Raw genomic sequence first — 72,089 nt, forward strand, 5'->3', positions numbered from 1 at the left:
CTTGGTCCATGCGCTTTAATAGGGATAACATAACATGTCCTTTTTTAATTGCCATAGAGGGTGGAAGATTATAATTCACCAATATCACTAGCCATACACTATAAGAGGTGCTTTTGAGACCAAATGGGTTCACACCGTCCATACCCAATCCAAGTCTCAAGTTCCTAGGTTCTTCCTTGAAGCTTGGCCATGTGTCTTCAATATGCTTCCACGTAGGAGTGTCTGCAAGAGTTCTCCAATTGCCATCGGTTGATCGATGGGAGGAATGCCATGACATGAGCTCTGTAATGGATTTGCACTTGAACATATATTGGATGCGAGGGATTATGGGAAAATGTCACAGAACCTTATGAGGCACATCCAAAGTTTTGAGATCTGCTCTATATCTTGCCTCTCCACAAGTAGGACACTCTCTTGCATCCTTATGTGGTCCACAAAATAGAACGCAATCATTGGCGCATGCATGGATGCACTTGTAATCTAATCCTCCAAGAGAGGTCACATGTTGCCTTGCCATATCTCTTGAGGTCGGCAATTTATTCTCCCTTGGAAGCATTTTACACAATAGCCTGCACGTGAAGACCATAAATGAGAAAAAGCATTCAAGTAATTGACCCCCTAGCATAATTCACCATGTTTGCAAAATAGACTTTAAAGCTTACTTGAGTAATGCATTCAAACTTGCATTGATGGTCTGCAAGTTTAGTAACTCAAGGGAGGCACATAGAACAGAGAATGTGCACCCCTCAAACAGTGGAGTTGATGCTACGGTAAAAAGATCGTCCTCCTCCACGCTATCATTCCTTCTTGAGGATTGATGGAAATATAAATCCTGCACCATATCATCAAACAGCTCCTCCTCCATGGCCTCATGAGGTAATGGTGGAGGGCTACTATCACCATCACTCCATGTATCCGTAATGGTCCCTCCTGAAGATCCCACCTCATATCGCCGACGCTTCATCTCCACACAATGAGCATAGGGCAACATATGCAGGTGTGGCACTGCATCCTGTATCAAATTAAAAAAGGATCATATATCAAACAAATGAACACCCATAGGTATCTCAATCAACCTTAACTCTTTAACACTTACCATGTTTATGGTCATCCCATTCTCCATACTTTGAGACATGATTGAGTGTAATTCTATGTGCACGATACATGTTTCCTTGACATCGATCACACATATATTTTATTTTTTGCTCCAACCACATTTTGCAATATTTTTCTCTCTTTTTTCTCTTCTCTTTTCTCCTCTCTTTCCTTCTCTCTTTTATCCTCACTTTTTCTCTCTTTTTCCTTCTCTCTTTTATCGTCTCTTTTCGTCTCTTTTCTCCTCTCTTTTTCTATCTTATCTCCTTTCTTTTCCTCTCTTTTTTCTCCTCTCTTTTCCTCTATTGTCCTCTCTTTTCTCCTCTCTTTCCTTCTCTCTTTTTTCCCACATTAAGCTTCAATAGCCTAACATTGAGCAAGCAAATATAGACTTCTATCACTTTAATTCAAAGAATGCAGGAGTCTATAAATGCTTGCTCAATGTTAGGCTATCACTCTATTTTGTCTTTTGCATCTCGTGACGAGGGCATGCATGATGGAAAGAGGGCATGCTCAAGGGTAATCTTCTTCTTTTGTTTTCTTCAGTTCATCATGTGGCTAGGAAGCTCTTTAGCCTCACCTGATCTTCAGGATGCCATCTTTTGGGAGTTATATAACATTTTGGGGCACCCTCCCACTCATAGGGAGTTATACACATACCTGACGGGTACTCCAAACATCCCCCAAGAGTCGACAGTATTAAATCCAAACAACCCCAACCCCACACCAGCTGAGATTACCCCAATGGAGTCAAGACAGCTTAGCTGGCTATAGAGCCGAGCCCCTTCTCTCCCTGTGTGGTCAGGAGGCCCTTCTACCTCGCAGAGCCACTGACATACTCCCGTGCAGTCGAGAGTTGCTTCTCTAGCTATGAGTGGCCAACATACTCCTGTGCAGTCGAGAGTCACTTCTCCAGCTACAATTGGTCAGCGTACTAGCTCACACAATAGGGCAGCAGGCATGCAGGGAGAGCAGTGGGGGATGCATGGCACAGTGCTTTGGGGGGGGTAATGGTGGGGGCAAGGATGATTCAGATGATGCAGACGTGCCAGAAGGTGATGGTACAATCTTCTATGACATCACTCAGATAGGAGGCATCTTGATGGATGCATGGGGGAAGGACATCATGGCCTTCATGCACTTTGTAATTGCTAACAACTACAAAGATTGCTTTATTCACTACAAAGACCAGCCACAAAAGTTGGCTGATGAGAACCTCACTGCTGTTCGCTCTAGGTATCCCAATCCCCCCAATGTTTAGTTCACAGATAAATGAACCAAGTCAAAGATTGTTATGATACTTGCCAAAATAAAAGATCTTCACTTAAGAGGCAGGCACTAGTTGAGATTGCCAGGAGAGAGGGAGGTTAACCACCAAGGGGATAGCCACACCGCTCACAAGTGTGAGTGGAAGAAAGCAATGAAGACAGTGAAGGTGGACCCTAGTCTGCAACACGTGGAGGCCCAAAGGATCCAAATGGAGCAATATGAAAACATGCATTTTGGAGGGGGGGGTGTTGTATCATGGGAGGCCCAATTTGCAAGTATCGATCTCAAATTATATTGTTTTTATGTGATTTATTAGGAAGTTGTTTCTTTGTACTAACCCCTCTGCAAATTGTGTCATCTTGTAGCTTGATATTGTGAGCAGGTACCCTACTCCTGTCGAGATAGCCTACCACTACCACCATCGCAGAGGAGATACATGGAGGCACTTCTATGATGATGGGTTGATTATTGAGGAGCAGTATATCCGGGCTACCGGAGCGCCCCCCAGGTATTTAAAAGTAATTAAATAATTTCAATATTGTAAATAAAGATCTGATTTTTCATACATTGATACATGTCCCTCATTTACAGGGCCCTACGCCTGATTAGGAGGAAGAAGAGAGCAAAGAAGGGAGCAAAGAAGGGAGCAAATAAGGGATTGAGGACGCGAAGAACATAGATGAGTTATAGAAGTAGTGCTAGCTAATTGTTTTTGTACTTTAAGCCATTGGCTTAGCATCGTGCCTCTCTTGTATATACACTCCTCTTATTTTTTGTACTTGAAGCCATAGGACGTGGCTTGGCTTCATGCTATATGTACATACAAGCACTTTTTGGGCTATGAATTAATATACACTCCTATTATTTTTTTGGCTTTCAATTTCCTTGTGCAACATTCTATCAATGAATGCCTTGTGAACTAAACGTTTTGGAGTTGTAATGTTTTATTCAGAATTGTAATCGTCGGCTATAGACATGCTAATTAAAATGCGGTTGGCTGTAACAATTGAATTGCACAATGTGAAAATGGGATTCTTGTAACCACATACATACACAACACACACAACATTCTTTTCAACCACACAAAATTCTACTTTTATTAAAAAAAAAGATTCTGTAGAGTGTCTATTAGCACGTCTATGTATGCGTCTTTTTGTTTTTTAAAAAATTTATATAGAGCATCTAAAAGCACATCTATAGGCATGTCTGCCTATTATATAGATGCGCCTATAGATGCAGGTGTGTACATGCACAAATAGATGTGCCCGTAAGTTTTTTTTTAAGTTAAGGAAATGCATCTGTGGGAGCTTTGTCTTGTTGTGAAGGTTCCTTGTTCAAACACATGAGTGTTCTCGATGGGCATTATAATTTACACACATGTCAATATCAACTATCTTAATACACATACAAAGTATCGTGCCCATCTGATATGCGGGTGTCTTATTCGAATGTGCGAGTGTCTGATGGGCACAATACTTTGCATATGCATAAAATTTACTTTTCTTGAGTCATGTGCAAACTATCATGCCCAACAGATTTTGTTTGCATGGTCGGGGATGCATTACACTATGTTTCTCATCAAGTATCATGTGCAACAGTCAAAAAACGTGCTTCTAGTTGTCTTATTCAAATTTTCAAGTATTTGATGGGTACAATACTTTTCCCTTGCATAAATTACACCTATTTGGAGGAGGGTTTAAGGTTTTCACGGTCGAAGACATATTATATCATGTTTTTTATCAAGTATCATGCAGTGTGCACAATGGTCAAAAACATGTTTTGGGTTGCTTATTTGAATGTACAAGTGTCTCATGGGCACCATACTTTGCACAAGAATGAATATCACCTACCTTAAGATGCATCCAAATTATTTTTCCCATTTGATATCATTTGCATGGTTGGGGACTCATTACACCATGTTTTTCATCATAGTATCATGCACCACAATTAAAAAACGTGCTTAGGGATGGCTTAATGTGTGAGTACGATGGACATGATACTTTGCACATGCATCAATCGAAAATATCTTAGGGCTCATTCAAATTATGGTGCCCATTGGATATGGTTTACATGGTCGAGGATGCATTACACCATGTTTTTCACCAAGTATCATGCACAATGGCGATGAAAAAATATGTGTTAGGGTGTCTTATTCAAATGTGCCAGCGTTTGATTGGAATGATACTTTTCATGCACATCAATATCACATAAATCTATTTGACATGTAAAAAGTATCATGGCCATCAGATATGTTTTGCATGATCGGGGATGCATTACACCATGTTTCTCACCAAGTAGGATGCACGATGGTCAAAAACCACACTTTAAGATTATATATTCCAATGCATGAGTGTCTAATAGGTATGATACTTTTCACACACATAAATATCACCAATATAAAATTCACGCAAAGTATCATGACCACTAGATATAGTTTACATGGTCGGGAATGCATTATACCATGTTTTTAACGAAGTATGATCTCAGTATGATGAATAATGGTAAAAAAAAACACTTCAAGATGATTGATTCAAATGTGCAAGTTGTCCAATGGGCATGATAATTTTCATGCACATCAATCTCACCTATCTCAAATGTTCAAGTATGCATCACACCATGTTTTTCACCAATTATGATGCACAATGGTCAAAAAACATGCTTCAAGGTAGCTTATTCTGATGTGCAAGTCTTCGATGGGCATGATACTTTGCACGCATCTTGATATCACCTATCTTATGGCACATTATAATTATGTCTCCCATAATATATTGTTTGCATGGTTGGGAACACATTATGCCATGTTTCTCACTAAGTATCTTGCACATTAACATCAAAAAATGTGCTTTGGGGTGTCTTATTCGAACACATTAGTGTCCAATTGATATGATAATATGAACGTGTTTCTTGAGGAACATGAAAATTATCATGCCCATTAGATATGGTTTCGATGATCGAGAAGGCTTTACACCATGTTTTCCACAAGTATGATGCACAATGGTCAAAAAACATGCTCCGGGGTCATTTATTCAAACGTGCGAGTGTCCAATGGGCATGATACTTTGCATGTGACTCAATATCACCTACCTTAGGGCACATGAAATTTATTGTTCCCATCAGATATGTTTTGGATGGTCGGGGATGTATTAGACCATGTTTTTCACCAAGTATCATGTACAATGGTCACAAACTATCCTTCGTGGTGACTTATTCGAATGCACTCATGTTCAACTGGCACGATACTTTGCATGCATTTCGATGCCATCTATCTTGAGGCATGTGAAAATTATCATGCCCATCGGATATGTTTTTCACGGTAGGGGATGCATTACACCATGTTTTTCATGAAGTATCATGCATAACAGTTAAAAAATGAATATTGGGGTGTCTTATTCGACTACTTTAATGTCCGATTGTCATTATAATTTGCACACACTACAAATCTATATATCTTGATTCAGGTTCAAAGTATCATGACCACCGAATATGGTTTGCATGGTCGAGGACACATTATACCATGTGTTTCACCAACTATGATGCACAACAATAAAAAAATGTGCTTTAGGGTGGCTTATTCGAATGTGTGATTGTCCAATGGGCACAATACTTTACACACACATCAATATCACCTATATTAATAAAATTTTAAAGTATTGTGTCCATACAATACGCTTTTCATGGTCAAGGATGCATTATATCATGTTCTTTATCAAGTATCATGCACAACGGTAAAAAAATGTGCTTTGAGGTGGCTTATTCAAACCCCTGAGTTTCTAATGGACACAATACATTTCACACATATTAATATCACCTATATTAATGCACATGCAAAGTATCTTACCAATAATATATGGTTTGAATGGTCGGGGGCACTTTATATATGTTTTTCTCCAAGTATGATGCACAAGGGTCATAAAACGGGCATAAAACATGCTTTGGGGTGGCTTATTCAAACATGCAAGTCTTTGATGAACATGATACTTTAAATCCATCTTAGTCTTACCCACATTAATGCTTTAGTAGAGTTTTTTCCCATCGGACTTATTTTGCATGGTTTGAGATGCAATATACTATTTCTACACCACCCATGATGCACAATGGTAAAAAAGCACACATCAAGCTATCTTATTTGAACATGCAAGTCTCTGACGAATAGGATAATTTTCATGTGCCTAATTTTCATCCAAATTAAATACCTCAAAATGTATTGTGCCCATTAGATATGGTTTACATGGTCTGGGATGCATTATACAATGTTTTTCATCCTATCATGCACAATGGTCAAAAAACATAATTCAGGGTGGCTTATTGGAATGCACAAGTCTTGGATGGGCATGATACTTTCCATGTTCCTACATGTCGCCTATCCTAATATTCATGAATAGTATCATGCCCATCGGATATGGTTTTCATAGTTAGGGATGCATTATACCATGTTGTTCACCACTCGTCATGCTGCACAAGGGACCAAAAACACATGCTGGGGTTTACTATTCAAACATGCAAGGCTCAGATGGACACCTTTCTTTGAAAATGTCTCCATGTCACATACCTTAAGTCTCATGAAAATTATTATGCCAATTGGATATGGTTTTCATGGTCTGACATGCATTATACCATGTTTGTCCACTGCTCATTATGCACAATGATAAAAAAACACACATCGGGGTGTCTTATTCATACGCATGAGTCTCCAATGGGTGCAATAGTTTACATTCACCTCCATATCACCTACCTTAAGTCCCTTGCAAAGTACCTTGCCCATCGAATATGGTTTGTGGTCAAGGATGCCTTATACCATGTTTTTTACCGCCCGTCATGCACAACTATCAAAAAACATGGTGTGAGGTGATTTACTTGAATGTGCAAGTCTCCGATGGGCACAAATACTTTTCATACACTTCCATGTTAACTAACATATTGAATCTCAATGTGTTTTGTGCGAGCATGGAACACCAGGTTCTTTGCAATCACCATGCAACTCTGATTGTCACATGATAACTGTGTAGGCTTGTTCTGCACTGCACCCATGTCCCCCCAAATCCTCCTCAACCACACTGCCTCACAAGAAGCAAAGCATGCAGATTTGTACTCAGCCTCAGTAGAAGAAAGGGCAACTGTGGGTTGCTTCTTGCTGACCCATGACACAACACTAGATCCAAGTGAGAAATAGTACCCTGTCATTGATCTCCTATTGTCCACGTCTCCTGCCCAATCCGAGTCACAGAATCTGATCAAGATGTTGCCCTTGGTATAGGTAATGCCATAATCGATGTATTTCAGCACCCATATCCCTGCCCTCCAATGGTTCTCCTAGGGCTTATTGGAAAACCTGCTCAGTACACGAGTCGTAAAACTGATGTCTGGCCATGTGTTGCACAGGTAAATCAAGCTGCCCACAAGCCTTCTGTACTTCGCTTCATCCACCAGTGGTGATGAATCCTTGTTTGAGAGCTTCGCATCAACCTGTTGAGATATCAAGCTCTATCCCCGACATATCTCCTGGATGACTATCATTTATGTCACCGTCTATGTTAGTTGTACTCGTGGTGTAGTTAGACTACCACGTATGTTTTGGTTTGGGTTCACATATGAACCACGTATTCTAGGTTTTGACATATAGGGTATTTCCCTCTTCTATTGTATTGTTGTTGTGTGCAAAAGTGAAGAAAGGCTTCACCCTCCAACCTTGTGTCCTCTCTCTTTTGTGTGTTGTGAAGAAAGCTGAACTTGAGTCTCCTATCTCTCTCCCTCATTCTTTACATGGTATCAGAGCCTTGTTCGTGGTAAGGAGCTCAAGAAAGCTAGCCAAGTTTCTTGTGTCCTGGTAAGAGGACCAGTGTAGCTTTCCTATTTCGAGTTTGGGAGCAAATCTCTGCAGGTAGCACAGCCAAAAGTACAGGAGTGCACTGCTTCAGATTGAGAGGCCCTTCGCGGTGCGGCGAGAGCGCAGTATATGCTGCGGCCGTTTCGGGGACCGTTTTGAAGGCGGAAGTTCTTCGCAGGCACTCAGAAAAAGGCCCTGTTTTTGCTGTGCGACCACCGCGCGGCTAGTCGGTGGAAAGGTGCCACAGAAATTGCATCGTATGCCTATGTGCAGAGATATTGGGAGTTGCAGATTCATGCCTGTTGCCTGTTGATGCAAAATCGTCACGAGGAAGTGACTGTGTGGTGAAATACCACTTTCGTCAGTGTCGCAGATCTGCCCCTGTGAGGCTTTTCGCAGAAGTTTTGCTATTTGCCCTTGTGAGGCATTTGCTGTGTTTACAGGTTGCTGTTGCAATTCGTGATTTGTAAAATGTCTGAGAATCTGTCTACCATTGTCAGTGAGAAGCTTGACAAGAACAACTTCCAAGCATGGAAGTTCAGGATGACAAACTTCCTTATGGGAAAGGGAGTTTGGGATTACATTAGTGGTGAAACTGCAGAACCAGTTTTGGGTACTGCTCCCACTCCTGCTGAATTGAAGGCCTTTAAGGAATGGCATGAAAAAGCCAGAAAATGCTTGTATTGGCTATCTGTTAGCATTTCAGATTCTATGATTGTGCATATACAGGATCTAGAGACGCCTAAGGAAGCATGGGATACATTGGTGAAGCTGTATAGCACAAATACCAAAGCACGAAAGATGCAGCTAAAGCAGGAGTTGCACAATGTGCAAAGGAAAAATCTGAATATAAATGAGTATTCCTTGAAGGTGAAAGGCCTTGCAGATTCTCTTGCCTCCATTGGAGCACCTGTTGATGATGAGGACTTAGTGTCCGTGACCTTGAATGGTCTTGGGAAAGATTATGCACAATTTCGGACATTCATTGGAGTCCGTGAAACATTTCCTGATTTTCAGGAACTTATTGCTCTCTTGCTGAGTGAAGAGCAAAGGAATGGTGGTTCAGCCACCTCAACTTCTCAAGAGACTGCTTTCTACTCGAATACAGGTAGAGGCAGGGGTAGAGGAAGAGGCCGTTCTGGTGGCCGTGCAGGAAATCAGAACCAACAGCAACAACAGGAAAACCAGTCCTATGGAGGAGGACGTGGTAGTTCTAGAGGCAGGGGGAGCCAAAGAGGCCGTGGTTCATGGCAAAGGAACCAGCAAGTAAATAGCAGCACATAATGCTATTATTGTGGAAAGCCTGGACACAAGGAGAATACATGCTATAAAAAGCAGAATGACATCAAAAGTGGAAAGTTGCAGCAAAGCAACTATGCATCATCAAGTGGGCATGGTGACGACAGAAATGAGCACCTTTTTGTGATGCAGCATATGGTTAACTCCATGTCAGGAGATGCTGCAGCTTGCAATGATGTTTGGTATGTTGATTCAGGTGCCTCTAACCACATGACCAGTCATGGTGAGTGGTTTCATGATGTCAGAAATTTGGATAAGCCAGGTTATGTTGAAACAGGTGATGATACTGCGCACCCAATTACGCAGGTTGGTAAAGTGCCATTGGCTATGCAGGATGGCAAAACAAAGTACTTGGCAGATGTACTTCATGTTCCAAAAATCACTAAGAACCTGGTTTCAGTTGGCCAGATGGTTGAGCAAGGTCTGCAGGTTAGATTTAACCCTGATGGATGCTTCGTTGAGGACTTGAAAAATAAGTGCCGCTTGGTTGCGAAAGGCAACAAAAATGGCAGAATGTTCACCTTGGATGTTGATATGCCTGAGGTGAAAGCTGCTATGTTTGCGCATGGGAGAGGTGTCATTGCAGATATTGAGATATGGCACAAGCGCATTGGGCACGTGAATATACAAAGGCTGAAATCTATGCAAACGAAAAACATTGTTGCAGGTTTGCCTAAATTCAGAGTTGAGGGAATGCAAAAGGTATGTGAAGCATGCCAAATGGGTAAGCAGGCCAGACATGCATTTCCCAAAAATGCTAAGGTGAGCAGAAGACCTTTGGAAGTGATCCATTCAGATGTTTGGACAACCAAAGCTGCTTCTATTGGTGGATGCCATTATTATGTGACGTTTATTGATGACTACACTAGGAAGGTGTGGATTTATTTTATGAAGCACAAAAGTGAAGTGTTTAGCCATTTCAAGGCTTTTAAGGCCATGGTTGAAAAAGAGAAAGGTGTGCATATTAAAGTGCTAAGATCTGATGGAGGGGGAGAGTACTTTTCAGAAGAATTTTGTGAATATCTGAAAGAACAGGGAATTCAAAGGAAGTACTCATGCAGGTCTACCCCTCAGCAGAATGGGGTTGCAGAAAGGAAGAACAGGCATATTGCAGAAGTAGGACGGGCGATCCTAAATGAGAAAAACATGCCTGATTATTTTTGGGCTGAAGCAGTAGCAACTGCTGTTTATATTATGAACAGAACCCCCACTGCAGCTGTCCATGGCATGACGCCTGAAGAAATGTATACAGGCCAAAAACCAGATATTTCTCACTTGAAGGTATTTGGTTGCATAGCTTATGTTCATGTTCCTGATGAGAAGAGAACAAAGCTGGATCCAAAGGCAGAAAAATGCATCTTTATTGGATATGCTCAGTACCAGAAAGGGTATCGCTGTTATAACCCTTCCACCCGCAAAATGCAAGTGAGCAGAGATGTTGTTTTTGATGAAATGAGCAGCTGGTATGCACCAACTGTTATGGTAGGAGATGCAGATGCAGGAAATGGGAATGCTGCAATAAATGCAGAGCAGCAATCTCAAGCCTTGAGTGGACCCAGAGAGTCCTCTACTAGTGGATCTAATGCATGGACAGGGAGATTGAGATCTAGTGAATCGTCACATGGCAGTCCTGATAGTGTTGTGCAGGTATCACATAAGGGAAAAGAAAAAGTGGACCATGCTCCAGTATTTGATGTGTCTGCTGGTAGCTCTCATGTTGATGGAGAGTCAAGCGGCTCTGAAATGAGCCTTGATGAGGAACTTGGGATTCCTTCTGTTGTTACACCTGGTGCAAGGAAAAGCAGGCATGATTTAAAGACTCCTGCAACTGATCCAGTTGTACGGAGGTCCACTCGTATTAAGTATCCAGTTGACAGGCTGAGATATGATGGGTATACAGCACATCACTATGCTTATATGGTCAAGGTTCTAGAGGAGCCAGAGCCCACATGTTTTGAGGATGCAGCAGGGCATAAAAATTGGGAAGCAGCTATGGATGAAGAGATGGCTGCCTTGGATGCAAACCACACTTGGGATTTGATGCCTTTGCCTCATGATAAGAAGGCTATTGGCTGCAAGTGGGTTTACAAAGTAAAGCACAATGCTGATGGGTCTGTTAGCAGGTACAAGGCAAGATTGGTTGCCAAAGGTTTTGCACAGACATATGGAATTGACTATGAGGAAACTTTCAGCCCAGTTGCAAGGATGGCAACCGTGAGAGCAGTAATTGCTATGGCTGCTGCAAAGGGATGGTCTTTGCATCAGATGGATGTGAAAAATGCCTTCTTGCATGGTGACTTGCAGGAAGAGGTTTATATGATGCAGCCAGAAGGTTATGAGGATAAAGCACACCCCGATTTTGTATGCAGGTTGCGCAAAACCTTGTATGGCTTAAAACAGGCGCCGAGGGCATGGTCAGACAAGATAGGGCAATATCTTGTCACTATTGGATTTCAGATTTCCAATTCAGATTTTTCACTTTATGTGAAAAGGACAAACAGAGGGATTGTGCTTATAGTCATCTATGTTGATGACTTGATTATTACAGGTGATAGTGATGCAGACATTAATGAAGTGAAGCTGCTGTTGAAGCAGAAATTTGAGATGAAGGATTTGGGAGAGCTGCGTTACTTCTTGGGCATTGAGGTTATTAGATCCCCGAGTGGGATATGGCTGTTGCAAAGGCAATACGGTTTGGACATGCTGTCCAAATATGGGATGACAGGCTGTAAGCCTATCTCTGTTCCATTGGAGCAGAATGTGAAGCTCAATGCAGAGTCAGGTGAGCTTCTTGAAGATATTACTATGTACAGGCGCATAGTAGGTAGCTTGATTTACATGACTATAACCCGACCAGATTTGAGCTATGCTGTGGGGCTGGTGAGTCAGTTTATGCAGGCACCGAGGAAGCCACATTTGGATGCGGCTAGGCGCATACTGCGGTATGTGAAGTCCACATTGCATTATGGACTGTTTTATGAAGCTGGGTGTGCATTACAGGTACATGGATACACAGATGCTGACTGGGCTGGTAGTGTCTCAGACAGGAGATCTACTAGTGGTTTTATGTTTTCCCTTGGGAGTGGTGCCATCAGTTGGAGCAGCAAGAAGCAGCCAACAGTTGCCTTGTCGAGTACAGAGGCAGAGTACAGGGGTGCAGCAATGGCTGCATGTGAGGTAGCTTGGCTACGGAAGCTACTTGCAGATATGGGACAGTCAGTTCATGCAGCAGTTGTCATTCATTGTGACAACATTAGCAGCATCATGCTTGCTAATAACCCAGTTTATCATGCTAGAACGAAGCACATTGAGGTGCATTATCACTTTGTGAGAGAGAAGGTTCTAGCTGGTGAGATTGATCTTGTCTATGTCAGCACTGAGGAGCAAGTGGCTGATATCTTTACGAAGGCATTGGGTACCGAGAAGCTTCGCAAATTTAGGAGCTTGCTTGGTGTACGTGAGATGGATTTGAGCTTGAGGGGGAGTGTTGAGATATCAAGCTCTATCCCCGACATATCTCCTGGATGACTATCATTTATGTCACCGTCTATGTTAGTTGTACTCGTGGTGTAGTTAGACTACCACGTATGTTTTGGTTTGGGTTCACATATGAACCACGTATTCTAGGTTTTGACATATAGGGTATTTCCCTCTTCTATTCTATTGTTGTTGTGTGCAAAAGTGAAGAAAGGCTTCACCCTCCAACCTTGTGTCCTCTCTCTTTTGTGTGTTGTGAAGAAAGCTGAACTTGAGTCTCCTATCTCTCTCCCTCATTCTTTACACAACCTTCATAGGGGTACCAATTGTCTTGCACTCAGCCATGCCAAATGCCTTCAGTATCTCTCCAGCATACTTCAGCTGTGAAATGAAGATCTGTTTCGGCTCCTGCCAAACTTCAATCCCCAAACAGAAATGCATCAATCCGAGGTATGTCATTTCAAACTCTCTTCCTAGCAAATGCTTCGTCTGCGAGATCTTCTCTTCATGGTTCCCTGTTATGACAAGGTCGTCCACATAAAGGACCACGATCATACACCTGCCTCCTTCTCTAAAGATATACAAATTTGCATCAGATGGGCTCCTCCTGAACCCGTTTTGTAGAAAGTAGGCATCAATTCATTGGTACCATGCTCGTGGGGCCTGTTTCAGCCCGTAAAGTGTGCCTTCTTCAGTTTGTAGACTTTACTTTCTGAACCAGGGATCTCAAAACTTGGTGGTTGTTCCATGTATACCTCCTCCTTGATATCTCCATTCAGAAAGGCGGATTTCACATCTATTTGAAACACGGGCCAACTTCCCTAGGCAGCTAAAGCCAAAACACCACAAATTGTGGTTAGTTGAACTGTGGGAGAAAAAGTATCTTGATAATCAAAACCATGTACCTGTGCAAATCCTTTTGCCATGATCTGAGCCTTGTACTTATCCAAGGTGCCATCGAACTTGTACTTGGTCTTGTACACCCACTTGGTTCCGATTACCTTGTGTTTTGGTGGTTGATGCACAAGGTCCCAAGTGTTGTTCTTCATTATGGAGCCATACTTCGAGTGCATAGCCTCTATCCACCTATCGTTGCCCTATGCCTCTTTAAGACACTTGGGTTCGTCAGCACGGATCACTTCTGTAATCAAAGCATAATTGACCAAGTGTTCCCGTGCCATTCTTTGCTCCTCTAATCTCTTTGACTGGTGGTGTTCAGATGGTTCCTCCTCAATGGCTGGAGGTTCTCTGCCATCCAAAAGCTGCTTTACCCACTTCGGGAATGGCTATTGCCTTTGTGGTTCTGTAGGCTCTTCTTCATCTTCTTTGTCTTGAATCCTCCCAAGCACCGTTGGGGGAGTTCGGTCTATTGTTGGTGGTGGTACTAGATGGATATCCTGGTCCTGGTTGTCTGGGAAGGAAGCATCCTCCTCCAATTGATGCGGCTATTCTGAGAAGACCACATCGCAACTTACAATTACCTTCTTGGTAACAGGGTTATAGAGATGGTAACCCTTTGCCTCTTCACTGTAGCCTAAGAAAATACACTTTCGGATCTTCAGTTCCCATTTGGTCCTGGTAGCATCAGGGACATGCACAAAACAGTCACATCCAAAACTCTGAAATGTGCAACTAAAGGTTTCTTACCAGAAAAGGCTTGTAGTGGAGTCATCCCATTCACAGCCTTCATGTAGCTACGATTTAGGATGTAAACTGCAGTGTTACATGCTTCAGCCCAAAAAGTCTTTGTCAAATCTTTCCCTTTCATCAAACTCCAGCCCATTTTGCAGATGACGTTCCATGACTTTTGCAGTAACTTTCGAATTGAGTTGATGTGAACTCTCCACCTCTATTTGATCTCAACTTCTTCACCTTCCTCCCCATTTCTTTATCAACCATTACATGCCATTCCTTGAACCTACTAAAAGCCTCGTCTTTAGTCTTCAGGAAGTATATCCATATCCTTCTACTGTAGTCATCGATCAGGATCATGAAGTAGTAGGAACCACCCAAGGCTTTCATCTCCATCTTTTCGCAGAGGTCCATGTGAATGAGCTCTAGAGGAGCCTTTGCCCTACTGGCCTCTTTAGGAAAGGGATGCCGATGCTGCTTGCCCATCATGCAAGCTTCACATACATTAGGCAGATCTAATATTTCTGGTAGGTCTGCAATCATTCCACTTTTATGCATCTCCTTCAAAGAACTAAGGTTTAGATGACCAAACCTCTCATGCCATAGCTTAGTGTTCTTCACATGCGCTAAACTGCGGGCTGGGCCATCTCTCACAATCTGCTCGCAAATAGAAACACACTACCAAATCTTCTTACTAGAGTCCATGCTCTGATACCATGTAAGAAAATAATACAACGTCTGTGCTCAACAAATAATAGGATCTCATACACAAGAGAGAAAACAAGATAGTATGGAGAATCAAAAATTTGATTACTGTAGAATTGATACAATAGATGGTGCTGCCTCCCAACCGTGCGCTCCTATGAAAGAAGCTTTGATGGCATGCTGGAAATAGTAGAAGATGGAGGCTAGATGCTAAGGAATCAGGGTTGCTGTATCCAGTGATGAAATGGGCTTCATAGGCTTGCTCTTATATAGCAACCCGGTTAGGCTCAATTGGGTGACTAACCCAGTGTGCCCAAAATAGTCGACTGGGGGTCGGTCCCGAAATAGGCCACCGACCATACGATAGAACCAGTGTGCAAAACAGAGCAACTAACCTACGGTCTCCGTTCGGCCCAGAGCCATCCAGGATCATCTGAGGCTCCAAATGTGCCCCGCAACCTGAGAGTGTGCTACCCTAGGAAATGCTCCATCTACCCTCAGTGCGGTCAATCAAGGGATGCCTTCCTGCACTTGCATGTAGCCTAGTTGGCGGTGTGCCAACTCTACCTGAAGCCGTCCAGCCATGAGGCCACACATGGCCCCCATCTAGTATCCAAACCAAGACCTACCAGATAACCGAGCTACTCAAATTCCTTCTCCTCATATGGGGGGCTTACAAGTAGAGTTAGCTGGTTCCCGCGTAGTTACATGAGAGTGGAGCATTGATATCTAACATTTTGAAGCTATCAAAAGGTGTTTATTAATACCATTATGATATCTTGGAGATTTTATAGGACTCTTATGGTAAATTAATGTCATGCATGGGCCACACACACACACGTATGCGCGCACACACACACATACACACACACACACACACACACACATGTATGTACATGTATGTATGTATTTCCATGCATTTAATTTATTTTTATTAATTTAAATTGTTAATAAGTTAATAAAAAATTAAGTCTCAGTCTCTATAATATGTTACATTAAATTTTAGAATTTTCAATTTTTGCACTTCCAAAAACTTACAAAATTATCTTACTTTGTTGTTTTAATTGTTTTTTAAAGAGTTGATTTAAAAAAAAAGCATCTTAAAGTACTCCAAAATCATGTATTAGAAGGATTTAAAAGAGCGCACTAGACTTAATGACTACACTCCCTACACTCCAAAATCAATGGATACAATGTTAATAGGAAGACTACAAGTGGAGGCCCTATAGTGGGCATCCACCCCTGAATCTTGCTTACTTACTAACATTGAAGACAAAGTGCAAGTCTTTAGATTTCAATTTGAATACCCTAATGAGAGCCTTTCCTTTACAATAGATAAAACACTTGCCCTCCTTCTAGCTAACCTCACCTTGGATATCTGAGAGAGAGAGAGAGAGAGAGAGAGATGGAGCGTTCATGCATAGAAAAGACAAGTGGTTGATTTGAAAGAGGAATCAGCCAAGGAAATCAAGTAATTTAGGAAGACCTTCGACCATGTCCAAGGTGAGCTATGGGCCCTTGAGTCCAAAAATCAAGGATGCATGTGTTGGGCCACCCATTACATGTTTCCAAGGGAGCACTGAGTGTGAGGAACCCCACTAGATGGTTTCATGTGTCAAGGGATCATCGAGTATGGGGGAGCTACTCACCTTATTGCATATATTAAGAGCATAATTAAGTCAAATTTTCCTACTAGAGGGAAGCAAGCCATGACATAACATACTAAGACATGTTCTAAGTGATGTGATGTACTTTCTTGAGGAAGAGAATTCCTTCGAGAATGTGACAAAGAAGCACATCATGATTCCATGAAGAAGAGCTATACTATATGATTGTGAATTTTACAAGGCATTATGTATATTAGAAGATATGACATTAATTCTATGTTTTTTTTGTGTGTGTTGTAATCATTAAAAATGAGAAATATTATTGTGTTTAGTAGTGGTTTAATATGAATGTGGGAAATATGATGTAAAAATAATACAAAATAGGAGGGCTTAGGGGCCATGGTTTGAGGTGGCAAGATTTTTGTTATACCAAATCCTCCATGTGGATGGCCCCATGTGTATTCAAAATATTGGTTATGCATATTCAAAGGGATGTAGGATGATCTAGCAAGCATCTTTGTTCCAAGACTCCACTTCTCCTCTTAGTTCTTATTTTTGAATTTTTATATTAGGAAAGGGACAATGCATATGAATCATATAATTCTCAAATATAATATTGGGATATGATTAATTTGGAGATGGAGGGAAAGGTTTGTATCATAGCATCAAAACCAATAGCGTGCCTTTTTTTAAAAGACTTTAGGACTCATAGATCTTGTGTGGGGGTCACCATGATGTCCATGGTAATATGTATGGCCAAAGGAGACAAACCATGGCCACCAATTTTATCCAAAACTTCACCTCTCCCACTTTGGCTTTCAAAATTTCATGTCTTTTGTCGGCTTTTTCCCTAGTGAATTCCAAACATATTGCCAATCATATGGTATACCACTTCGTTTTGAAAATTTTTATCCCACTTATTCTCCTACTCAGTTTTTAAGTCCTTCTAAGGATCCTTCTCCATCTCATTCCCCTACTCTTCATGCCCTTGTCACTTCCCTCTCCTAGTCTACACTTTGATTTGTTGTTGTTTTCCCCTCCATGTTCCTATGACCTATCCTCCCCCTCTTTGAGATCTATTGCTATCCCACCCCACCCCCCTCAATGTTTACTTTGATTTGGACTTGGCATAGCCATAATGGGGTTCCTTGATCATTTATATAGGTCACTCATCATCTTCCCATGTTTGCCCTCTTCACAAGCTACAAGATCTCCATTCGTGACTCACAAAATAAGTTATCTTATGGTACAATGTATTTTGTCAAGGCTTGCAAGAGAGAGCCAAATAGAGGCTATAAGATAGAAAACTTGAAAAACTTAATCAAGGTATAAGGAGGAGGTTGAAAGGGGAAGGAAATAGATGATATGATATGAGTATGATATACAAATAAAATAGAAGATAGATTTGCAACATTTATAGAGGGAGAAAAAATATGATTAGCAAGACTTAGAGACAAAAGATTCACACATTAAATGAGCATTTTTATTCAAGAAAGAACAGAAGCTATTGTCTCAAAAATGGCTGGAGAATTCCAAGCAACATCATTAGGTCATTTGAGTGACTACCAAGTTGGTTTCTTCCAAATATTTACCTTAAACCCAAGGATCCATCAACTAGTGACAACTCTACCCATGCTCTAGGATTGGCATGCCCTCTCAAAATCAATCCATAATCTCTAGTTTAAAAGATGGATTGAGCAATGTGAAAGGGCTCTAAAACTTGGAATAGTTAGCTACAAAGAAGATAACATCAGCTATATTACTTTCCTCTAAAATAGCAAAAAATACTTGGGCATAGGAAATTAAATATGTTATTGATCAAAAGGAACAATGTGACCCTAGTGATCATCTATCAAGTGGAAGTAATATAGCCTAATGCGAGAAGCTTGTGGGCATCAACAAATTGCAAGACATGGTGAAACAGGCTATTCATTACCATCATGACATTGTTTTGGCATGATAACATGAGAGTTTCTCTATACAAGGAGGACACCTAGAGGCTATGAAAGAGATGCAAGAAATATGATGATTACATCAAAAACATGTGAGATACATTGTTGACACAATGTTGGTCAACACATAATTGGTCTCCCATGCTATCTACTACTACCTTTTTAGACAATATGCTCATTTCTTTTTAGTTTCATCTTTGTGAGTTTGAGAAGAGAGAGAGAGAGAGAAAGAGAGAGAGAGAGAGAGAGAGAGAGAGAGAGATTGCAATTTTAAGTCTAGTGGTTCAAATAGCAAGATAGATTTCTAGCTAACCAACAATAGGCTAGTCTAGCAATTTGTTGCCTATTTTGACTGCTAGATCCCATTTGATTGAGGGGATTGTTGGAATAACTAGTCACGTATTAGCTCCCTCATGGGGATGAGATCTTTGTTCAAAGACTCAAAAGGTGGTCAACTATTGGGCTCATGGTACATAGCATGAAAAAAATGATTGGCTGCTCCAACATGTACGCACATGGGCAATGTATGAATGGCTCAAGAGAGACCTCGATTTCATGGTTCACACTTGGCACAATATCATGAGGTAGCAATGACAGTTTGCAGGGATACAAGTTATGTAAATAAGCTAGGCTATATGTGGAGATTTGCCTTTTTGTCAGTGCTCTCTTAGGAGAGTCCTCTACAGTGTTGTTATGGAGCTTAGGCTTCTATGAGTAGCCATGCGCTAGGTTAGGGTCGACAGGGTCCATAGTCAAGTCTCTTTCATTTGTATTCTAACAAGGCCAATACGCATGCACACAGAATCCTATCTGTCATATGTCTGGTCATAAGGAATATAGCATTATTTAGGTCTATTCACAATGTCACCACCACAACTCTCAGCATTTGAATTCATGCTTTTGGAATATGAGTATTTTTATAAATTATGTTCTTCAATTGCTTGAGAAACTTTCCAAAAAAAAAACTTTGGGTTTCTACTATTAGGATTGTGAGAGTTCTTTAATGATCTATGGGAAAACTTTGGGTTTCTACTATTAGGATTGTGAGAGTTCTTTAATGAGTTATGGGTTTAGAGATTGCTACGACTTTTGACTTTTCATTATTTTATGCAATTTTGAATGCACAAGTAGTTGTGCATGAGATATAGTTCTTAGCCAACAATTATGCAATGGTTAGAACTAGTCTGAGGGTTGGAATAGAAATCTTGTTGTCGCTATTAACCTGCTAACTAGCGTAGAGGCTGAAATAATAAGCTTTCTTAGTTGATGAATATATTCGATGTGTATTATGGGTTTTCTTGTACTAAACTAATGGCCTGTTGGAATGTTCATTTCCCTTAACCTTGAAATATACTCCTTGGCTTAAGGAAAATGAACTTTGGAGCCACTCTACAAAAGGGGTAGCTCTAATCTACCGAGGCTCTACCTCAATTCTCAAGTTGGTAATATTCCAATAAGAGATGAGCTATTGATGCATAATTTCCCTCCCCTAGTATTTGAATTTTAAGGACTTGGGAGCTCTACACCCTCTTAAAGTTATTTCTCCATACCCCCACATAGTTCAACAGTAATTACTCCTCAATCCTTAGTACCACTATTAGCCAGAAAAGAAATCAAGACCAGAGGCTAGAGGCTAAGCATGGCAACGCTCGAGGGCCATAGGGGAAGGGAGATCGTGAGGGCGAACCGTTATCATGGGAGGGGAAAAGGAATTAGAAGGGGAGGGAATGAAGAGGGAGACTATAACACAAGGGGAAAGGGAGAGGGGGAAGAGAAGCATGTACATTAAAGGAGGAGGAATGTAAAGATGGAGACATCAAGGGAAGAGGACCATACTTTATTTTAAAGAAAGGATGAGAGGGAAATATCAAAGTACTAGCTAGGTGGCTTTACATGAATGAGCATGTCTCATCAAGGAATAGCCCCCTCCTTTTATAGCCAAAAGAGGGGGTCTCTCCCAATTAACGTATCCTCCCACATGCATGGTGTGTGTGGAAAAGTCTCCCATGTGGGCTAGGCAGTTATGCACTCTCAATTATGTGCGACAACCCTTTGCCTCAATTTTCCACATAAATCAAGCCCCATATCTCAAGTCTATGATACTCCCTTGGTCTCTTCCCAATTTTATAATATGTTCAAACCTCTAGGAGGACAAGTGGAGGGTTGGCACAAGGAATCTTGCCACCTCATCCTACTTTCCCCATTATTTAACTTGCTCTCTTGGACCTTCTATACCTTCCCCACATGGGCCTATCCCATATGGAGGGAATAACTCAATATAATATCCATCTCCACCTATTTTATATTACTTCTCCCATGGACTTTGAGCCATATCTCACTAAATGCAGCCTAGGTGGAGGGGTGGCACATGGAGGAGCCATGCCACCTTACATTTTATAATATTACTATCATGGATTATGTACAACACACCTTATGGGTCCTCTTATGTGGAAGGGTGGCACATGGTCATGCCCTGCCACCTCAACCTTGGGCCCTATGCACACCATATTTTATTATACTATTGCCACATATACAAACACACACACATATTAATGCCTTTTTCCTTAGATAATTTTATCCATAACAGTTCCCCCCCCCAGGCAGGGAATGCACAGCATTTCCATGCCTAGGTCCATCATGCACAAAGAAAGGCTTGAGGTAACGCTTGTTGATCACCTTCTTGCCATATGGTTCAGGTAGCTCCTGAACTTGTACAAACCCATTGCTACGTTCCTTGATGACTTTGTATAGACCAGTCCACAATGGCAAAAACTTCTTATCCATTTGGTGGTCTAATTTGTTATCAAAGCATAGCACCACATCCCCCTCAGCAAAGTGTCTTTCCCATCCCTTGTGAATCTTAGCATCCAAGTGGGCCTTTTGTCGATTCTTTGTTTGGTGTAGTGCAAGGCGTCGGGTTTCATCTAACTTCTCAAGTTGTACCAATCTGGCCTCTAGATGTTCATCTTCTATCATCCTTTGTTCTTGTGCCAATCTCAAAGCTAGAATTTCTATCTCTAGTGGTAAAACGGCCTCAGTACCATACAGCAACTCAAAAGGAGTGTGACCTGTAGATGTTTTATGAGTGATGTTGTAAGCCCACACGGCTTCAGTGACCTTCTGATCCCATTGGCTCCTATTCCCCGTGGCCATTTTTCCCATGGTTTTACAAAGGAGGCCATTGGTCCGCTCTATTTGACCCATGGATGCCGGATAATAGATGCTAGAAGTGTGATGAGCAATACCCATGCGATCCATGAGTAACTCCACTGCTTCATTTAAGAATGGACTCCCATGGTCAGAGACAATCTCCATGGGTGTCCCAAACCTTGTGCAGATATGTTCAAATATGAAATTTGAAACTGCCTTACCATTTGCAGTGGGGAGGGCGATAGCTTTAGCCCACTTAGTGACATATTGAGTGGCTACCAAAAGATATTTCTTTTTGCGGGCAGTCATGGGCAAGGGCCCGACAAAATCTATTCCCCACTTCTGAAACGGATGGATGGACATCACTGGGTGATGTTGCCCCGGACGCAAATCCTTCTTACCAAAGAATTAGCATGGTTCACAGGTTTTGCAATACAAAGTGACATCCTTGAACAAGGTCAGCCAATAGTATCCAGCATGTAAAATCTTCTTAGCTGTATAGTCACTAGCATAGTGGCCTCCACAAAATCCATCATGATAATGCTTCAATACCTTAGGCACTTCATCTGCATCAATGGCCTATCTTAGTACCCCATCCATGCCTTTACGGTACAACACCCCATCAAGGAGGGTGTAGCGCCTACTATCTCTGTGAATCTTCTTTCTCTCATAGCTAGTACTTTCTGAAGGAAAGGAGAAAGCAGTCAAAAACTTGTAGATACCACCATACCATGGATCTTGAACTTCTATGGCTGCTACAAGGGTTACATCAAGGCACTCCTCTAAATCAATCAAAGCATTCTTCAAGTTGGAACAACCCCCTTTTACAGTTTTGAAAGAAAAATCATATTCTTGTAGAACTGCTAACCATTTGGCCAACCGGCCCATGGGATTTGGTGATTGAAGAACTTGCTTTGCAAGACCAGTGCTATGAGTATAATGAAGGACTTTCCAGCCACATAATGATTAAATTTCTCAATGCAAAACACCAAAGACAAGGCATGCTTGTCAACCTCTGAATAGCGTCACTCAGTGTCGAGCAATTGTCGAGAAGCAAATCGAACGGGATGCATGAACCGATCCTCCCCTTGCTGGAAAAGAATACCTGCCAGAGTGTGCTCACCAAACCCAGGATTGATATAGAAAGTCTTTGACCAATCTGGATTGTGTAGAATGGGTTCTGAAGCCAGAGCATTCTTGATTTGTGCAAACCCATGATTACAATCCTCATCCCAAGAGAAATCAACCCCATCTTTTAATAGCATAGTCATGGGTCATGTCAAAGCAGCATATTGATCAATGAAGCGGCAATAGTATCCTGCTAGATTGACAAATGAGTGTACCTGATGTTTGGTTGTAGGCGGGGAGAGCTTGAGGATGGCTTCTACCTTCTCGAGGTTAGGCTTGACACCCTCGGATGAGACAATATGTCCTAGTAACCTCCCTTGAGTGGCTCCAATGGTGCATTTCTCAGGGTTGAGACTACCATTTGCATCATTGACCCTTTGGAAGGCCAATCTAACCTTCATGACATGCTCCTTACATGACAAGAATATGCAGAATTCACTATGCCTATATGGTTAAAGTGATACAGGAACTAGAACCCACTTCTTTTGAGCAAGCCATGGGAAATCATCTAAAAACACCTCCAGGAAATCCCCCAAATAAGGAGCAAACACCATCTGCATAAATCTTTGAAAGGTAGCAGGAGCATTGGTGAGGCCAAATGGCATTACTTTGAATGCAAATGTCCCCCAGGGTGTGGCAAATGTGGTTTTAAGCACATCTTCTTTGGCAATTCTGATTTGATAAAACCCAGAGTAACCATCACAGAAAGTATACATCTCATGACCACTTACCTTCTCAAGAATGAGGTCTTGAAAGGGCAGAGGATGATGATCCCTCTTGGTGGCTGCATTGAGTTTCTTATAGTCGATGCAGCCGCCACTTGTGGTTTTTCTTTGGGGTGACTACCACTAGTGAAACCCATTCAGTATTGTGAACCGGAACAATAAACCCATCCTCTACAAGCTTCTACAACTCTGAGCACAAAGCATCAATCTGCAGGGGCCCTAGTCTCCGATACTTCTCAGCCACAGGCTTCGCATCAAGCTTCAGCTCTATCTTGTGCTCTATGGTAGTCACATGGCAAAGGTGGTGGTAGCTACTTGCAAAGAGGTCAAGGAAATCTTTGAACATTTCTAGGAACTTGTCTTTCTCACTTAGAGTGAGGTTTGGGGAAAGCATAGATGGGCTTGTAGCTCACTCTTCAAAGCAAGGAAAAGAGGGATTTCTAAAGCAAAAGAAAGCTCATATACCAAAGAGGGTCCAGCACAGAGGTTGGACGAAATGGTATGCACTTTTGCCGGGGGGAGTTGCTACAAGCTGAACCTGAGTTTTGATGATTTCTCCCTCGTTACTAAACCAAATCAGCTGAAAAATGGCTCAGAATCTTCGTCTTGAGGTCGCCCATCTACTCCTAAGAGGGCTTAGGCAATGGCGGAGTAGGCAGGGAGTATTGAGCAATAGAAGAAATGGCAAAAAATGCGCTGTTTGGGGAATGGCAGCCAACACAGACGTTTTTTTTTTCAATTGCTTGTAGGTGGAAGTTCGCCCATACTAGAGGAGTTTCCAGCTCAGAGGGTTTGGGCAATGGTCGTTTGTAAGCGGAGAACCAAGCTCTCAAAGATTTTGGGAAGAAAGAGGAAAATGGAGAAGAAGAAGATGAAGAAGAAGATGATGATGTGGTAGAAATGGGCTCAAGGGGGATCAAAGGGCTCTGATACCATGTTGGTAAGCTGAAAGGAAAGCAAAGAGTGGACACAAACTCAGAATACTTGCATTACTTGCATTTTGGAATGAAGAAGAGTGAGGTCCTTAAGTAAGCACCTCATACATGCTCACTGACATCACTGATGACTTCAGAGGTCCACAATCATCTCCTCAATCTGCTCCTAGATTCTCTCAATCATCCTATGTGGCTCTTCCACCACCTAAATGTGCTTGTGGGCACCTAAATATGCCTCTAGCACTCACACATAGAAACATAAGATGTGCCTGAGGCATACACCTTGAGATATCCCAACAGGGAGGACCATACATTTGAGGTGGAGGTGGTGGATACATCCCTGATGAGGGGTGGGGGTATGCCCCTGAGTTAGACCCCCCACGTGGTTGTTGCAGGAATTGAGGGGGTTGCGGAGGGACAATCGTCTTCTTTGAAGCAGGGTCAGACTGAACTTTATCAAACTTTTGAGCAATCTCATGTGCTAGCACCATAGTTTCTAGATTCTCCCATTTAAGCTTGAGGCGGAATTCATCACTTGCTCCTGCTACAAGGTAGCCCAGCACATGTTGAGTCATTCTAGCTCGAAATCTGGCATTGTCCTCTTGTGTGGCAATTAAACGGTCTAGGAGCACGGCTGCTCGATCCACATATCGATGCGCCGTCTCACCTTCTGACTGCTTCAAGTTTGCCACTTGCAGGGACACATTCTCCGGCTCCTCTTCTTTGCTAAAATACTCAATCATTGCCGCTGTCAACCTTGGCCAGCTTTGGCGAATGTCTTCGGCCTGCTTCTCATACCACACTTGAGTCAAACCCTCTAGAAATGTGGGAAGAACCAACAGCCATCTGTCTTCAGTAAGAAAGTTGAGAGAAACACAACGGCGCTTGAAGGCAACAAGATACTCATTTGGATTTTCTTCCACTCGTCCACAAAACACGGGAATGTTAGCCATGCTTGGAAGATGGAAAAGAGAGTGGCAAGACAAGGCTTATCTATGGACAAACAATAGAAAGAGGAAGCTTGAACTAAAAATCGGGTGAAGATACATCCACAAAGCACACATAGGCAGGGTAGGGTGTGACTGGTGTATTGTGAAATACTACATGGGAAGAATCTTTAGCATAGAATAGCACATAGACAATCTTAAAAGGACCAACCCTCATGATATCACATCCTCTTTACAAGCGAGGGTTAGAGACGCGATGCTGCATGAGGTTGTTCATCAAGATATGCTGAATTTTTACCTCTTCAAATTGGTTGCAAAGTTCCAATGCTTGTTGATGTCGTGGAACCAAGCCTTTGCTCCGCACCTTCCACCTTCCACTAACTTGTTCACATACTAGTTGAGAATCTCCTTGCACTTTAAGTTGCTTGGCGTGATGTTCTTGTGCCTTTTGTAGCCCAAAAATGAGCACCGAGTACTCAGCTTGATTGCAAGTACTTGCAGGTGCAGACTTGCTGTAATAATACTCCTCACCACTCGGTGAAGTGAGCTTCACACCCACGCCAACAGCCTTAGTCGAAGGTTTGTAAGCTCCATCAAATTGAAGGATCCAAGATGTCATCACACCAAGACTAAAATTCGGACATCCCAAGTTTCTTGGTAGTCCAAGACAGGTAGGAGGAGAGGGTGAGGAGAATTCAACACTTGAGCCAAACGTTCAGCACCAAATAAACTTGCAATCCTTTGTTGATAGTTTATCTTTAGACCAAAAAGAATTACAACTTGAAGCTCGAAATGAGGCACAAAAGGTTGATTAGGTACAAATGGATTCCTTGGTCGAAACATTACCAACCATAGCCAAGGCCTAGAAACCTTTGTAGTGAGATTGAGAATAAACCATTCAGGACGAGCTTATCCACAGGAATTAACAAGCAGATGCACCAAATCTCCCCCCAAGCTTGGGGAGCACCCCACCCTTTGATGAAGGACACTGTTTTAATTACCTCTGAAGTAGCAAGTAGTTCGATCACCGCACAATGAGTAGAAGTAAAATCAAAGTTCTCCTAGCATATCAGTAGTTCTTCATCATGAATCATCCACGGTGTATCATTCCACCCATCATCTCCTTGAACAATGCACTGGATAATTAGCCGTTGAAGGTCGAAATGAAGATCAAGGAAGAGATCTCGTGCATTGGTAGCCGTAAGGTGCGGAGGACTAGGCACCAAATCCTTAAATGCGTCGAGAAGTGACATAGATATCCACCCTCCTCGTGTGGCGTACGTCCGTGAAGTGAGCTTGGAGAAGTTCTGAATCAGCTATCTAGTTGGAGATGTGAATAGAGAACATGAAATGAAGTACTTTTGCCATTTTATAGCAAGAGAAAACTCCCCATGGTTAGAGAGTTACAGTTCCCAAGATTTCAATATATTAACAAAAATCATTACATTTTCACCACTTCCAACTTGTTGGCCCCATGATAAGTCTCCCTTTTGTGAAGGGGGAGGTCTTGGGTTCAAATCCTACTCTTTAATAAAAAGAGAGGAGAGGTGATGAGAAGGAGAAGAGAAAGAGAAAGAGAAAGAGAAGAAGAGAAGAGAGAGAGAGGGGGGGCGCGGGATCTACTATTACAGTTTTGTAGAAACTCAGAAAACTATCCGTGACCAGAAGACGTAGCAGCCCAGAAAACTATCGCGCGGGTGAACACAGTAGACGTGCGAAGCGGGAAAACTGTTCGTGACCAGAAGACGCAGCAGCCCAGAAAACTATCGAACGGGTGAACGCAGTAGATGCGCGGAGCGAGAAAACTGTCCGTGACCAGAAGACGCAGCAGCCCAGAAAACTATCGCGTGGGTGAACGCAGTAGACGCGCGAATCGAATGCATGTGCAGTAGCTTAGAAGGAGCACAGATGGTACAGTTTTGCAGATGCGACCGGTACGAGTAGAAGATTCGCCACTAGCCATGGAGATTTCAATCCCAACAGCCATACCATTTCTATTAGCCAGAAAAGAAATCAAGACCAAAGGCTAGAGGCTAAGCATGGCGACGCTCGAGGGCCAAAGGAAAAGGGAGATTGTGAGGGCGAACCGTTATCATGGGAGGGAAAAAGGAATTAGAAGGGGAGGGAATGAAGAGGGAGACTATGACACAAGGGGAAAGGGAGAGGGGGAAGAGAAGCATGTACATGATAGGAGGAGGAATGTAAAGATGGAGACATCAAGGGAAGAGGACCATACTTTATTTGAAAGAAAGGATGAGAGGGAAATATCAAAGTACTAGCTAGGTGGCTTTACATGAATGAGCGTGTCTCATCAAGGAATAGCCCCCTCCTTTTATAGCCAAAAGAGGGGGTCTCTCCCAATTAATGTATCCTCCCACATGCATGGTGTGTGTGGGAAAGTCTCCCATGTGGGCTAGGCAGTTACACACTCTCAATTGTGTGCGACAACCCTTTGCCTCAATTTTCCACATAAATCAAGCCCCATATCTCAAGTCTATGATACTCCCTTGGTCTCTTCCCAATTTTATAATATGTTCAAACCTCTAGGAGGACAATTGGCACAAGGAATCTTGCCACCTCATCCTACTTTCCCCATTATTTAACTTGCTCTCTTGGACCTTCTATACCTTCCCCACATGGGCCTATCCCATGTGGAGGGAATAACTCAATATAATATCTATCTCCACCTATTTTATATTACTTCTCCCATGGACTTTGAGCCATATCTCACTAAATGCAGCCTAGGTGGAGGGGTGGCACATGGAGGAGCCATGCCACCTTACATTTTATAATATTACTATCATGGATTATGTACAACACACCTTATGGGTACTCTTACGTGGAAGGGTGGCACATGGTCATGCCCTGCCACCTCAACCTTGGGCCCTATGCACACCATATTTTATTATACTATTGCCACATATACAAACACACACACATATTAATGCCTTTTTCCTTAGACAATTTTATCCATAACACCACTTCTAAGCTCATATCTTTTCTAAAGGTGTCCTTCTATTTTTGTCTAGCTTGTCCACCATTCTTTAGCATTGGCTTCAAAGGGAAGCTACCTTGTACTCTCTGATAACCCACCTCGAGCAAAGAAGTCTCACCTCTTAAAAATTGCTTGACTTTGATTATCTCTTCAACTGATCTCCAACTAACATTCTACTCTTTTCATGGATCTTGCTAGACTTAACTCCCTTTGTTCCATAATTCTCAACCAACTTTTTATGGGTAACATGAGCAAAGGGGTACCTTGTAAAGTCACTAGATCTACCTACCACAATCATCGAAATCATGTTGATCCCAATGTATGGAAGGTTTATAAGACTTTGCAAAGACCTAAGGACCTTATAATCACAAAGTTCCATAAGGATCATATGGCAAGACCCTCGGATGGCATTGTAGTCTCTTGGTGCCTTCACCATAAGAATTGATGGAGACACTTTTCCACCAGTGCTACTTCAGGAAGCACTATATGCTGCTCACATATACCATCATTTTTAGACTTAATACACTTGCACTTTTGTTTTAATGCAACTATATCTAGCATAAGGTGTTGTGCTGTATATTTTAAGTCTTCTACTATGGCTATTACATGCCAAAGCCCTGTTTATATTTTACAAATTATCTTATCTAGACTAGGTTTATTTGTATACGTTTTTTAAAATGTTATAACATAATATGTATGGTAATGGGAATTCAATAAATTAAGGCAAGTTTCCAATAAAAAAAGTTACAAGTAATCAAAATGGAAGGATGGACATAAGTAGATGAAAACCTTGAAATTTTCTTTGAATGAACAAAGCCCTAGTGATTAGAAAAGGCAATATGTGATATAAATCAATTGTCACATGCAATATGTGATATAAATCAATTATATCACATGCAATATGTGAAAAGACTCTGAATTGTCACATGCAATATGTGATATAAATCAATTATATGTGGTGATAGTAATTACTGTGTTGCCTAAATGTGTATCATGTAGAGGGCATGTATAGCGGAAGTAATATGTACCTTTATGTAAAGCATCAGGAAAGAATCTACAGTTGCGCTAAAATTTTGATGCAGAATTGATGAAGAATAAAACTTACTGGTACAATGAGTGACCTCGAGTGTAGAAACAATGCAAAGGGTGTGAATCCTCATGTGCTTTCTTTTGAAAAGAAGGGCAAACGTTACTTTGCCTGAAATGAGGACGGGAGTTGATAGAGAGTGCGAGGGGTGAAGAATTCACCAAGTGTGAGGGGTGAAGCATTCGGTGTTCACATCAATGTCATTGACCCAATTTCAGCGGTACATTGACCAAATTTGGGCCTTTTGGCTATAAATACATTGTCGAATTTGGGTGTGTAAATGTTAAATGCCTCCATCGTTCAAAATTACCTTGGACGGGTTGTACAAGGTCATGCGCATTTATGGCACGCGTCCGGTCAACATATTCTTCTTCCTTCACCAGCTCATGTTTGGAGAATTTTACAACAGTTTAGATACACGAGCTGCAATTTTCCACTTGGAAGTTGGCAGCTATCGTCGTACAGGAGCTCATGGTTGGACGTAAGATCATGAGACTCCATTAGCAGACCGTCGTTGTCGTCGGTCGATGTGAGAATTGCCTCGAAAAGTCCAAAAGTGCTCAGTGACCTGGCCGGCATTCACATGTTTAGTGGTTATAAGCATCTCCGATTTCACCGCCCACCCGCATGATTAGCATTACTTTTGCTAGGCGTATCCGAATCAAGAACTATGATCTCCTGGCAAAGACGAACGAAAGGTGCAGGCAATCCTCGATTGAGTGATATTCTCACAGGGAATAGGAGGTTGTGTGTGGCATCTTTCCAGAATATAGTGGACAGTAAGGTGAAATACGACCCGATGGAACTTCGCACTTTCATACCTTTCACCTTACAAAGTGCCACTATTGTACGCTTAGCTTGACGATGTTCATACCGGCGATGGGGAAATGTCCCGTTTCAACGCCAATTATTCTTGGAGCCACCACGAATTCTGAATTATGCCGTAGTGGGAGCCAAAAGATAGACAAGGCGAGGAATCGTACCAATGTAACCTATGATGCAACCTTGTTGATGTATATACAATCATGAGTCTTGCCTCCTCCTGAGTCCCTACCCTAATCTTCCTCCCTTTAACATGTGTAGATGATACACATGCATTATGCAATACACCCTTTCATAAAAAATATGTTGCTAGCATGAGAAAGATTACATGGGTGGCACCTAAAACATCCTATTTGGAGACAAAATATGGATAATGTGAAGAATCACATCGATGTCACCTTTAGTAAGCATGCAAGTTCGCAAGAATCAGCATCTTATTACCTTGTCAACCCATTGTGTGTTAGTAGACTACACCATAGTATTATATACCAACATGCCTCATAAAAGGGAGCAAATACAACACATTCACTCTAAAAAGTAGTTGCAAGGATTGAGGAATATTGTGGGTAGCATCCAAACAATGGATGTTGAAGTCAAGGTCAACAAATGTAACTATCCAAGTTATGATGAAGAATGGATAGTTTGATCTATCGTCCATGCTTCTTCATCTAACACAAGGAAATGTTATACAATACATGAAGACAATTGCGACCAAATAATAGCCTCACTTGACGTCAAGGTAGGCAAATGTAACTCTCCAAGTTGAGTCCAAGTTATAATGATATTTTGTAATATAGAAAAATAGATAGTTTGATCTATCCTTCATGCTTCTTCATCTAACAAAGAAATGCTCTACAATATATGAAGACAATTGTGACCATGTACAGTAGTCTCACTTGAATTGTCTTCCACGTTTGGATACTATGTGGTTTCCCTTTTATAAAGTGAGTTCTAGAGGAGTCACATGCATGTAACCTCTGATAGCATCTTGCAATTCATGTAAAAACTAGAGTCTACTTCTTGACTTTGGCATCATCAACCCTCTTTCGTTCAACATGTGCAATCATGCAGTATGTACCACATGTATTACACAAACAATATGTATTTCATTAATTTTTGACAAGTGCACTCTCCAAAATTATTTTTATAAGTACTGTTGGACAAAATTTGAAAAAAAATGACACTTCGAAAAAAGCCCCCCAAAAAAATTAAGCTAAATTTTGTAAGTCCTTTAAAGGAAATAACAACATGTGTTTCATTAATTTTGGATTAGTGCACTCTCCAAATTCATTTTTATGAGTACTTTTGGATAGAATTTGAAAATAAGAAACTCTTCAAAAACAAAATAAAACAAAAAGGTAAGCTAATTTTGAAAAGGTATTTAAAGGAAATAAAATTAGTATCATTAAATTTGATGCAATATCTTATAGAGACTTTCATATCCTCTTCATCCAAGCATATTATAACCATCAAGTACCTATAAGGCAATTAGATATTCTCACTTAAATCTCTCTCTCTCTCTCTAGTATGTATGTTGTTGCATCCATGTTATGTATCATATACAATGCATACACTCAATTCTATTATATGTTATATGAAGGGTAGGTTGACAACAAAGGTGATAATTGCTATCGACATAGTAAGGTAGCAAGAAGGTGCCTTGATAAATAGAAGAGAGTATGTAAGATGCCAAGTACTGCAGTCAAAAGGATAGCAGAATTGTGGGCAGAGAGTTTGCTATAACTGCTTCTTACTCAGTGAAAGTTTTAGAGTGGGCTTAGAACCCTCAATGTAGACATGCATCTACATGCATTTATGGCTTATACCATAAAAAACTAATTGATACCAAAAGGTCTCAATCATATAATTATATTAAACCTCTCATGATACACTTTTATAATTATATGGAGTTTTATCATATTAAATGTAAATGTGTTATAACATATTTTTAACTTTTATTAAATATCTTATATATCTTTAATGTCTCATGATCTTTCTAATTATTATTTGTCTCATGATCTTTTTAATTATATCAAATTTCTACTCAAGGACATTTATAATTCTTTTTAATTATATTAAGCATCTCATGATGCTCTTTTTTAACGTTCATTCTATAACACATTGTCATGAAAGCTTGTCATTGAATTGACAAATAAACACATTAATTCCGTATTAGAATTTTGAAAAATTCATAATTCCCACTTGTTGTATGTGTAAGAAAAAAATACAATGTTTGTGCTCAATAGATAATAGGATCTCGTATGCAAGAGAGAAAAGCAGATAGTATGGAGAATAAAAAATTTGATTACTGTAAAACTAATACAATAGATGGCGCTGCCTCCCAGCCGTGCACTCCTATGTGAGAAGCTTTGATGGCGTACTAGAAACAGTAGAGGACGAAGGTGGATGCAAAGGAATCAGGGTTGCTGTAGCCAGTGATGAATATGGGCTTCACGGGCTTGCTCTTATATAGCCACCAGTTGTAGTCAGTTAGACCCAATTGGGAGACCAACCCCAGTCCCCCAAAATGGTCGACTGGAGGTCGGTCATGAAATAGGCCACCGACCACACGTTAGAACCATGGCATAGAATAGAGCAACTGACCTATGGTCACCATTCCACCTAGAGCCATTCGGGATCATCTGGGGCTCTAAACGGTCCCTGCAACCCGAGAGTGGGCTGCCTTGAGAAATGCTCGATCTACCCTTAGTGCAATGAGTCATGGGATGCCTTCCTATACTTGCATGTAGCCTAGTTGGTAGTGTGCCAACTCTATCTGAAGTTGTCCAGCCATTAGGCCACACATGGCCCCCATCTGGTGTCCAAACAAGGACCTACCAGATAACCGAGGTACTCAAATGCCTTCTCCTCATATGAGGGGCTTACAAGTTAAGTTAGCCGGTTCCCGCATAGTTACACGAGAGTGGAGCATTGATATCTAACACCCCCCCTCAATGTCCACCTACAAGTGAACTTACTTTTTCAGCCCAATGCCAAGTCGATGAAGATGCCTCTCCAGCAAGTCTCTTCCAAGAGCCTTCGTGAAGATGTCGGCAGCATTCTCTGTAGTCGAACAACACACCAAGTCAACCTCTCCATCCATGATGAGCTCGCATACAAAGTGATATTGAATCTCAATGTGTTTTGTGCGAGCATGGAACACAAGGTTCTTTGCAATTGCCATGCAACTCTGATTGTCACATGATAACTGCGTAGGCTTGATCTGCACTACTGCACCCATGTCCCCTAAAATCCTCCTCAACCACACTGCCTCACAAGAAGCAAAACATGCTGACTTGTACTCAGCCTCGATAGAAGAAAGAGCAACTGTGGGTTGCTTCTTACTGACCCATGACACAGCTCCAGATCCAAGTGAGAAACAGTAACCTATCACTGATCTCCTACTATCCACATCTCCTGCCCAATCTGAGTCATAGAATCTGGTCAAGGTGTTGCCCTTGGTATAGGTAATGCCATAATCGAGTGTGCCTTTGATGTATTTCAGCACCTGCATCCCTACCCTCCAATGGTTCTCTCGGGGCTTATTGGAAAACTTGCTTAGTACACCAGTTGCAAAGATGATGTCCTTGCACAAGTAAATCAAACTACCCACAAGCCTTCTGTACTTTGCTTCATCCACTAGTGGTGATGAATCCTTGTTTGAGAGCTTGACGCCAACCTCCATAGGGGTGCCAACTGTCTTGCACTCAGCCATGCCAAATGCCTTCAGTTATCTAACCAGCATATTCCAGCTATGAAATGAAGATTTGTTTTGACTCTTGCCAAACCTCAATCCCCAAATAGAAATGCATTAGTCCGAGGTCTGTCATTTTAGACTCTCTTCCTAGCAACTACTTTGTCTGTGAGATCTTCTCTTCATGGTTCCCTATCATGACAATGTCATCCACATAAAGGACGACGATCATGATGAAGAACTGAAAGGAAAGCATGAAGCTGAACACAAAATGAGAATGCAAGCTTGCTTATGGAATGAAGAAAGGTGAGGTCGATATGTAGACACCTCTTACAGGAGCCAGCAAGCTCCACAATCATCTCCTCAATCAGCTCCTAGAATCTCTCAATCAACCTATGTGGCATATACCACCACCTAACATTGATTATGGGCACCTTACTATGCCTTTAGCACACACACATAGAAACCAAGGTGTGCCTAGGGCATACACCTTGAGATATCCCATCATACTCCCCCTCAAGGGAATGCTTCAGGCTATGTCAAAGATATATCTAGTCTCATAGTTTCTCATGCCATCTCATGGTGGTCAAGGATAAATCTATGGCTAGGATCTTATGCTAGCAAGGGCTCGCAAGGGTGTGAAGTAAACAAAAGGGATACATAAGACCTTCCAATGGTTATCTCCACTGCATGTACACAATGTCTCTAGGAGGTACCATGGAGCAAAACACATACACATGGCCTACATGATATGGTGACCGGAGGTGTTTACAAAACACACAATAGTTTATTCCATTCATTTTGGAGGACTATCCAGGAAGAGTACCTTGACTCAACATAAAAAGACAGATCTGGAGCATGTATGGAGATGGTTCAAAAAGCATAATATTCATAGGAGCCTCATCTTGTGGAGGCACATCAACTGAAAGTAAATTGGTAGTTTTTGGCTTTGTAGTTGCTTCCTTTTTGGTCGTACAAAACTTTTCATGGTGATTGTTTTTGCCACAACATTTGCAAAGATTGATCTTGAAGCAATTTTTTGAGAGGTGATTAGCGTTCCCACAATGTTTGCAAGGTGAAAACTTGCCCTTTTGAGTTTTTATTGCATAGGCTGTGTCATTGCCTCTCCGGAGTTCCATGTGCCTTTCTTCTTCTTGAAGAGCACTAATAAGACCTTTAAGAGCAGGATTAGGAAGATTTTTCAAAGTGGTAACAACATGATCATAATCTTCAGGCATACTCTTAAGCAATACTGCCATTGCATCATCTGTAGTGATTGGAGAGTTGATAGAAGCAAGTTGAGTCATGAGACTCACCACGTGATTGACATGGGCAGCCAAGGGAGTGCCACTAGCCATCTTCAATTCAAAGAAAATAATCTTAAGTGACAATTTTGAGATGTGAGAGCTAGCACCAAAAATAATATCAAGCTTCTTCCAAGCTTCAGAAGGAGACTCCAAATCAGAAATATGATGAATATAGTCATCTCCTAAGCCAAGAGCAATAATGCCATAGGCTTTCTCCTCTCCAGCAAGATCTCATGCCGAGTGTGTAGGAGCTGAGGATTCTACAACATTAGAGGCTGTTGAAGAAGTTGAAGTAGGTTTGACAAGGCCCCAGAGGTTTTCCCTCATTAATGCAAACCTAACCTTCATCTGCCATGTGTGAAAGCCTTTACCATTGAATGTATCCATATTCAAGAAGGTAGCCATGAGAGCAGTGTCTACTCTCTTATAAGGCTAAAAAGAGTTGAAGAGCTTCAAAGTACAAGCATTTAGTGTAGCAAAGACTTGTAACCGAATTCCATACTACAAATCATAATGGAAATGATGCTTCAACTTGCATGCTTCATAGAGGTGGCTAAATGAAAGTATTCCAAGAAAATCCAGGTATAGCAACTTAAAGAAAAGTTGTAGCCATAGTTGTATAGATGCTATTCAACACTTTAAAACATCAGAAATGCTAAAGTAGCATCTAATGTAGCATCAACTCACAAGATTGTCAAAACTGTCCAAAACAGAAGCTTGAACTTGGAGGGCTTGTATCTCACTCTTCAAAGCAAAGAAAAGAGGGCTTTCTAGGTAGAAATAAAGCTGGTATACCAGAGATAAGCCTGTAAGGAAGAGAGGCAAAATGCCGCATCACATCGCCATAGCTAGCAACTTGAAAGTCGATAGGTTTTTTGGCTATTTCTCCCTCCCTAGTGGACCATTTCACTTCAGATATGGACAGGAGCTAGCTCATACTGTTGTGCAAGTTTGGCTTAGAGGAATTTTGGAATGGCTGCTCCAACAATTCAAATTGAATGAAATGGTATCAAGAAGAAGACGACTGTTGCATAGTTTCGTGGGCACCATTGTCTAATTCCTCTAACGTGGAACTTTGCCCATATGAAGGGTCTCTCTAGCCAGAAGGACCTTGTGAATGGTTGCTTGTAGGTAGAGAACTCAGCCCTCCAAGTGGTTGGGCAGAAAGGGGAAAAATGGAGAGGAAGGTCAAGAAGAAGAAGATGAAGAAGATGACATGGCACAAATGGGCTCAAGGAGGATCATAGTGCTCTGATACCATGATGAAGAACTGAAAGGAAAGCATGAAGCTGAACACGAAATGAGAATGCTTGCTTGCTTATGGAATGAAGAAAGGTGAGGTCCATATGTGGCACATCTTATATGAGCCTGCACCAAGCTCCACAATCATCTCCTCAATCATCTCCTCAATCACCTCCTAGAATCTCTCAATCATCCTATGTGGCATCTACCACCACCTAACAGTGCTTATGGGCACCATACTGTGCCTCTAGCACACACACATTGAAACCAACATGTGCCTAGGGCATACACCTTGAGATATCGCATCAGATCATACACCTGCCTCCTTCTCCGTAGATATACAAATTTACATCAGATGGGCTCCTCCTGAACCTGTTTTGCAGAAAGTAGGCATGAATTTGCTGGTACCACACTCGTGGGGCCTGTTTCAACCTGTAAAGTGCCTTCTTCAGTTTATAGACTTTACCTTCTAAACTAGGGATCACAAAACCTGGTGGTTGTTCCACGTATACCTCCTCCTTGAGATCGCCATTCAGAAAGGCAGATTTTACATCCATGTGAAACATGGGCCAACTTCCCTGTGCTGCTATAGCCAAAACACTACAAATTGTGGTTAGTCGAGCTATGGGAGAAAAAGTATCCTGATAATCAAAACCATGTACCTGTGCGAATCCTTTTGCCATAAGCTGAGCCTTGTACTTATCCAATGTGCCATCGGAATTGTACTTGGTCTTGTACACGCACTTGGTGCCGATTACCTTGCATTTTGGTGGTCGATCCACAAGGTCCCAAGTTAGCTAGTTCCCACATAGTTACACGAAAGAGGAGCATTGATATCTAACACCGCCCCTCAATGTGCACCTACAAGTGAACTTACTTTTTCGGCACAATGCCAAGTCTATGAAGATTCCTCTCCAGCAAGTCTCTTCCAAGAGCCTTCGTGAAGATGTCCGCAGCACACCAAGTCGACCTCTCCATCCATGATGAGCTCGTGTACAAAGTGATGTTGAATCTAAATGTGCTTTGTGCGAGCGTGGAACACAAGGTTCTTTGCAATTGCCATGCAACTCTGATTGTCACACGATACTTGCATAGGCTTGTTCTACATTGCACCCATGTCCCCTAAAATACTCACCCACACTGCCTCCCAAGAAGCAAAAATGCTGATTTGTACTTAGCCTCAATAGCAGAAAGAGCAACTGTGGGTTGCTTCTTGCTCACCCATGACACAGCTCCAGATCTAAGTGAGAAATAGTAATCTATCAGTGATCTCCTACTATCCATGTCTCTTGCCCAATCTGAGTCACAGAATCCGGTTAAGGTGTTGCCCTTGGTATAGGTGATGCCATAATCAAGTGTGCCTTTGATGTATTTCAGCACCCGCATCCCTGCCCTCCAATGGTTCTCTGAGGGCTTATTTGAAAACCTGATTAGTACACCAGTCACAAAGCTGATGTCCTTGCACAAGTAAATCAAACTACCCACAAGCCTCCTGTACTTCGCTTCGTCCACCAGTGGTGATGAATCCTCATTTGAGAGCTTGACGCCAACCTCCATAGGGGTGCCAACTGTCTTGCACTCAGCCATGCAAAATGCCTTCAGTATCTCACCAACATAGTCCAGCTATGAAATGAAGATTTGTTTTGGCTCTTGCCAAACCTCAATCCCCAAACAGAAATGCATCAGTCCGAGGTCTGTCATTTCAAACTCTCTTCCTAGCAACTGCTTTGTCTGCGAGATCTTCTCTACATGGTTCCCTGTTATGACAAGCTCATCCACATAAAGGACCACGATCATGATGAAGAACTGAAAGGAAAGCATGAATCTGAACACAAAATGAGAATGCTTGCTTGCTTATGGAATGAAGAAAGGTGAGGTCCAAATGTAGACACCTCTTACATGAGCCACCAAGCTCCACAATCATCTCCTCAATCGGCTCCTAGAATCTCTCAATCATCCTATGTGGCATATACCACCACCTAACAGTGCGTATGGGCACCTAATTGTGCCTCTAGCACACACACATAGAAACCAAGGTGTGCCTGGGGCATACTCCTTGAGATATCCCATCATACCCCCCCTCAAGGGAATGCCTCAGGCTATGTCAAGGATACATCTAGTCTCATAGTTTCTCATGCCATCTCATGGTGGTCAAGGATAAATCTATGGCTAGGATCTCATGCTACCAAGGGTTCCCAAGGGTGTGAAGTAAACAAAAGGGATACATAAGACCTTCCAATGGTTATCTCCCCTACATGCACATAATGTCTACAAGAGGTACCATGGAGCGAAACACATACACATGGCCTACATGATATGGTGACCGGAGGTGTTTACAAAACACACAATAGTTTATTCCATTCATTTTGGAGGACTATCCAAGCAGAGTACCTTGACTCAACATAAAAAGAGAGATCTGGAGCAGATATGGAGATGGTTCAAAAAGCATAATCTTCATAGGAGGCCTCATCTTGTGGAGGCACATCAACTGAAAGTAAATTGGTAGTTTTTGGCTTTGTAATTGCTTCCTTTTTGGTCGTACAAAACTTTTCAGGGTGATTGTTTTTGCCACAACATTTGCAAGGATTGATCTTGAAGCAATTTTTTGAGAGGTGATTACCTTCCCACAATGTTTGCAAGGTGAAAACTTGCCCTTTTGAGTTTTTATTGCATAGGCTGTGTCATTGCCTCTCCGGAGTTCCATGTGCCTTTCTTCTTCTTGAAGAGCACTAATAAGACCTGTAAGAGCAGGATTAGGAAGATTTTTTAAAGTGGTAACAACATGATCATAATCTTCAGGCATACTTTTAAGCAATACTGCCATTGCATCATCTGTAGTGATTGGTGAGTTGATAAAGGCAAGTTGAGTCATCAGACTCAGCACGTGATTGACATGGGCAGCCAAGGGAGTGCCACTAGCCATCTTCAATTCAAAGAAAACAATCTTAAGTGACAAATTTGAGATGTGAGAGCTAGCACCAAAAATAATATCAAGCTTCTTCCAAGCTTCAGAAGGAGACTCCAAATAAGAAATATGATGAATATAGTCATCTCCTAAGCCAAGAGCAATAATGCCATAGGCTTTCTCCTCTCTAGCAGAATCTCATGCCGGGTGTGTAGGAGCTGAGGATCCTACAGCATTAGAGGCTGTTGAAGAAGTTGAAGTAGGTTTGACAAGGCCCCAAAGGTTTTCCCTCATTAATGCAAACCTAACCTTCATCTGCCATGTGTGAAAGCCTTTACCATTGAATGTAGAGGATCATAGTGCTCTGATACCATGATGAAGAACTGAAAGGAAAGCATGAAGTTGAACACGAAATGAGAATGTTTGCTTGCTTATGGAATGAAGAAAGGTGAGGTCCATATGTGGCACCTCTTATATGAGCCTGCACCAAGCTCCACAATCATCTCCTCAATCATCTCCTCAATTAGCCCCTAGAATCTCTCAATCATCCTATGTGGCATCTACCACCACCTAAAGTGCTTATGGGCACCTAACTTAACCTCTAGCATACACACAGAAACCAACGTGTGCCTAGGGCATACACCTTGAGATATCCCATCAGATCATACATGTGCCTCCTTCTCCGTAGATATACAAATTTACATTAGATTGACTCCTCCTGAACCCCGTTTGCAAAAAGTAGACATGAATCTGTTGGTACCACACTCGTGGGGCCTGTTTTAACCTGTAAAGTGTCTTCTTCAGTTTATAGACTTTACCTTCTTAACTAGGGATCACAAAACCTGGTGGTTGTTCCATGTATACCTCCTCCTTGAGATCGCCATTTAGAAAGGCATATTTTACATCCATGTGAAACACGGGACAACTTCCCTGTGCTGCTATAGCCAAAACACTGCAAATTGTGGTTAGTCGAGCTGTGGGAGAAAAAGTATCATGATAATCAAAACCATGTACCTGTGCAAATCCTTTTGCCATGAGATGAGCCTCGTACTTATCTAATGTGCCGTCGGACTTGTACTTGGTCTTGTACACCACTTGGTGCTGATTACCTTGCATTTTGGTGGTCGATCCACAAGGTCCCAAGTTAGCTAGTTCCCACATAGTTACATGAGAGAGAAGCATTGATATCTAACACCCCCCCCCTCAATGTGGACCTGCAAGTGAACTTACTTTTTCGGCACAATGCCTAGTCTATGAAGATGCCTCTCCAGCAAGTCTCTTCCAATAACCTTCGTGAAGATGTCCGTAGCATTCTCTGTAGTCAGGTAGCACACCAAGTCGACCTCTCCATCCATGATGAGCTCGTGTACAAAGTGATGTTGAATCTAAATGTGCTTTGTGTGAGCGTGGAACACAAGGTTCTTTGCAATTGCCATGCAAGTCTGATTGTCACACGATAATTGTGTAGGCTTGTTCTGCATTGCGCCCATGTTCCCTAAAATCCTCCTCAACCACACTGCCTCACAAGAAGCAAAAATGCTGATTTGTACTTAGCCTCAATAGAAGAAAGACCAACTGTGGGTTGCTTCTTGCTGACCCATGACAGAGCTCCAGATCCAAGTGAGAAATAGTAACCTATCACTGATCTCTTGCTATCCATGTCTCTTGCCCAATCTGAGTCATAGAATCCGGTTAAGGTGTTGCCCTTGGTATAGGTTATGCCATAATCAAGTGTGCCTTTGATGTATTTCAGCACCCGCATCCCTGCCGTCCAATGGTTCTCTCGGGGCTTATTTGAAAACCTGATTAGTACACCAATCACAAAGCTGATGTCCTTGCACAAGTAAATCAAACTACCCACAAGCCTTCTGTACTTTGCTTCGTCCACCAGTGGTGATGAATCCTCATTTGAGAGCTTGATGCCAACCTCCATAGGGGTGCCAACTGTCTTGCACTCAGCCATGCAAAATGCCTTCAGTATCTCACCAGCATACTTCAGCTATGAAATGAAGATTTGTTTCGGCTCTTGCCAAACCTCAATCCCCAAACAAAAATGCATCAGTCCGAGGTCTGTCATTTCAAACTCTCTTCCTAGCAACTGCTTTGTTTGTGAGATCTTCTCTTCATGTTCCCTGTTATGACAAGCTCATCCACATAAAGGACCACGATCATGATGAAGAACTGAAAGGAAAGCATGAAGCTGAACACGAAATGAGAATGCTTGCTTGCTTATGGAATGAAGAAAGGTGAGGTACAAATGTAGATACCTCTTACATGAGCCACCAAGCTCCACAATCATCTCATCAATCATCTCCTCAATCAGCTCCTAGAATCTCTCAATCATCCTATGTGGCATATACCACCACCTAACAGTGCTTATGTGCACCTAACTGTGGCTCTACCACACACACACATAGAAACCAAGGTGTGCTTGGGGCATACACCTTGAGATATCCCATCATACCCCCCCTCAAGGGAATGCCTCAGGCTATGTTAAGGATACATCTAGTCTCATAGTTTCTCATGCCATCTCATGGTGGTCAAGGATAAATCTATGGCTAGGATCTCATGCTACCAAGGGTTCCCAAGGATGTGAAGTAAACGAAAGGGATACATAAGACCTTCCAATGGTTATCTCCCCTACATGTACATAATGTCTATAGGAGGTACCGTGGAGCACAACACATACACATGGCCTACATCATATGGTAACCACAGGTGTTTACAAAACATACAATAGTTTATTCCATTCATTTTGGAGGACTATCCCGGCAGAGTACCTTGACTCAACATAAAAAGAGAGATCTGGAGCATATATGGAGATGGTTCAAAAAGCATAATCTTCATAGGAGGCCTCATCTTGTGGAGGCACATCAACTGAAAGTAAATTGGCAGTTTCTGGCTTTGTAATTGCTTCTGTTTTGGTCGTACAAAACTTTTCATGGTGATTGTTTTTGCCATAATATTTGCGAGGATTGATCTTGAAGCAATCTTTCGAGAGGTGACTAGCCTTCCCACAATGTTTGCAAGGCGAAAACTTGCCCTTTTGAGTTTTTATGGCAAAGGCTGTGTCATTGCCTCTCCGGAGTTCCATGTGACTTTCTTCTTCTTGAAGAGCACTAATGAGACCTTCAAGTGTAGGATTAGGAAGATTTTTCAAAGTGGTAACAACATGATCATAATCTTCAGGCATACTTTTGAGCAATACTGCCATTGCATCATCTATAGTGATTGAAGAGTTGATAGAGGCAAGTTGAGTCATGAGACTCTACATGTGATTGACATGGGCAGCCAAGGGAGTGCCACTAGCCATCTTCAATTCAAAGAAAGCAATCTTAAGTGACAATTTTGAGATGTGAGAGCTAGCACCAAAAATAATATCAAGCTTCTTCCAAGCTTCAGAAGGAGACTCCAAATCAAAAATATGATGAATATAGTCATCTCCTAAGGCAAGAGCAATAATGCCATAGGCTTTCTCCTCTCTAGAGGGATCTCATGTTGGGCATGTAGGAGCTGAGGATTCTCCAGCATTAGAGGTTGTTGAAGAAGAAGTTGAAGTAGGTTTGACAAGCCCCCAGAGGTTTTCCCTCATCAATCCAAACTTAACCTTCATCTGCCATGTGTGAAAGCCTTTACCATTAAACTTATCCATATTCAAGAAGGTAGCCATGAGAGGGTCTAACAAAAAATGGGCAGTGTCTACTCTCTTACAAGGCTAGAAAGAGTTGAAGAGCTTCGAAGTACAAGCATTTAGTGTAGCAAAGACTTGTAACCAAATTCCATACTATAAATCATAATGGAAATGATGCTTCAACTTGCATGCTTCATAGAGGTGGCTAAATGAAAGTATTCCAAGCAAATCTAGGTATAGAAACTTAAAGGAAAGTTGTAGCCACATTTGTATTGATGCTATTCAACACTTTAAAACATCAAAAATGCTAAATTAGCATCTAATGTAGCATCAAACTCACAACATTATCAAAACTGTCCAAAACAGAAGCCTGAACTTAGAGGGCTTGTATCTCACTCCTCAAAGCAAAGCAAAGAGGGCTTTCTAGGTAGAAAGAAAGCTGGTATATCAGAGAAGAGCCACTGAGCAAGAGAGGAAAAATGCCACGTCACATCGCCATAGCTAGCAGCTTGAAAGTCGATAGATTTTTTGGCTATTTCTCCCTCCCTGATTGACCATTTCACTTCAAATCTGGATAGGAGCTAGCTCATACTGTTGTGATTTTTGGAATGGCTGCTCTAGGAATTCCAATTGAACGAAATGGCATCGAGAAGAAGACGACTGTTCTGCAGTTTTGTGGGCACCATTGTCTAATTCCTCTGATGTGGAAGTTTGCCCATATGAAGGGTCTCTCGAGCCAGAAGGACCCTAAGAGAACTTAGCCCTCCAAGTGGTTGGGGAGAAAGGTGCAAAATGGAGAGTGTTAGCCCTCTCTACTCTGAAGACTAACTCGAAACGCACTACTGCGACAGATTTACATGCGTAATCGTACTTCAGAACTGCGTATGAAAATTCATAGAGTAGAACAGTGATCGACAGAATCATTCATGATGAAACAATAAGGTAGATGCAATAGAATCTCTGTATTACATTTCTCCGAGCAGTACAACACCGTACTCTCTGATACATAGCACTGATCCTTGCTCCGATCCTCATCAATGAGCCCCAATGATCCCCTTGAATGATCGCTCTCTTCTCTCTTATCTAACCGGCACACATAACTCCTTCACGGTTGTCGTGACGGTTGCCGTGACGGTTGCCGTGCCTATTCAGTTCTCCGCCTGCCCCTAGAACTTCCGTTTGTTCATATCTCACTATAAACTAGATACAACGTATTAATGATAATAATCTAAGGACTAATGATCTAAGGACTCCCCCCCTAGTTCCTCTTTGTTGTTGCTGCTTTTGCCCTTAACACTTGGCACTCCCGGTGAATCGGATTCCGGATCCGCATCCGAACCCACCGGTTCTCCGCTACGGTTCATCCTCGACATCGCCACCATCATCGTCCGCCGCCGCTGCTGCTGCCGCTGCCGCCGGAACTACTGCCGCTGCCGCCGTCGGAACTGCTGGAGCCGCCGGCGCCGGTACTTGTACTGCCGGAGCCGCTTGCGCCGGTCGAAGTAAAGGTAGCTGCTGCGGGTTGAGAGCATGGGCATCCACAAAAATTTGGAGCTGTCCATAGAAAGGTGGTGCCGCCGCCCCCGCCTGCTGAGCTACTGCCGCCATCCGATGAATATAGCGGCATGCTGTCCGCAGGTCGACCAACATAGCTGCTCTCTCAACATGACTCGTTCTCCGCAGCTGTTGTAGCTCCTCTTCATGCAGTCGGGTCTTCTCAGATAGAGCGAGTTCGAGATCGGTTACCTGCATAGTGCGATCTGCTTTCTTCGCCACACTATCCAGTCGTTTCATTACCCGCCCCAATTCCTTGGTTTGGGCACCTGTTGATTGTTTTGGCGTAGTAGCTCTGAGCTTCAGCAAATCGGCCATGAGGCTCTTCACCTCAACTTCATGTTGCTGGTGCTCTTCTTTCCGGGCAAGCTTGAGTGCCAACAGCTGAGATCTGGCATCGTCACACTGCTGTTGCACCACCGCGACGTGTTCTTTCAGCTGCAAAAAGTGCCTTGCGTCCAAGGATTCTCCGTCCGCTGGCTCCGGAAAAGCTGCCACAAAAGCGGCTGCTGCGTCTGCTTGGGGTCGTGGCTTCATTGCGATCTCGGGTCTTTTGCCTCTGGCCTTCGCTCTTCGGAGGGCTTCTTCCAGTTCGGCGATCCGTTTGACATAGCCTTCGGCAGAATCCACCGGTCCCGCCGCTGTCTGCTTCCCGAGAGTATTTGCCGATGTAGAACTTCCACCCTCCGGTTGTGCCACAGTTTCCGTCACCGGTATTGGTGGTAAAAAGGCTGTTCCTGCGCCCCCTCCCGCCGGATCATCCTCATCCCTCCGGGCCAACCGTCGGTCGAGAGGCCTGCAAGCCCGCTCCAGCTCTACTCGCAATTGATGTTGATGATCAAGAAAAATACCCTGCATCTCTGCGACGAAGGCTTCCGATAAATCCAACAAAAGTGCCTCGTCCAGCATGCGTGTAGAGCTAGAGGGTTGCCGGTACGCCATCACTTCCGCTTCCAACAACTGCACCTTGGCGGTCGCAGCTGTAGCCTTCTCCGTCAATTGTTCCGTCAGCCGCAGGTGTTCGTGAGTTTGGGCGACAATCGCCGTCCTTGCTTCCTCCATATCCTGCTGTCGCCGAGCATCCATCTGTTGGAGTCGTACCAACTGCTCCTGCAGCTGTTGATTGCGTTCGAGCAGCCTGGCATTTTCCTGGCACAACCTCGCCTCATTCTCCTCCAGCTGCCCCTTCTGAAAACATTGGAGCAAGCGCTCCGCCAACCGTCGTGCCGTGACCAGATCATAGGTCTCCACCGGCGGAGATAGCTGCAGCTCACCACTCCCCCTTGGGACGACACGGGTTTCCTCCTGACATGCCTGTCTCCCCGAACTGTCCTCCCGAGTGTGGACTGAGCTTTCCCCTTGCAAGGCCTCCGCTTCCGGGCGGGTTTTCTTCAACATTGCTCCTTCCGGCACGAGAGCCAACTTTCTTTTCAATAAACTGGCCATGCGGCTCGATGTTGCTGAGACCGCTAGCCTACTCCTCTGGCTGCCCTGTGGAACTTCTGTCGGAACCACCACCGCAGGTACTACCGCCGTAACCTCTACCACAGGTACTACCGGAGTCACCTGGTTGCTTGGCATCAGCGTCAGAGCTCCCTCCGTTGTTGATCTCGCTGGTTCCACCTCCTTGGACTCCTTGTCCGAACCATCGTCTGTGGACTCCTCCACCTCCACATACGACCCTGGGACTACCGGTTCCGCATCTGGTCCGAACAAAAGAAATAAAACTTGCCCCATCCGAGATGTTGCCGTGGGCTTCAAGAGCTTCTTGGCCACCTCCAGAATTCTTTCCGCCAGCAGCTTCGCCCAGGGAACCGGTTTCCCTTGCTCCGCCCTCTGGAAATAGGTAAACTGGGTCTGTCCCAGTAGCTCTGCTTTCACCTTCTGCCAGAGTGCCTCTGCAATAAACTTGTAGCATGTCTTCTTCAAAGCATCCAGCTTCTTCATGTTGTACTCCCCCTTGCAACCTGCGCCGAGAGCTGCCTCCATGGCACTGCTGGTAAGCTTCGTGACTTTGCATGGACCATCCACCGGCAAGTGCAACCGGGCCGCTACCAGCTCCTTGCACAAGGTGAAAGTCTTTCCATACACCACGACCTTGCGCCCGCGTGCAAGCTGCGCCAAGATATCTTGCGCCAATGGATGAACTGGCGTCGTAGCCCATGGCAAACCCGCGAACTCCACCAGACGAGCTCGTGTCAGCCAAGACTGCACAGCCTCATCCCCAACAGGTAACGGATTGATCAGATGGAAGACCACCATAGCGGCGAGAAGCTGGGATGCGAGGGAGAAGAGTTCTGGAAAACAAAGAATTGGAAATAAGCCCCTTTTTGCTTCCAAATTGCCTTTTGGATGCCTTGGTGAACTCCTTGTTTGCATGCAACGATCAAGTGTCCCATCATCCTGATAAAAGCCCCACTTCGAAGATTCAGTAGATTGCATGGCGGCGTCCTCGCTCCGCAACCCGAAGCTTTGCTCCCACTGTTTCTCGGAATGAAGTGAGTGATACCACACGTGCGTACTAATAGCCCCCATCATCGGTTTCTCCATCGAAATGGCTACAAATGCATTCGAAATGATCTTCACAGGTGGTTTCTCCGGAAATGGGTAAGGTGGCATGGGCCCTGTATATGGTCGGAGACGAAATCCATTTACCGGCTTCTGCAACAGCTCCCCCTGTAGTGTTCCTAATCGGAACGTACCGTCACCATAACGCTCCACCACCCAATACGGACCTCCCCACCGTAACTTCAGCTTACCCGGATGCGGACCCATCCGAGTGTTAAACAATATCACGGCATCTCTCCATTTGAAGGTCTTCTTCTTTGAATGACAGTCCACCCAGACCTTCCGTCTGTCCTGGACTACCTGTGCAAGATACGCACTGTTGAACCGCTCCTCACCCAGCCGATCCAGCTGTTCAATCCTCCGGTCTACGGACTCGTCCCAGCCCAATTTCTCTGCCGCTGCAATCCGCAGACTCGGTACGAGGAATTCCATGGGGACCACTGCTTCAACTCCGTAAACCAACTTGAATGGCGTGAACCCCGTCGCAACCTTATAGGAAGTCCGGAACGCCCATAATGCGGAGTAAAGTTTTTCATCCCAATCTGTCCGAATTTCATTGACCAGCTTTTTCAGAATGACTAGCAACACCTTATTCGAGGACTCCGCCTGTCCGTTTGCCTGAGGGTAATACACTGTGGACTTCTTATGAATGATTAGGTGCCGGGTAACCAGTTCCCGTAACACCGCATTAAGGAAATGCCCACCTTGATCCGTGACGAGCTCAACCGGACATCCGTACCGTGTCATAATGGCTTCATAAAGGAATCTGGCCACAGCCTTTGCCGAATTATCCTTCAGTGCTCTGGCCTCCACCCATTTGGTACAGTAATCCGTCGCCACCAGGATATACCGGTTACCTGTCCTGCTCGCCGGCGGCGAAAACGGACCTACAAAGTCCAGCCCCCACTTCATGAATGGTTCGAGGGCCAGTATGGGATTATGCGGCATCCGGTCCCGACCTGATGGCTGGCCCAACCTCTGGCACACATCGCATCTTTTGATGAACCTATGCGCATCCCCCATTAATGTTGGCCACCACAGACCTCCTCGGAGTACCTTCCGTCCGGTTACTTCTCCTGCGAAGTGTCCACCGCTGATTCCTTGGTGAGCCTCTTCCAGGATGACCTCCTGCTCATGTGGGTACACACACCGTCGCAACCCACCATCCAGCCCCTGCTTATACAATTGGTCAGCAATGATCCGGAAGTCTCTACTCTTGAGCGCGAGCCGTTTCCGCTGGTCTCGCGACATTCCGTCGCGCATCTGGCCCGTGTCGACAAAGTGAAACATGTCGTCGTACCACGTCTTTGGAGCTGCCGGTACCACCGCCTCCAGTTCGAACAGCTGGGCATCCGGAAAATCGTCTTCCACACCCATCGGGTCTTCGCCAGATTCCAACCGCAAAAGGTAATCCGCTACGGCATGTGTACTTCCTGGTCGATGGACCACCGTGAAGTCGAACTCCTGTAAAAGCAGCATCCACCGGGCTAACTTTCCAGTGAGCTCGGGCTTGTGTAACAAATACAAAAGGCGGAATGATCCACATGAAACGTGAACCGATTCCCCAACAGGTAGTGATGAAACTTTGTTACGGAATAAATCATCCCCAATGCTTCCCGCTCCGTCGTAGAGTAATTCCGTTCGGCTTTTGACAACCTGCGACTTGCATAATACACCGATCGGAACCACTTGCTTGTCGCTTCCTGCATGAGGACACTACCAATAGCCACATCCGAGGCATCCACAAAGACATGAAACATCTTCGTCCAATCTGGCGGCTGAACCACCGGTGCTGTCGCCAACATCAGTTTGAGCCGTCGAAAAGCTAAGTCACAAGCAGGAGACCAGACTATCGGTACTTTGTTGAGTTGGTCATACAGTGGTGTCGCCACATCCGCCAGATACCGCAGCAGTCGGCTGTGCCATTTAACCTGCCCTAGGAATCTCCCGAGCTGCTTACCGTTGCCAGGAACCTTTGCCTGCCGAATCGCTTCGACCTTCGCCGGATCTACCGCAATGCCTTCCGCCGAGACAATGCAACCTAGCAGCATACCGCTACCCACGGCGAATGCACATTTCATAGGGTTCAGACACAACCGTGCCTCCCTACACCGGGTTAAGCATTTCTCCAGATGCTCAAGGTGCTGCTCGCGACTCCCGAAAACACTGAAATCGTCCAGAAATACCTGCATAAAGATTAGTAAATAATCATGAAATATTTCCTGGACCATGCGTTGAAATGTTGCCGGAGCATTCTTTAGCCCAAATGCCATCACCAGGAAAACAAATGCTCCCCACTCCGTGATGAAGGCTGTTTTCTCTCGATCTTCTGGTGCCATCTGCACCTGGTTATACCCACTGAAGCCATCCAGAAAAGAATACATCTCGTGACCTGCCACTGTATCCAGCATAGTATCATTAAACGGCAATGGAAACGGTGATTGTCGCCGCGTTAAGCTTTCTGTAGTCAACACAGACCCGCAACTTCAAATTCTTTTTCGGAACAATCACTATTGGCGAAAGCCACGTTGCACGATCAACCGGATAGATAAACCCGACCTTTAGCAGCCTGTCCAGCTCCTCCTTCACCCTCTGGGCATAGTTCGGGTTCATTCTATACCGTTGTTGCCGAACCGGTATCGCATCCTTCTGCAGATTGATCCTGTGCTGATAAAATTTGGGATCGATGCCGAGCAAATCTGTGTAGTCCCAGGCGAACACGTCTTTGAAGGATTTCAGCAATGTCTCCAATTTTCCCCGAAATCCTTTATCGAGCTTCGCACTGACACGGACGTTCTTTGGCTCCTCCTCCGTCCCGAGGTTAAGATCCAGCAGCTCGTCTTCTTTGACCCTCCGCGAGCGACGGAGTTCCTGCTCGAAAACTCTTTCCGCCTCCGCCACTCCTGCTTCGTCCGGCATGTCTCCTGTGCCTTCCGGTAGACTCCCTTCGATTGGTTCTTTCGTGGAACTGGATGACTCCTGCGTAGCCGAGGGAATCTGATGTTGATATTGCTTTAAAACGGCAACCACATCGACCTCGAACAAGCTTACCAGCTCCGTATTCCTACTGAAGTAGTCATCCTCCTCTTCGACCCCCATTCCGTCCATCATATGGATACCTTCCGCCATCGTCGGTCGGAATGGTGTCCTCAGCCCTTGTTTGGTATGTATCGAGAGCTTCAGCTTCTTTTTTCCTTTCCGAATGGTGATGCGGTCGGATTGCCAGTCTTGTTTCACACGGGCCTGCCGCAACCACGGTCTTCCGAGCAATAACGGGTATGACCCGCTAATATCCTCCATCCGGAGAATCACCGCAGCGATTTCAAACTTCACGCCGCAAACCTCCATTTTCAATCCACGGAGCAATCCTAACGGCTGCACTCTCCGTTGGTCTGCCATCCGAACGGCGAAGGGTGCGGATTCCCATTTTGTGATACCCAATGGCACCAGCATTTGTTCGGACAGGATGTTGACCCCAGACCCTCCGTCTAGCAACACCCCTCCCACACGGCTGTTCTCCAGTGTTACGGAAATTACCGGGACCGCTTCGTCAAAAACAGGAGGCTGTTCTTCCGCTTCAGGCTTTGTAGATCCGTCTGACGACACTTCCATTGTTACCGCTTCCATCTCCGACTCCATCGCCTTGACTGGTTCCGTCAATTGTTTGATGAGAGAACTCCGGAAATTGGGTACCAATGCTAACAATTGCTCCATTGTCATGTGTATTTGCTGTTTCCGCAAATCCTGCCATAAATCATATGGTTCAACACCCTCCTCGCCGGTCATCAGGCTGTCCTTCTGACTGGTAGGTAGACAAGTCGCTTCTGGCTGCTCTCCTTGCAGGCGCCTTGCCACCTTCGCACCATTCTCCGTCACCGAGACTGCTTTTTCCGTGCTCGGTCGAGGTAACACCGTTGGGGTTTTCTGGACCCATTCACCGACCGTCGACCGCACCTTTTGTTGTGCCTGCCAATCCAACGCCGTAGGTCTCCCCTTCTCTTGCGGGGCCTTGTATTCCCGCACCTTTTCCTGGGATCGTGTGACCACGAGCACATCTCCGCTCGCACTTCCTCCCACTTGGCCTTCAACAGGGACACCCGCCGGTACTTCCGGTACGTCTTCGGACTTCGGACTAGGCCCCTTGCTATCCTGTTGCTGACTGGCATCATCGCATTCGATAATCAGAACCGCATTCACTGCTGGTGCGGACTTGCCTTCTCCGGATCCCCGGGTTGCTTCCCTTTCCGCCTTGTGGCGCTTGAATAATTCGCAATCTACCTTTCGATGTCCGGGTTGATTGCAATAAAAACATAGGAACGTCCGTTCCCCTGCTGGTTCATCTGCACCTGTTCCAGCCGTTCTCGGCCGCCAAGGTCTTTTTGCCGGTGCGGCTGGTACCGCGGCTGGTGCTGCGGCTGGTGCCGCAACTATCGCCGCCACCGCTGGTGTCGGGGCTATTCGTGCGTTATAGCGGCAGATCTCCGTGGTATGCGTCGCTGTTTGGCAAATCGCACACCACCGCTCATTCAAACCGCATTCCTCTGCTAAGTGTCCTGCATTCCGGCACCGATTACACCAAGTATCCTTGCGAACTTTTGAAGAGGACCCTATTCCACTATCCCGGCTTTTGGCTCCGGCAGCAGATCCTTCCGGAAATGACTTCCCTGCCGTTTTTCCAGCCTTCCGCCTCATGGAACGTTTGTCCTCCTCCTCATCCGACTGATCCGACTCCTCCTCAGTATCGGTATCGGAGTCTCCCTCAGCCTCCTCATACTTCACTTTTCCTTTCCTTCCCTTGGAAGTAAACAGGACTTGTTCCGCCCTCACCGCTGCTTGGACGACTTCTTCCAATGAAAGAGCTTCCAGATCCAACGATGCCAGGGACCTTTTCAATCCTTTATTCAGCCCCTCCATGAGGTAAGCATTTTGGATGGGGACTGCCGGGGTAGTTGCTGCATCAAGGCGGCGGATCAACGATCGAAACCTGGCCGCATACGCCTCCACTTCTTGGTTCTTCTGTTCCAGTTTCCCCAGTTTGGCCAGGACATGAACACGGGTCTTGTCCTCCCGAAACCGGAGCAAAAAGGCATCCCGCAGTAGATCAAACGTGGCGAAATGGGTAGCTCCATATTGCGCGATCCATACTGCCGCCTGCTTCTGCAGTGTCGGGATGAAAGTCGCCATCTTCATAAGATCTATCGCCTGCACTGGTGGAGCTGTATTCACCATCCATGCCATCTCAAATGACAGAATATGTGCATCCGCATCCTCCTTATCCCGTCCCGAAAACTTGGGGTACTTCACCGTCATCCTGGGTACCAGTGGTGGAATAGCCGCGCTACTTACCGCCGGAACTCCACCCCCGCCTCCGCCTCCACCGCCTCCACCTCCCCTACCGGGATCTGGTGACGGACCTGGGGCTCCGCTTCCTGCAGGCACACCACCCCTCCGTCTCCTGGGACTCGGTGGTGGGGAATTCCGCAACGGTGACGCTTCGTCTTCCGGAGGAGTACTTGTTAAATCGAACGGGCTACTGCGTCCGGAGGATTCGCCTTCCTCCTGAACACCGGAGACGACTGGACCTTCCTCTCCTGGGATCAGCGGAGGTGTGTCAGAGCGGCTACTACTCTCACTATCCGTGAAGAAGCCGAAGAGAAGATCACGTTGAGCCACATATCTGTCATGCCGTTCCTCGGGGGTTGTACGTGCCGATACTGGAGTTGCAGGCTGCTGAGGCCGTTCCGGAGAGCGCGATGTTCCCCCTGGCTCACTCCCAGCATCATTCATGCGCTAGTCCACGCACCGAGGAATCAGAGTATTACAGATGGGGAGCATCCAACCTCTCCGGGGTATCCACCGCGACAAACATGGAAATCTTCCGTGGTCGCCAAAGTGTTAGCCCTCTCTACTCTGAAGACTAACTCGAAACGCACTACTGCGACAGATTTACATGCGTAATCGTACTTCAGAACTGCGTATGAAAATTCATAGAGTAGAACAGTGATCTACAGAATCATTCATGATGAAACAATAAGGTAGATGCAATAGAATCTCTGTATTACATTTCTCCGAGCGGTACAACACCGTACTCTCTGATACATAGCACTGATCCTTGCTCCGATCCTCATCAATGAGCCCCAATGATCCCCTTGAATGATCGCTCTCTTCTCTCTTATCTAACCGGCACACATAACTCCTTCACGGTTGCCGTGACGGTTGCCGTGCCTATTCAGTTCTCCGCCTGCCCCTAGAACTTCCGTCTGTTCATATCTCACTATAAACTAGATACAACGTATTAATGATAATAATCTAAGGACTAATGATCTAAGGACTCCCCCCCTAGTTCCTCTTTGCTGTTGCTGCTTTTGCCCTTAACAGAGAGGAAGGTGAAGAAGAAGATGAAGATGATGACATGGCACAAATGGGTTCAAGGAGGATCATAGTGCTCTGATACCATGATGAAGAACTGAAAGGAAAGCATGAAGCTGAACATGAAATGAGAATGCTTGCTTGCTTATGGAATGAAGAAAGGTGAGGTCCATATGTAGGCACCTCTTACATGAGCCTGCACCAAGCTCCACAATCATCTCCTTAATCATCTCCTCAATCAGCTCCTAGAATCTCTCAATCATCCTATGTGGCATCTACCACCACCTAACAGTGCTTATGAGCACCTAACTGTGCCTCTAGCACACACACATAGAAACCAACGTGTGCCTAGGGCATACACCTTGAGATATCCCATCAGATCATACACCTGCCTCCTTCTCCATAGATATAAAAATTTGCATCAGATGGGCTCCTCCTAAACCCGTTTTGTAGAAAGTAGGCATGAATTCGCTGGTACCATGCTTGTGGGTCCTGTTTCAGCCTATAAAGTGCCTTCTTCAGTTTATAGACTTGACCTTCTAAACCAGGGATCACAAAACCTAGTGGTTTCTCCACGTATACCTCCTCCTTGAGATCGCCATTCAGAAAGGTGGATTTTACATCCATTTGAAACACGGGCCAACTTCCCTGTGCTGCTATAGCCAAAACACTATGAATTGTGGTTAGTCGAGCTGTGGGAGAAAAAGTATCCTGATAATCAAAACCATGTACTTGTGCAAACCCTTTTGCCATGACCTAAGCCTTGTACTTATCCAATGTGTCGTCGGACTTGTACTTGGTCTTGTACACCCACTTGTTGCCGATTACCTTGCATTTTGGTGGTTGATCCACAAGGTCCCAAGTGTTCTTCTTCATTATGGAGCCATACTCCGAGTGCATAGCCTCCATCCACCTATCATCACCATGTGCCTCTTCAATACACTTGGGTTCTTCAGCACGGATCACCTCTATCATCAAAGCATAGTTAACTAAGTGTTCCTGTGCCCTTTTTTGCTCCTCTAATCTCTTGGACCAACGGTGTTCGGATGGTTCCTCCTCAATGGCTGGAGGTTCTCTGCCATCTAAAAGCTACTTTACCCACTTTGGGAATGGCTATTGCCATTGTGGTTTTGCAAGCTCTTCTTCCTTTTCTTTATCTTGAATCCTCCCAAGCACCGTTGGGGGAATTCGGTCCGCTGTTGGTGGTTGTACTAGATGGATATCTTGGTCCTGGTTGTCTGGGAAGGAAGCATCCTCCTCTAATTGATGTGGCTGTTCTGAGAATACCACATCGTGACTTACTATTACCTTCTTGGTAACAGGATTATAGAGACGGTAACCCTTCGCCTCTTCACTATAGCCCAAGAAAATACACTTCTAGCTCTTCGGTTCCCATTTGGTCCTGTTAGCATTAGGGACATGCACAAAATAGTCACATCCACAGACTCTAAAATATGCAGCTGAAGGTTTCTTACCAGAAAAGGCTGGCAGTGGAGTCATCTCATTCACAGCCTTTGTGTAGCTACGATTCAGAATGTAAACTATCGTGTTACATGCTTCAGCCAAGAAAGTCTTTAGCAAATCTTTCCCTTTCATCATACTCCTACCCATTTCATAGACTCTTCACAGATGACGTGCATCTTGCACTCTGCTACTCCATTTTGCTATGGTGTATGTGGCGGGGTTTTCTGCCTCTTGATCCTATGACTTTTGCAATAACTTTTGAATTCACTTGTTGATGTAAACTCACCACCTCTGTCTGATCTCAACTTCTTCACCTTCCTCCCCGATTCTTTCTCGACTATTACATGCCATTGTTTGAACTAACTAAAAGCCTCATCTTTAGTCTTCAGGAAGTATATCCATATCCTTCTCCTGTAGTCGTCGATCAGTGTCATGAAGTAGTAAGAACCACCCAAAGCTTCTGTCTCCATCTTTCTGTAGAGGTCCATGTGAACGAGCTCTAGAGGAGCCTTTGCCCTGCTAGCCTATTTAGGAAAGGGCTTCCGATGCTGCTTGCCCATCATGCAAGCTTCACGTACATCGGGCAGATTTGTAAGTTTTGGTAGGTCCAATTATTCCACTTTTATGCATCTCCTTTAAAGAACTAAGGTTTAGATGACCAAACCTCTCATGCCATAACATAGTGTTGCTCACATCAGGCTCGAGCACCAAAAGTTGAGAGTTCATAGATGTTGTGCCATGTACCTTTAACAGTGACCTTCCCTTAAAGATCCAAAATCTATATGCCATTCTTATCGAATTGAACTTTGAGGTCTCGAGCAATCCGTGATCGCAAAAACGGATGACAAGTTACTCTTGATATCTGACACATAAAGAACATCGGACAAATGTTTTACAACTCCATCTGACTTGAGAGCAATCATACCTTTTCCTTTTGTTGGACATTTTGCATCATTGCCGACTGCTACGAGGATGTCATTCCCTAGCAACTGTAGAGAGGTATACCAGTCCTTTTGATTGGTCATGTGGCATGATGCACCACTGTCAATAATCCAAGGTTCATCCGTAAGTACATGAATTGCCTCCGTGCAAATGTCCTCAATTGCTATGAATAACTCTACTAGTAGTGCCTGTGCACTATTGTTGGACTCTTTCTTTACTCCATTCTTCTCATCTGCAATCTTCTTCTGGCACTCATTCTGCTTGTGCCCTGCCTTGTTGCAATAGAAGCACTTGATCTTCTTCTTTCTCTTTTTATCATCAGAAGAAGATGGGTTACCAGATTCCTTACCCTTACCTTTCTTTGATCCAACCAATAATGCCGAATCTTCTCTAGTCCTCGTATTTTGATGCATCTCCTCCGCCAGAAGCATTGCACTAAAATCCTCAAAGTTGAGGGCTGGATTTCTGTTCTGTGTATTCAGCACCATAACAAGACCATTGTACTTTGGTGGGAGAATCTATATGCACTTTTATGCTAGATTCTCGATGGTGATGGTGATGCCAATTGCAGTCATCTGATCGTGCAGATTCTTCACCCTGGTGATGAACTTCTTTGCCATTTTAGACTCAAACAATTTCTCGTTCGCGAGTTGAGTCTCCAGATTCTGAATCACCGTCTGATTCATGGTCTCATACTGATTTTTCAAGATCGTCCATGCCTCCTCTGCTATGGTGATATGTTGAGTTAACGCCATGATAGAATCACTTACATTGCAGACAATAGAACATAGTGCATCTACATTTCTTCTTGTCCATGCAAGAATCTCATCCACAATTGGTACTATCTGTTGTGCTGCATTGGCCATCGGAACCTGCTTTAGGTCTACCCCAGTAGTAGTATCCCAAAGCTTGTATGCGCTTAGGATCTTGAATATCTAGAGTGGATAGTTAGTGCCGTCCAACTTTCCACTTTCGCCGAACAGTGGGATTTCCAGTCTTGTGGGCTGGGCCATCTCTCACAATCTACTCGCAAACAGAAACACATTACTAAATCTTCTTGCTAGAGCCCAAGCTCTGATACCATGTAAGAAAACAATACAATGTCTGTGCTCAATAGATAATAGGATCTCGTATGCAAGAGAGAAAAGCAGATAGTATGGAGAATAAAAAATTTTCTTACTGTAAAACTGATACAATAGATGGCGCTGCCTCCCAGCCATGCGCTCCTGTGTGAGAAGCTTTGATGGCATGCTGGAAATAGTAGAGGACGGAGGCTGGATCCAAAGGAATCAGGGTTGCTATAGCCAGTGATGAATATGGGCTTCACGGGCTTGCTCTTATATAGCCACTAGTTGTAGTCAGTTAAAACCAATTGGGAGAACGGATCCAGTCCACCCAAAACGGTTGACTAGAGGTAAAATAGGCCACTGACCACACGTTAGAACCGTGGTGCAGAATAGAGCAACTAACCTATGGTCTCTGTTCTGCCCAGAGCTATCCGAGATCATCTGGGGCTCCAAACGGGCCCCGTAAATTGAGAGTGGGCTGCCCTAGGAAATGCTCCATCTACCTTCAGTGCGGTGAGTCATGGGATTCCTTTCCACACTTGCATATAGCCTAGTTGGCAGAGTGCCAACTCTATCTGAAGTCGTCCAACCATCAGGCCACGCATGGCCCCCATCTGGTGTCCAAACCAAGACCTACCGGATAACCGAGCTAATCAAATGCTTTCTCCTCATATGGGGGGCTTACAAGTAGAGTTAGGTGGTTCCTGCGTAGTTACATGAGAGTGGAGCATTGATATCTAATAGTATGTGGATCTTGATTCTTTTTTTAGAGGTTCTTTTGAGTTGTGCTTTGAGCCCATGCGTGTTTATACCCACTCTATGAAGGGCGGGTGTAGGGGGGAAATGCCTCCTTATTAATGCCACCAAGGGGTCTCAAAGGGGGCCAATGACATAGGTTTAGGGGTGTAGTGGCAGAAATGCCTCCGTATTAATGTCACTAAGGGGTCCCAAGGGGGACCAACGACATATATTTAGGCCCCCCTTGGTGCGACAAAGCCAAACTTACATGAAATTTGGTGCAAGAATTGTGTGGTCACAAAAATATAAAAAGGCTTGTGGCTCACATAGCATGAGAGAAATGGATATACTACTTGTATCCTCTATCTTCTCACTAGCTAGATAAGAAAAAACAGAGGAGTAGCTATTTCTTCATAAACGTAGCCCATAGTAGGTGAACCATGTATATCGATGTCTCTTCCTCTTCCATTCTGTACACTTTCTATATTCTGTATGTTTATGCATTCAACTTCTTGCATTGTTGCCCTATTATTTCATTGCTCCTAACAATTAGTATCAGAGTGTTTGTTTGAGTAACCACCATTCGACTTGTTTGGAACAAGGTTCTTGGTTTGAGTAGGAGCATGATACAAGAAGGCAATTTTAAAATCCAAAAGTTAAATGGAAAGAACTACTAGCATTGGAAGATGTAGAATGAGGGGTGTTTGCTTGGGTGTAGCCATTTTTGGTGAGGTTTAGGGACTTTTCTATATACAGGTATCTTGCATGACCCATAACTTATGCATTGCTCAATGGAATTTGGCAAACTTTGTCTTCAAGTTGTAGTACAATTCCAAACTTAAACATGAAAGCAAAAAATGGTGGAATAAATATATGGAACGAGACCGTTAAAGCATTACAAGTGCTATGAAGCATGCATCTTGAAGACTATAGAATATAGCAATTTATTCAAAAACATCAAATTTTTGTTCTATACATACATGTAACCAAGTAATCATTCAAAAGTACACTACATGATCTTCTCCTTAACCCAAGGACACACCTAAATGAGACCATTATGCATGGGTTAACGAGCCTCCAATGTTATGCTAAAGTGATGCATACTCATTTGAGGGCATGCTCAATAGCTTTTTTTTTAATTTGTTGAAAATCAAAATGGATTAAAAATTTGGAATCCAAACTATTGGAACTAGTGCTTGGTGGTCTTAAAACATTGATAGTTGTTGGTATTGGTATGTAGATTCACCCTAAAATGGAAGAAGTTGGAAAAGTGCAATTTGTGTAAGTACAAAGATATTTTATAAATAGTGTTTACAGTTTTGAATTGTTTCTTTTCCTATGCACTTGCTTGCTATATGGCTCATAAGCATGCCAAAGGTCACTGCATTTAATAATACATAACATCAAACCCAATAGCATGCCCCTTGGCCTATTTGTGTTTTGAAGCATTTTATGCCACATTGCACTGGTTTGGGATATCCAAGTCTGTTGATGTGTATCACCAGAAGGGGGGGAAACAAACAATTGAAATTTTGCTACTCCTCTGAATTTTGAATTTTCACACCTCCCGCCTATCAAATCTTGGAAAATTATGTACTTGCAACCTGCTTGCGCCCTGCAACTCGACATGACCTTGCACAAACTTTGGTTCCCATTGTCTTCTTTCGGGTAATTTGTCTTCTATTCTTTGCTTGCATCACCAGCTAGCTTCTCTGGGACTATTCTAGATTTATCATGGCCATGGTGTCAATGGCAACATGTAGCTTGCTATGGCTTGCAAGAGAAGTAGACAAAGGTTGCGAGACAAGAAAGCTAAAAAGCCAGGTCAAGGCATAAGGAGCAGAGTGCGGGTCAAGGAAAGCGCTCATACGATATTGAATCAGTAATGGAAGACACTTTTGCATTATCTATGAAGGGAGAAGCAACGAGAAGAAAGAAGACTCCTTGCAGAGCAGCAGCAAGAAGCAGTTACAGATGCATGCATTCAATCACTTCCATCAAAGCAAAGAACACGAGCTGTGGTGTTACGATTGGTGGGTGCATTCAAGGAAGAAACATTAGGCCATTCAAGTGATTACTAGTCTGGAGTATTCACAAGCTTTAGCCTGTACCCAAAAGCTTGTAAACAACCCTACCAACACCTTGGGAGATGCATGCCCAAGAGGTGATGCTCTCTAACCTGAGAAATGGCCTACAGAACGTGAAAGGGGTGCACAACTTAGATCAACTAGCTAGAAAGAGGGTGACATTAGCTATGTTGGTGTCCCTTGAGACAAAGGAGAAATGGTTTGGGGGCATAATGTTGTCAATCAGAAGGACAATGTGGCTCTAGAAATTGAACATAGAGTAGAAGCAATGCATGATCATCCCGATCCGAGAAGTCTGTGGGCTTCAACAAAATGCAAGAGAAGGAGAGACAGCCTAAGTGCGAAATTCAGTGACGATGTTTTGGCACGAAAATACAAGAGTTTCTCCAAATAGAAAGGACATCTGTAAGAAGCGGATGGGATGCAATGTGTTTGAGGATCACATCATACACATGCTAGATACAACGCAGGTTAGTGGTGCCTAAACCAGCTCGGTGGTTGTTTGTGATTGATATTTGGGATAGTTTACTTGTTTCATCTCTTAACTAGGCTTGTACTAAATGTGATTGTCCTAAACGAGCCCGGTGGTTGGAACATCATGCAATTGTAGGCTGGTTGAGCTCAATTGCTAGTTATGTGATTATGTTGAACCAGCGAGCTCGATGGCATGGTTGAGCTGAAATTAATAGCAATATATTTTGCAATATATTGTTATTTTACTAAACCAGCCTAGTGGTTGGAACATCATGCAACCGCAGCTGCTTCAACTCAATCACCAGTTATATGATTTTCCTGAACCAGCGTGGTTGAATAGACATTAATTACTGTGGTTGAAATTACTGTGTTTCTTAAATTTAATTTCCTACTATTTGAATCATATACCACTGTTAAATTATGGAATTCAAAAATGAAAAGCAATATATTGTTATTTTCTAATGGTGAAATTCAGAAATGAAAAGCAATATACTTGTTATTGTTTAATATGTGAAGTTGAGATCATTAGGCTAAACCATCCCGGTGGTTGAAACTATGATAGTGTCCTAAACATGTCCTAAACCATCCTAGTGGTTGACTGTCCTAAACGTGTCCCAAACCTGAAATTGTGACTATCCTAAACCAGTGCAATGGTTGAAATTTGTTTTGCTTCATTATATACTTTAATTAGATGATGGCGTTTTGTATTCTTTTAGTAGTAGCAAAAAGGGGGCTCATTGTTTTGTTGTTCTTGCATGTTGGGTCAGCAAACGGAGTCGTATCTCAAGTTTGTGGATCAGAATCCAGACATTTCAATTGGGCAGAGGAGCTTTGAGCATTGTAAGACTTGGTACATCAGGAAACACAAAGACAAGAATGTTTGTTGTTGCAAAACACACATAGACTTTGACCTAGCCCGACAAGCTATGAATGACTTGAGATCTGGTCGTGTTGGAGAATTGCTCCATATGGATCGATGAGAGTGCTCTCAATGGAAGCAAGAATGGAAGAGGGAGAGAGAGAGAGGGATAGAGAGCCACACAAGTTTTGGTGGGTGTAGAACCACCCTAATCTTCTTTTTCATTCATTTATATATGTGTTTGAGTATTGTACATAATTGGGGTAAAGGCATAGTGACCTTTAACCCCCACAACCTCCCACTTAAACGACAATGTGCCTTTAAGGGAGAACAACCAGTGAGCATACTATCCAATGCCCATCAATACACGACAATACTCAAACCGTTGACTAGGTAGACTCTTCATCAACATATGTGCAGGGTTATCATCTGTATGAACCTTGACAAGCTCTATGCGCTTGTCCTCAAGTACCTCCCTGATGAAGTACCTGACCTCAATGTGTTTGGTCTTTGCATGAAAGACCGGATTCCGTGCTAGCTGAATAGCACTCATGGAATCACTATGCAATGTTGGTACACCTGTATGAATCCCCAAATCTCCCACTAGCTGATCTGTGGCTGCAACATACTCAGCCTCTGTGGTAGACAAAGCAATGCACTTCTGTGTGCGAGACGTCCACGACACTGCACCACCTGCAAAGGTGAACACATAACCAGAAGTGGATCTCCTACTATCCACATGCCCTGCATATTCTGAATCTGTGTACCCAAGTACACGCATGTCTCCTCTACCAAAGTAGATGCACATCTCCTTGGTACCCTTCATGTACCTCATGATGCACTTAACTGCCTCCCAATCTATCATAGCATACATAAGACTCCCAACCGCTGATGCATAAGGAACCTTGGCCATCATGGCCCTTTCCTCATCTGATTTGGGACTATTTTTATGACTCAGTTTCACATATGGAGGCAATGGAGTACTCACTCCCTTCCCCCCCTCCATATTGAAACGCTGCAATACTTTTGTAACATACTCTTTTTGTGAAAGCCAAAGGAGTTTCCTACTCTGATCACGCGTGATGCGCATACCAAGAATATGACCTGCAAGTCCCAAATCCTTCATATCAAAGGCCTCATGCAACTCGGCCTTTAATGCATCTAGCTCATAAGTATTCTTGCTATCCAATAGCATATCATCCAAATATAGTGCCAAGATTATCAGGCTATTATCCTTAGCCCTTTTAGTGTAGAGGCAGTGATCAATTTCACTCCTTCTAAAACCCTGGGACTGAATGAAAGCATCAAACTTCTGATACCATTCTCTAGGTGCTTGCTTAAGACCATAGAGACTCTTCTTCAGCTTGCAAACTAAATGCTCTTTGCCCTTTTCTTCAAAGCACCATGTAAATTTCCTCATGCAAATCCCCATGCAAGAAAGATTTCTTGACATCCATTTGCATAAGTTCCATATCCTCTGATGCCACTAGTCCAAGCATGCATCTAAGTGTGGTCATCTTCACAACCGGAGAGCATATCTCATCAAAGTCCACATCCTTCTCTTTCTTGAACCCTTTAGCAACCAAACAGGCCTTGTACCTAGGCACATCATCACCTGTGACCTTCATTTTGCAGACCCATTTACATGGCAATGCTTTCTTTCCATGTGGCAAAGAAACCAAGTCCAAAGTCTTATTCTTCATAAGTGAACTAATCTCTGATTGCATAGCATACTCCCACTTGCATTGATCCTCACGCATCATAGCCTCTCTATAGCAAGAAAGCTCCCCGCAATCAGTAAGCATCACATAGTCTACCCCTGGAACAAACTTATCAGGCGGTCTAGACACTCTAGATGATCTTCTCAAGGGCATTTCAGCTTGCTGTCCCACCTGCATATCAGCCACATTTGGCTCATCATTTCCACCAATAATGATCCATCATCTACCCTTGATTGTATACCTGTGGGAGTACTTGGTGGTACCATTTCTTGCACATTTGGTGCATGGACAGCTTGCTGTCTATCAATATATGCAGGTCGATTCACATCCTGGAAAGTGATTCTCCTCATTTCCACATCCCTCATGGGTGCCTTATGCATCTTCTTCTCATTGAAGACCACATCATGGCTGTGTATGATTTTCTTTGCTTCTGGATCCCAGAGATGATAGCCCATCTCTCCACTTTCACCATAACCCAGAAAGGTGCATTTCCTAGACTTAGGATCTAGCTTCTTTTAAATCTCTTTTGGCACATGTGCATATGCCTCACACCCAAATATATGCAAATGAGAGTAAGAGGGCTTCTTGCCACTCCATGCCTCTTCAGGAATACCACCATCCAAACTCTTACTAGGTGATCTATTGATCACATGCACTGCAGTCTTCATTGCCTCAGCCCAAAAACCACCAGAAAGACTTGCACTAGAAAGCATGCATTGTAACCTTTCTTGAATGGTACGGTTCATCTTTTCTGCAAGTGGATTTTGCTCTGGAGTATGAGGGGACGTGAGCTTCCTCTTAATCCCACGTGTATCATAGAAATGCTGAAAGTCATGAGAGAGATACTCTCCACCATTGTCAGTCTGTAGGCATTTAAGCATTCTACCTGACTGATTCTCAACCAAGGCCAGCCATTTCTGAAATACCTGGAACACATCACTCTTCCGAGCTATAGCGTAAGCCCACACTTTCCTAGTCGCATCATCAATGAATGTCACATAGTATTCAGCCCTGCCTAGTGACCGTGTAGGCATGGGACCACATACGTCTGAATGCACCAAATCAAGCTTTTCAAACTCTTTCTTTCCCCTTCTTTTATGGGCTGATTTAGTCTACTTCCCATAGAGACAGTGCTCACAAAATTCAAAATTAGAGAAACTCAAATGCGGTACATAACCCAAATGGCATAAGAGTTTCATTCCATTCTGGCTCATGTGCCCCAACTTGCAATGCCACAAAGAAGTGCTTGGCTGCTCGGTTATTGCAACAACATGATCAAATACCCCTGATACATGTAAGGGATACAAAGTCCCACACTTGGCACCCCTAGCCAAAAGCATAGAGCCCTTCTGAATTTTCCAACTCTGAAAGCCAAAAGTGGTGTGAAAACCAGCATCATCTAGCTGACCCACTGAAATAAGACTCTTGGTCAGCTTAGGCACATGTCTCACATGTTTCAAAACAAATGTAGACCCATTTGCAAAAGAAAACTTTATGTCACCTGCTCCCACTATGTCACATGCATAGTCATTTCCAAGATGCATACAACCTGTCTTTCCACTATAATAAGTGGAGAACCATTCCCTATGGGGAGTAACATGGAATGAAGCACCAGAATCCAAAATCCAATCCTGGGAATATGCATCATCTAAAGTGGTAACCAACTCTGCAGATAAACTAGACATGAAGAGAACGTCATTGTCACTATCATGTGCGACTCCATTGATCTCCTCGATATTCACTTTTCCTTTATCCTCCCTTGGACTCTCTTCCTTTTGATTTGCACCCCAATTTGCATTCTTTTTCTTATCCTTTTGCTCTCTTTTCAGCTTGTAGCAATCCTTTTTCATATGGCCCTTCTTGCCACAGTGGTAACACTCAATGTTTCGTGCCCTGGATTTGCTACGAGACTTCCCTCTTTCTTGGGACTTCCCCCTGAACTGTGATCTACCCCTTTGCACATTTAAGGCTGCATCCTACTTGTTGCCATCCATAGACTTCCATCTAATCTCCTCGGCCAACAAGCTACCCACAATATCATCAAATTTCAGTACTCCACTAGGTGCAAAGTTACTGATAGCTATACGGAAGGTATCCCATGAGGATGGCAATGAACATAAGAGAAATATTGCCTTAGTCTCCGCATCAAAATTCATTTTCTGAGCCTGAAGCTGGTTGAAAATAATATTGAATTCATTCAAGTGAGAAGCAATGGAGACCCCTTCCTTCATCTGCAGCTCAAACAACCTCTTCATGAGGCAAACTTTATTAGAGGTAGTTTCCTTCTCATAAGTGACACACAGTTTCTTCCACAAATCTTCCATAGTCTGCTCATTTACTACTGTGAAATAAACTAACTCTACAAGATGAAGTCTAATAGTAGACTTTGCTAATGCATCCAACTCATTCCAATCATCCTCATACATATTTGCAGGCTTAGCTTCAATCCTTGCCAAGGGTTTAATTTGCTTCTTTTGAATAAGCACATCCCTTATTTCTTCTTTCCACAAAGAAAAGTTTGTCCCATCAAACTTTTTAGTGTTGAAAAACTCCTTTTCAGACTTGGAAGAGGATGCCATGATGCAAATAAAGCAAAATCCCAAATGCTAGTGCCTCAAGAGAGAATCGCACCCAATACCAGGTGCACCCAAATATGTATGCCACAATAGATTGAAATATCACCAAAACTCATGTCTCAAAGCATCAAAAGATGCATCTGACTCATGTGCATATAATATGCATCCATATGAGCAAATCTGGCCCAAAAGAAAATGCCAATAAGTGCCAAATGACTCAAGCATAAACACTGTCCACTGGCATATGCATCAATAATATCTCATCCAAGAGAGCATAGCACTATCAGTGCATCACCTACAATATGTCAAAGCTGTCCCTCAGCATAAAATAGCATCCATGTGCAAAGCGTCCATAAAAATAGCATCCCACAAGGCAATTTGGGCCTATCAGTGCATCCAATAAGGACCACAATGCATCCAAATGGCCTATAAATCATCCATTGCAACCCAATGCACACCACGAATGAGCGCACACTGCTCAAACTGCAACTAGAGTGATCTGCATAAGGTATGCTCAAGAAATCATGGTCCCACGGTAATGACCGCTACAAAAAATAGAACCTGAGATGCCTCAAAACATGGGCACCATTGCATAATGGGACTTAGCAAGAAAATCTGCAAATATCTCTCTTCTGCCAGAACTCCAAAATCCCAACCGATGAGTGAGAAATGGGAGTCAACAGTTATCCACTACCATGTGGCATAAATCTAAGGTTTCAAAACCTTAGAATGAAAAATGCATAACAGAGAGACGAAATCGAATACACAGAGATCTATAACTCTAAAAATACTCCATCGAATCATGCAAGAACTGATAGGTAGGGGTTTTTGGGCGTCCGGAATGCAATGGGACAAGCGGTTTTGGAAACCATGGTCTCAATCACTGGGTCCAACACACAGACTGAAAAACGTTTTTGGAAATAGAGCAGTTTGTAAACTCCACCGGATTGCAAATGATGAGCAATGTAGAAGTTTTAGGACCTCCTGAGTCCACCGGAACTGATAGATCTGCAAATGGTTACTCCAAACTTGAGTTCCAACACCCGAGCAAAAAATGAAGAAACTGACACAGTGAGTCAGAAATCCGATCAAATGATCCCAGATTCAAGAATGAAGGTGTTTCCAAGCTTTTGAAGTGAAGTGGACATCAAAAGTAAGCAATAGTTGCCTCTACAAGTCAATATGGAGTCTCTGTCATCGAACGGAACAGGGAAAAGCTCAAAAAACAACTTTTTCTTTGAAAACACTTAACAGGCTCTCAAAACCACTTTGCAAAACCAAAGTGACTTTTCCAGAGGTTTCTCCAAGGTCTCTGCACACTCGGATGCAAGTAAAGTCACCCACAAAGTCTCCCACAGAGCTTCTCCTTCCTCCCATAGAGCTGCTGAGCTTCAAGCATTCACGCACGCTCAGCTAGATCACCTGGGCTTTGATACCAGTTGAGAGTGCTCTCAATGGAAGCAAGAATGGAAGAGGGAGAGAGAGAGAAAGACAAAGAGCCACACAAGTTTTGGTGGGTGCAGAACCACCCTAATCTTCTTTTTCATTCATTTATATATGTGTTTGAGTATTGTACATAACTAGGGTAAAGGCACAGTGACCTTTAACCCCCACAATCGATGCACATGCCTCCCCAATGAATGCACAGTCTATATGCCACCTGGGTCCTCATCATGTGTTGCAAGGCAGGGCAAGTTTTGTAGCCTAAGGCCTCTGTGGGAGGCAATGCTATCCTTACACTACTGCCATGCTATCCTGAAATTTGTTGCATAGTGCTATACTAAAATAGTACCTTTTAGACTGTTTATCATTTCGTTAACCATTAGATTTCATCCCATGCTTGCTTTTAGTATATCCCAACAACCACCACACTGGTTGCCCATAAAGAATCCATACATCCTACAAATCCATTCATCTTGTAATAATAGAAGCAAACCACCATGCTCTTGTAGAAAGGGTGATACAAAATCACTCAAATGAACCGATTGAGTGACAGAAGCATATACATGTCGAAGATATACAACATTGTTTGTTACAAAATTACCCTTTCAAAAAGGGTGATACAAAATCTCTCAAATGAGCCGATATACAAAAGGATATACATGGCGAAGTATATGCAAACTACTACTACTACTACTACTATTGCTATTGCTCATTCGAATCGTCATCATCCTCATCCTGCTGGCCTGATCCTTGGCCCTCGTGAGCTGCTCGATGTGAACTCTCCACCTCTGTCTGATCTTCCTCCCCGATTCTTTCTCGACCATTACATGCCATTCCTTGAACCTATTGAAAGCCTCGTCTATCGTCTTCAGGAGGTATATCCATATCCTTCAACTATAGTCGTCGATCAGCATCATGAAGAAGAAGGAACCACCCAAAGCTTCTGTCTCCATCTTTCCGCAGAGTCTGTGTGAACAAGCTCTAGAGGAGCCTTTGCGCTGCTAGACTCTTTAGGAAAGGGCTGCCGATGCTGCTTGCCCATCATGCAAGCTTCACATACATCAGGCAGATCTGAAATTTCTAGTACGTCTGTAATCATTCCACTTTTATGCATCTCCTTCAAAGAACTAAGGTTTAGATGACCAAACCTCTCATGACATAGCTTAGTGTTTTTCACATCCACTCGAGCACTGAAAGCTGAGAGTTTGTAAATGTTGTTGTGCCATGTACCTTTACCAATGACCTTTCCTTGAAGATCAAAGATCTGTGCACCATTCTTATCGAATTGAATTTTGAGGTCCCGATCCATGATTGCAGAAACAGATAACAAGTTCCTCTTGATATCTGGCACATAAAGAATATCGGACAATTGTTTTACAACTCCATATGACTTGAGAGCAATCATACCTTTTCCTTTTGCTGGACATTTTGCATCATTGCCGACTGCCACCATGATGTCATTCCCTACCGGCTGTAGAGAGGTATACCACTCCTTCTGCTTGGTTGATATTGGATCATCGGTTTAAAGCTGCTAATAAAGGCAGCCCATTTGTTGACTCTCCCTTTCCGTTTCTCTAAAATGGCTTACAAATGAGATCTGATTGGCCATCCCCATGCATGATTCTTGAGGATCTACTATGTGTGTGTGTGTGTGTGCATGATGAATCATGAGAGCTAAGGCTGATGCATCATGGATAACAACACCTTGAACCAGTAGTTGTATCACGAACCATGATCCGTGGACCACCTTACGACTTGGAAACCACAATCACTCTATAGAATCGCCATTGCTTTTTAGTCCTCTCCATTTCTACAACATAATATATTATATCTAACAATAGTTGTATTTAATTATTTTAATTAACAAATCCAAATCACAATTTCTAATAACCATATTAACGGAGTTTCTTAGAGCATTAAAAAATCGCATCTCATTGTAAACATCACATAACAACTTCATGCATGCAACATTGCAATGGAAGCACCTATAATACACATTCAGTGTATACCTCATCATAAACATTGAAACTAGTCACTTGAAATATATTCACAAGGGAAATACTAGATAAACCATTGACCTTAGCTCATTTGACCATTGCATACTAACACCTTCAACACAATTTGGTTGGAAGAATTCCATAAATAAAGAGAAAGCATGCAAGAAGCTGTTAATATGTGTAAATAATATTTATGTTAAAAAACACATAAAATTATAAAGTTAAAATAAGTAAATTAATTTTTTCTTAGAAAACAATTTTTTGAAATTGCATCATGAATAACAATTGGTCGGTAGAAAAATAGTAATTGTAATATCATTCAAACATAACCAATAATATATTTAAGAATGGGCATACATTATTCGAAAGAAGTGAATATACCATAGCTCAAGTTACCATTAAAAAAGATGTCTTTTGTAAAAAATGCCTCAATTATGCCTAAAGACAAGTCTATTATGCCTAATATCATTGAACCATAAAATAAATAATCAATTTTAAAGATAAGCAATTAAAACTAGTTAGAATATGTGAGATTTGCACTTGATATTCTTATATTTTCTTCTTTGTAATCATGAATTTGACATTAGACACGATTTTGCATATATCAAATGTTCCATGAAGGAAGACAATAATGTTATAATTGTTTGATCATGTTCTTACAAAAATAACATTTAATAGTAGGTGCTTTACAAAAAAGCTATTTTCTTTCATATGATGGAGCATGAACATTATAGAAAGTATTGCATTTCAAGTTGTAGAATAAACTCTCACATTTTTCCAGAGTTCTTATATTACACATAAAAAAGATTTTTGTGATTGAGAATCATGCTAAGTTTTCTAGAAGTAGAAACGTCCCAAAAACTTAAGAGGGTTGCTTGGATGATGGACACAATCATTTCAACATTTATATTAATTTTTCATAGTTAATATAGTTTTAGATTGCTAATGATTATTTAGCTACTATCACTTTGGAAAGGCCATCTTTATATCAAAGAGGACATCTTATATTCATTTCCTCCTAGTGGGATAGCCGTATGGAACCCAATATTCTCAAAATGTCAGTTAATATAGAAACCATTATAAAATATATATTTTAAAAGAAACATATGTGTTAAGTATTTATGAACATCACCTATTTACATAGAATTATCTATGTGCTAAGAATCACTTCATCATGTGGTGATTTGATTGATTTTTTATTAATACCCATCAATATCTTTATCAAGACCTCAAAGAGAAGATGTGACATGTAACTTCTTAGTAAGTAAGACTTATATTCTACCTCATCCATTAGAAAATTATAAAACCCCTATTAGAACCATAAAGGAGAGAGTTATAAAACACTCTCCATTAAGAAAAATCAAGAAGGTAACTTGGACAAGGCCTACAAGACATGTGTATGATGTACTTGTGAAAGATTACAACAATTATTCAAGTCAAAGTGAGTCTTTGGATGACTAGTGCTATACATAAAATAGCGAATGATGTTTTACCTTACATTGAAATGTATTATTTTTGAGAACCACCATATCTCAATTTTTAATTTGCCCCTAAAGGTTTCATTTATAGATTCAATGCATCTAAGTTGCTTTAAGTTTAACTCAATTACCTCAAGCACACGATGCCATATCCCAAGTCTTCTGCAATGGTTATTACATGTGCCAAAAGGGCTACGTATTAAACTTTTTATCTTATCTAGATTAGATTCATCTATATTGGTAAGTTTTACAAGTCATGGCAGAATGCATTCGGTAATGAGAAATCCAAAATTGAGTGATGTGATCTAAAAAATATTTTGATGCAAATTATTACTTCTACATATGGAGTTTGAAGGTTGCAAATTATTTCTTTGATTGAGCATAGAAGTAGTGATCTGAAAAGGAAAATCCTCAAAATCCTCACATGAAAGGATGTGATAGTAATTAATTATATATATTCTTGAACGTGACTTTTTCACACAAAAGAATTGAAAAATAAGGTCATCATAATTACCGCATTGCACAAATTTGTATCATGATAAAAGTAAATTTGCATCACACCTTTATATAAAGTTTTAGTAAACAATTTTCAAGTGCACTCAAATTTTGATGCATAATCTATGTAGAATAAAACTTACGAAGCTCAATGTTAAAAACATGTAGAAAGTATAATGGGTTTTCTTTTGAAAACAAGGGCAAATGTTACTTTGCCTTCTCCAATGAGGATGAGAGATGGTGAAGAGTGGGATATTTAGTACCTGTTTCAAATTGGAGGGGTTGATCATTCACCACCACTTTGTAAAAGAAAACTCTTTAAATTTGAGCGGCACAGCATTTAATGTTTTGCAATGTGGAGATGAATGGCGCACACTACAGAAAACAAAGCACCTTAATGGTACTACAAACAACCTGTTGGCTTTAAGGGTGGCTATCACTCAAGGTAGATTGTCAGTGTTGGTGTCTTGTAAGTGCAAGTGAAATTGAGATGTTGTGACAATGTGAATGGCTCCACCATCCAACTTCATCAGCTTTAAAGGACTATCTATTTCAATGAGATTACCTATTTCAGTGAGCGCATATATATATGGGTTGCCGGCCCCTCTTTGATTAACATAATTGAGTTGTTTTGTCCACCTCATTAGCTACTGGGGAGCAATCAATCCAAATCCTTGGAAATGTGGGAATCATTGCCTACACGGCGTGATAAATTTTAATGCGCATCAATCGCCATGCGTTCAATCAGTATCTTCCTCCAGGATCGTCCTTCACGTGCTCATGTTTGGAGAATTTTTAAAGAGTTATAACGACCCAATTGGCAGCTATT

The sequence above is a fragment of the Dipteris shenzhenensis genome, chromosome 19 (assembly GCF_047967505.1).
Source record: "Dipteris shenzhenensis isolate YYH24624 ecotype China chromosome 19, Dip_SZ_1.0, whole genome shotgun sequence".
Classification (NCBI taxonomy): domain Eukaryota; kingdom Viridiplantae; phylum Streptophyta; class Polypodiopsida; order Gleicheniales; family Dipteridaceae; genus Dipteris; species Dipteris shenzhenensis.